The following is a 71172-nucleotide window of genomic DNA, read 5'->3' as shown; positions in this document are numbered from 1 at the left end:
CCAGAACAGCAGCTGAGTGGAGCAGAAGTTGTGAAGGAGGGGTTTTATGCTGTGCTCAGGCCATAAGAAATCAACACCATGGATATCTCACCTGGGAACACCAAGCTGCCAACTGAGGTTGAGTCATTGTGTAATGCGCAGGAGCAAAGGGAAAGCAGGAAGGAGGAAGCCTGACTCTAGCCTGGTGATTATGTCATTCATGCAACGGTATTGGAACCTAAGCATCTAGCAAAGTGGTCTGATCCCACAGTTCACCCTACTTTGAGCAGGAGGTTGAATTCCATGACCTCCTGAGATCCCTTCCAACCTGAATTATCCTGAGATTATGATGCCTGCTTCTGAAACTGTTTTTGTTCTAACAATGATCACATTTAAAATGGGCAGATCATACAGATGACTTCCACCCCTTCCACGCTGGCTACTCTAGCTATCAGCAGCACGCAAGTTCCCAGGGGAAGAAACTCTTAAATTCTTGTGTTGGTTCCTCAAACTCCCAAGGAAGGTGCCCAGCTTATGCAGAGGAGGTCTAGAGGCATTTCTGTGGTCAGCAGAGAGATGTGAGCACCTCAGCAGGCAGCGTGGGCACCTCCCTACTGTCTCTTCAGTGAGCGTACTGGGAATGAAGGAAAGTAGGAACATCTTCCCTGGGACCAGGCACTTAAAAATGCAATAACAACATGTCTCACAAAAGCCCTGAGAAGAGGCAAGGTGGATCCAGCCCACAGCAGGAACTGGGAGGCTCAGGAAAGGCAAGTGGGCTGGGAACAGTGACTGAGCATGGGAACTGTTTCGGGGTGATGCTGTTTGCAGAAAAGAGAGCTCCAGGGAACAGGGCAGGCCTACCTGCCAAGACATCAATCAGCATTGTCTGAAAAGTTTTCATCTAGCCGATCAGAAAAAGAAGATCACTAGAACAGAGTGCTCCCAAGTAAAGGAAATAATTGAAGATTAATCTAATTATCATAACACAATAATCTCTTTTCAGGGTTTTTCCATCAAGGACTCCAGAAACTAACTGCAACTAGGGAACTGCAGTACGGTTTGACAGCACAAAGTTGCTTATACTGATTAATCCCCCATGCCTCTTGCTTCAATATGTTAGTACTCATAGATCAAAACTCAAACTCAAAGCATTTCTCCACTGTGCCACCCTACATTGGAGGCTGTATTTAAAGCACTCATTGCCAACAGCGTGCAGTGAAGACCACTGCCCATGGCCATGATGAACACAGCTTTGCTGAGAACTGCAATGCTGACAGAAGGACTAGTACAGAATAACCCCCTCATTTCTTTTTTATTGTGTTTTTTGTCTGCTCCATGCCCTTTTGTGATCGCATGCACTTGAAAAGTTAAGTAGCTGTTGAAGCACGTTTTAAATTCATTAAGGCCCAATAGTAACACTCATTACTTTCTCATCCTGTTGAAGCCTAGATTGTCTGAACAATCAGGTACAATTTGACACGGGTAAGAGCAGAGGAACCAAGGTCTTCATTCCTCAGAAGCCTGCAATATACTTTGGTCTTGAGGCACTCTTCTGCTCTGCCTTGATAACAGCATTGTAACAAGGCTGATAACAATAGGCCACATGCTATACCTATTGCACAGCTAGGAATTAAATGGAAACAAAGGCCAAATATTGCTTACCCATGTAAGGACAAGGTCGCCTGATCACAATCAGTAGAAGAAAACATGGCAAGGGTTTGGCTAACTGCGCGGAATGATTACAGCCACGTCCTGGCATCGGACTATCAACTGATACAAAGCCAACACTGTTGATCTATTGTACGTAGTCACAAATGATTACTATCCAAGCACCTCTGGAGCTCTTTTCAATCAGTTGGTTGATCTGTACAACCTTCCAGTGGTGACAGGTAGGCACTGCTGACTTGGGGTGCCCCAGGCTGACCGTGGCTTGGTGATGGGCCCTGCTCTGGCAGCAGACGCTGCTGCTGGCTTCATGGCCACAAGCAGTGCTTCAGGTCTGCCTGGGCCACCGGGACCCACCTGCCTGCGAAGGGCAGACTATACTTTCTTTTCCACCTCTCTCCTCTCTTCTTGGGTGTTTAGGCTTGGACGTCTTTCATGAAGGGGATTCTTCCTTTTGTCTACATTCACAAGACTCTATCTTGGGAGCAGAGTCTCCCTGACCCTCTATTTTGGGTAAAATCCCATTTTTTTAATAGCCAGCTCTCACTGGCTCTCCCTAATGACTTTGTACCCAGTATTTCAACACTGCAGACGCTATCGGCTGTATAACCTTGAAAAACAACAACCAGCTCATAGCAGATTTTACAAAACCTTTCTGAGTCACTTTTGGATTTCACTTCATTTTTTTTTACGCGCGGCTGAGGAAGAGTCACCAAAACAGCGCCCACAAGCCAGGCACTGGTGTTGTGTCCTGGCCAAAGGCTGCAACACCACGTGGGTGATGTACCTACCTCATACCATCATGGGCTCTGTCCCTCACGGTGGGGCCTGAGTCATTCCCACACACACGAAAGCGTGTAGCTGATAAGAGGTACAAGGTACAGCACTGGACCGATCGCCTCCATGGGGGCTAGGGGCTGAGTGGGGCCCTGGGGTGAGAGTGGGGCATGGGCTCCCCCTGTGCAGGAAGCATCCCTGGAGGCTGTACCACCCTAAAAACACCTGAGTCATAATCCCCTGTCCTCCTCCTTCCTCCTGGGAGTGGCAGCAATTTGCTATCGGCATAAGCCTGCCGGAGCAAACTGCTAACTCCAATCCATGGCCAAGGGACAGGCCTCCGCCCTGTTGTCCACCTACACCTTGTCCTCCTGTTTTGGGAGGAAGGGAACAGGAAAGATTCCTGCTTTCTCCTCCACGCCCGGGCCTCAGGTGTGAGCAGCTCTGAGTAGTCAGAGGTGGTTTTTCCCCGGCTGTTTTGGGTTTATTATTTGCGTGCAGAGGAAGAATTTGTTCTTGCTCTCCATCCCTCATGTGGGCACAATGCCAGACACTGCCTCTCTGGCTGTCTTTGGCAGCCTTTTTTAATCTTAAAGGTGGTATTCCACCCATGACACCAGAGCATCAGTGGGTCTGCTCAACCAGCCTTTCCCAAAGGTTTTAAAAAGCAACTCTGCAAGGGAGTAATATGTGGCTCTCGGTGCTTTCCTCTTCAAAGTCAGGGCCAAGTGCAGATCCTGGAGAAGGACTCCTTCATTTAGAAAAGCAGGCCACCTCCTGCACTCATCTAGCTCACTGCATAACGAATAACCATTTATGACCTTGGAATCTCCATGATGGCAAGTTATGGAGAAGCAAGTGTCTTTCCCAAATTCTGCATTTCCCCCCCCCCGGACTAATGGAGCATGTGCATTAGTTCATTCAGAGATATATGCCTGGTCTCCCCATTTAACCTACTTATCTTAAACTATCTTATCCTATTTGCCCCACAATTTCTAAAAAGATCCTACCCAAGGACAAGATCATGCTTGTGAAATTTTTGTGTGTATTGGTTTAGTTTTGGCAAAGTTAGGAGGTAGTTAAAATGAGACTTATAATGGAAAGCTAGCTGCTAGCGTCTCTCCATAATATATGTCTACCTTGCAGGAGAGTTGTGAGGATTAATTAATTTGTGTTTGTTAAGCACTTTGAGATCCTGAGATCAAAGGTTCTATAGAAATGCAAATTGTTATTATAATGATAAATTCTTTATATGAGCTCATATGTTTTGCCTTAGAGGCACAGTCTCACCCTGAGTTGCGTAGTTATACACGTAAATCTTCAAACATTATGATGAAAATATACCTCTGAGGGCCTGATCCTTCCTTTTGCTCTACCGCTTCATGCACACAGCTCCCCTTAACTTCAGGCAGGTCCTATCCATGGGACACTTGTGCGGTTCAGTATGTTTGGGCAATGAAAAGACTGTTTAAACTAAAAGAGGGTAGATTTAGATTAGATATAAGGAAGAAATTCTTTACAATGAAATAGGTTACTCAGAGAAGCTGGGGCTGCTCCATTCCTGGCAGTGTTCGAGGGCAGGCTGGACTGGGCTTTGAGCAATCTGATGCAGTGAAAGTTGTATCTCTCTGCTGCAGAGAGGGTTGGACTAGATGATCTTTAGAGGTCCCTTCCAGCACAAAACATTCTGTCTATTGCGTGCCCCTGGGCTTCACATTGAGACACAGAACTTTACCTCTCATTCCACAAAACCATTGCTGTTGCCAGTAGTTACGTCCATCTTGTTCATGAAAGGACCAAGCAGATGACAAAATCTGGGTCTGAATTTTTACCTTCCCAAAGCTTGGGTTTTCAGAGGTTTATTTAACCTGCTAGAGAAGAAGGGAGGTAAAAGCCTAGCTCAGCTGCAACTTGCTGCTGTCTCTAATGGATATAGGATCTCATCAGCATGGCCAAATGCCATTCGAGAAGCACCAGATGTGCCTGTTTGGCCCTTCCAACTGTGTACTTTTGCAAGTGAATGAGGAGTACAGTTTTTCAGGCACTGGCTGCACAAGTTGCCAAAGGACAGCAAAGAGCAAGACCACAGCCAGAAGCCTGGCAGTCCCGTGCCCTCTCCCAAGGAAAGCTCTCTGCTTTTCTTTCCCTCTTGCACAGGCCTGAAGCAACACAATGTCTGACCCCTGCCTGCAAGGGCATCTGACTGTCCTGCTCAACATCCTTTTCTGAAGCACTGGTCCAACACGGGAGATGCACAACAGCCAGGAAGCAGGTTCTTTGGAGAAGAAGGTCACCCATCTCCCGTTATGACATCCTCCGTTTCTTCCTTGCCGTGTCCCTAGCACACAGACACCTCTATGCACGCCTTTAGTGGGTTGGTCAGAAAAATGTTGTGAGATCTGTTTGCATCACCAGAACACAGAGCAAGAAATGCCAGCTGGTAAGGAGGTTTCCTGTCCAACCTCACATTCATAGCAGGGCTATCACAAGGTCAGCCATGGCTTTTTCTAGTTTAAGCCTGAAAATCTCCAAGGATGACCACCCCACCTCTGTCTCAGGGCTGCACTACTCTCCTGGAGAAGTTTCTCCTAATGTCCAACTTGAAGCCCTAAAGCTGCAATTTATGGCCATTGTTCCTCCCTAGACTGTCTGGCAATATTGAGAAGACCTGTGCACCATCTTTGTAGCTACCCTTCAGCTAGACAGCTCTTGAAAACTGCTCTTCACCAAGATAAAACTAATCCTGGATTAAACTGTAACCGTAATCCAAATGTGAGGCTTTCAGCTGTGAGGTGTTGCTGCATGTCTGTTTGCAGCGGGTACTGTGCAGGTGAGATCACAATCCTTACATCCCCCTGAAGATGAATTAAAAGCAGGGAACCAACACACTACCTCTTCAAAGTCTTTTGCCATTTGCTGTGTAGTCTCAAAAGTTTTCTGTCGCATGAAAGCCTTTCCAGGGGCAGAAGGTATGATGCAGATACTGTATTATTCCCTTCCTCTGACATGGAAACCTTCAGAAGTTCTCAGTCTGGAAAGCTGACTGCTACATGATATATACCTAGTATTATCACAGAACAGAATGAGTAGTTGTCATGCTTAACATATCCAGAATTCATAATCTTCTAAATTTTACACTTGTCTCTGTTTTTCCTCCAAATTTTCTGGGCCTTGATACAGATTTGATGCACTATCCAATATATTCACTTCTACCCTTCACATCACCAATTTCTCATGTTGGAGATAATAACTGAAGTCTAATGTTGCCATAAACCCCAGAAACCATGCTGACTTCTGATGGGTTTCTTATATTTTGCATTACTGTAAGAGAAAAAGATGTCAAACATGTTCCTGTCTCTTGTCTATCTGAAGACAGTAAAAGTCAGAGGATGGCTGTGGTGAAAACCAAGTCACTAAGCTTTCCACCTGTCCTTAGTTTTACTGCAAGTCGTTAGTGTGTACTCAGAGCTCTGCACAGGGACATACATTAACCAGAAGACAAACCTTTGTGAGCAAGTATCAGTATGTATGACACACACATACAAAGTCCTACAGTCCTACGGGGTGCCCTCTCCAACATGTGCCATGGTCCCCTGCCCCTTCATTTCCCGCACTGAACTTCACACGAGCAATTGTGAGCGAACTTCACATGAGCAATTCCGAGTTTGCTGGAGCAGTCTGTAGCCTCACTGTGTTTGCACAATACCTGAAGTTCTGATCCATGGGAGAGAGTATAGGATTTAAATCTGCAGAGTGAATTTCAGCAAACTGTGGTATATTTCAGGTCCTGCTGCCACTCTCCTTGTCAAGCAGCATCTTACTCTCTGAGTGGCCACTGACAATATGCATACACGAGTCAGATCCAGCACCAACATTGTCAGTGGTCACTGTTTGATGTGACACTTGATACACTTAAAAGCACTAAATGCTTCCTCACTCAAAACTTGAAACCTGCTCAAACTCCCATCTTGCTTCTGGAGTAAATGAAGGTCTTGTCTGTGGTGGGCTCAGAAGCTGGCTGTGAATTACGTGTGATGCCTCTTGGTCCTAGCGATTCTTCACCATGCAGAAAACAGTTCTCTACGTCAGAGAGATGCAGCCCACAGCCTGAACACCGCAGTGCTGTGCTAGCAGGACCAACTATTGCCTCCCCACATCCCGGTGTAAACAGCACTCTGCTAGCTGCACACACAGAATCAATCTGTCACTTCCAGGGCTTCCCCTCCACTGATCCCACAGTACAGGCTGACCTCTGCTTTTCAACCTAATGCTCATGAGTCTTCTCACACTTCCTGACTCTCAAAGAATTCTGACATTGTCTTCATGGAGAGTAAGATCAGATGAAGTGTCTATTAAAATACAAGGTGTTTTAAATCTCCATTATACCATCATATATTGTCTATAGAATCCGTGTATTAAATATAACAAATGCTAGAGCCAAATCTTATGATCTATCTCACCTTTCGTGGGTGCTGAGCTCATACAAAGGATGATGATAGTCAAACGCCTTGCTGTATCAAGTATATTAACAACATGCATGTGAGAGCACTGACTTTTTAAAATGTCTCTTTTTTTATCTCAAATCTGTAAATGTGAAGGACTGGAAGAGCCTCAGACATGAAAGCGGTGCTGTAATGTCAGAGCTATGTGCTTCACCTCATGGTACATGTCTGTGAATGACTCGTTTTGAACATACTGGGGCTACTTTCTCCTAAAAAAGGCAAGGTAGGAAACAGAACAGTAAGCGTTTCTGCAGTTCAGCTGCAAAGCTTTCCAGTCACTTCACAAGGCTTTTGGTCGCTCCACAAGGTTTTCGGTCACTCAATCTCCCTTAGTTTTGCCACTGCAAGGAATTATTTTAGTTTGTTGCTGTGACTCAAAAGCATGCAACATCACGTTTGCAGCACTGAGAGACAAGAAACTGCATTCAAATGCCTAGAAAAGGCGTAATAAAAGATGGCAAATACGTACCCTGCAAATACCTTGTTTCCTGTAATGGTCTTTCTTAAATGGCAGGGACAATTTATAGCTTTTCTTTTTTCTGTTCAATGGCCAACAAACTGAAAGGGAGTGAGGAGCTGCTGTCCCCAGAAGTGGGCAGTCCCACAGAAGTTCCCCATGCATGTGTCTTGCACCCCGCAGCCTGAAAAGGATCTCCACCTTGCACAGGTCCACAGCCCAGTCTAGATTTTACTGTCCATAAGCCTGGGTAAATCACTGAATCTCACTCTCTGCCACTTTCTCATCTGTAAAGTGGAGGTACTATTAACTCCATGAGCTGTCACAAGGCTTAATTTCTTAAGCGCAAAGCCCTGGGTAGGCTCAGAGGGAAAGACAGCAGTCTGAAATGCCAGGCATTACCTCAAGGTTTCCTCCAGCTGCTGTGATGGTGCTGGCCAGGGTGACTGTCCCTCTCTCACTGAGCACCTCTCACTGCTTGGCTGGCAGCTGCAGGAACCTGGAATTTGAGTTCAGCTCCTCCCAAATTTAGGGGTTTGCAAGATCCAGGAGACCCATCACTTGCAGGACCAAGGACCACCAGGTTGCTGCTGCTGCAAAATGTAGAAGACATGGTCAGCTACAGGGTAGCCAGACAATGCTGCCCATCTCCTGTCCTTCCACAGCAGCAAGGGCCCTGCCTGAAGAGAAAGCAAGGAGGGGAAACATCAGGAAGATGTGGTCACAGTCTCCTGCCAACAAATGCTTTTCCAGTGCCCTCTTCTGGAAAACATTTTTGGCCCAAGCAACTGCTTCGTGTGAGGTAGTTTGAGATTGACAGTGACTTGCGAGAAGCTGCAGGAGCATCTCCCAGCTCTTCATACCGAGGGTCTGCTCTACTCCTGCCACCCATGGACCTGTGCAGCTCCTCACGCCCTTCAGAGCAGCTTGGCCAGACCCTCAGGGCACTAGTCAGAGAATGGGTAGCAAAGGACATGCCTCCCTGTTCTCAGCTGGTGTGTCTGAAGGCTATCCCTGGCTGTCCTCTGACATGGAAACCCAGGTCCAACCCCCCTTCCCTCCCTGTGCTGGGACAGCTCCTGCAAACCTTGTGATCCTCACAGGCCAGCCCTTGCCACCGGAAGCTCTCAAGGAGCCTCTAGAGACAAAAACTGAGGGAAGTAAAACATTTCAGTAATCCCATGCTTTTGAGGATCTGATATAACATTACTATTAATCACCTGCAAATAGCTGACATGTGTCAGTTCCTTGGATAATTACAACCTGTGGCTGTTCTTGCTGCCTTTTTCCCTTGGAGCAGTCCAGCCTTTTCTCTCCAGGCTCAGGTACGGCTCCGTGTTGTGTCACATCCATACCTGAGAGGTGCCTTCCCACCAGCAGCTGCCCTCCTGCCCTAGCTGAGGTTGGTCAACCCGGACTCCAGTGGGTATTAAGCCACGGGCTCTCCTCCAGCCCTAACCAGAGGGTAGAAGGGGGAGCAACGACCAGAAGGATGCAAGTGGAATGCTGGGGACTGGTGATGGCCACCATCTCCATCCCAACCTCAGCCCTTGCTTTTCTGCCAGCTCAGTGAGCTGCTGGCTCCTGTGGTGGTGACACAGCCCTTCACTTTCCTCTCTGGCTGCTTTTCCAGCACCTAAATTGTATCTGCTGCCCATGGAGCCAAATCCAGAGGTTTGCGAGCCCTGTTTTTTGCCCTGTTAACTGGCAGGGGAGATGATGTGAAACTCCTCTGGGTTTTTGGTGGATTAGCACAGGCAATGCTCACGCAGCAACAGGAGTAGCTGTAGAAGGAAGGTCCTGGGGACCAGCTGATGTGGGTGCTACATACTGGAACAGTTTTATCCACTGCCTGCTTGCTGTTATTTAGAAAACTTCCCCAGTTTGCCCTTGTGGTCACACACACACTAAATATATATTTTAATCTGTTAGGAGCTTTTGTTCTTTCTTTCGTTTCAATATTTTAACCAAAGCCAGCTCTGTTCCAAGGCATTTCTCTTGGCTGTGGCCCACCTTGCCTTTTGTTTCTTATCTGCTTGATCTTGGTGTTTTCTTTTATTTTACTATAAAATTCTACTATATACTTCAAGGGAAGTGATTCTTGTGCAGTGCCAGTCTTGCCCTCCTCCCCAGCCCAGCTCCAGCACCAAGGATCTGGGGAGGACACACAAGCACGTCCCATTGATCCACTTCTGCCTGAAATATGGTGGGGTTTCCAGCTGGGCTCGGTGGGAGGAAGAGACCTCTGAGGCTGGTGGGCACAGCCTTTTCAGCACCTCCATGAGATGAACCTGCATCCTGCAGCAGGCAACGTCTCCCATCACCTTTCCCCATGCAAGGCTGAGGGTTTTCCCCATGTAGTGTTGTTCATCTGGCAGCTCTGTGGAAGGGCAGGAGCCAGTAATGTCTCTGCCTTCAGAAAGCCACTAGCTCAATTAAAATACCCACCAGTGATTTGGTGATGGGAAGCAGGAGCACCCTGGAGTCCATCCTGTGGCATATGCTCCAAGAAGGTTTCCTGCTTTCTTATACCCCACAGCTGATGGGGTAAAAATTCCCTTCTCAGCATAGCAAGAGCAGCTCCATCCTTCAGAGCTCCCACATACAGTGGCAGAACGGGGACTTGGTCCCCGTGGAGTTTCATTCCATGGGGCAAGATTTGAACTTTTAAAAGAGAGACAGAAAGTGCCTGTCCAGGCAAGGGCAGTAAGTGGTCATTCCAGGGCTCAAGCAGAAATGAATTTAGAAGAGTGGAGTTTATACCTGCTTACGACTTCCACCAAAGCCCCTTTTTTTTTAATCAAGCCAGTGCACAGGGAGACAAATTAACCTTACAGTTGAAACACGTATCAGTGTCAAAGCAAAGAGAAAAAAGATGGTCAGCATTACAAGTAGTGTTTTGGGTGACATCCGTGGTGGACATGGATGAAGGCAGCACCACTGCGGGCAGCGCCCACTGCCAACACGTGAATCTCATGCGATGGCTTTGCAGGAAAGCAACACTTCCAGCGTGTCACCCCACTGGCGCTATGAGAATGACACTCCGAGCTCCCTGGCTCAGCGCTTCATTTGGCATCTGCCAAAGCACCGCCCGCAGCCGCAGCCGCAGCCCCCGGCCGGACGCGCCGGGATGCTGCGGCGGTCGGTCGGGATGGCGCACACCGTTCTGCGGGACGAGGACAGGGCAGGCCGACGGCTCCCACTGCAGCACCGGCTGCCGCAGAGACCCAACGCGCTCAGCGCACAACGGCGCCTGGGGCGGGGCGGGGCGGGGCGGGGCGGACGGGGGGGCGTGGCGCGCCCTGCCCTGCGCATGTTCGCGCCGACGTCACAATAGCGGTTGGCCAGAGTCCCTACCCGGTCGTAGCCGATCGGGGCTGGTTTGAGCTGGTGCGTTGCCATAGCGACGCGGGCTGCACTATATATAGGAGCGCAGCGGCGCCGGTGAAGCTTTGTCAGCTGCGGCGTGCCGCTCGCCCCGCCGGCCCCTCTCCTCCTCAGGCGGCAGGGCACCTCCCGCCCGGCTCCACACACAGCGCCCGGCTCGCAGGAGGAGGAGGCGGCTTAGAGCGAGGGCATCGGCCTCCGCCGCTGAGGCTTGACAGCAGCTCCCGCCACCGCTGCCTGAAGTGAGGTGAGGCGAGCGGCGGCGTGTGCCGGGCCGGGCGGGGAGGACGGAAGGGGCCGGGGCAGGCGCGCGCGGCGGAAGCCGGCCGGCGCGGAGCCACGTGTCTGCGGGGCCGCTGCCAAGCAGCCCGGGCTGGGCGCCGGCTGCTGCCGCCGGGCACGGGGCCTCCCTCCTTCCGCGCCCGGGGAATTCCCAGCCCCAGCGGGGCGGGGAACGGAGGGGAGTATGGGGGGAAGAAGGCAGGCTCCGGGCGGCTGCGAACGGGTCAGGCCGGCTTGCCTGGGGAGGTGTTGGCGCGTCCCGGGAGCGGGGGAGGGGACGGCCCCGTCGGGCTGTTTCCGGCGTGGGGAGCGGCAGGTGCGTCAGAAACATGGCTCGGGGCTCCCGGCTTGCCCTTAGGCGGGGCGGCTCGGCTCTTCTGCGGGGTCTCGGGTGTGGAGGTAACTTTAAGGTGAAGTAGGCTTTAGTAAAGTCGACCCCAGGGCAGACTGAGGTGCCTCCTCAGGATGCCGCAGCATCTGCGGCTGCTGGAGCGTTCAGTGCGCAGTCAGGCAGCACAGCTAAGCACCGCATGGCTTTACAGGGAGAAAGACCGTCAGTGGGAGCAGGGCAGCCAGCGGTTTCGTTGCCGGTAACAGTCAGCAGCGACCTGCTACCGCCCGGGTCAGGAGCGCCTCGGGCACCCGTTGGAGACGCAGGTTCGCTATTTGAGTACAGAGCCTGCAGGCGTGACTCAGCTGTGTCTAAATACAGCTGCTGAGTAAGGGAACGTTCTGGAGAGGAACTTCTAAATGAGCACAAATTGCCTTTCTTTTGGAAGCTGCAGACACTTCGCACACAGTCCAAATAGAAATATACACTGTGAGGCTACAATTTGCATCTACATGATCATGTTCTGTCTATATTATGTGTAATTACACTGTAGTTAGAATTGTGCAATAAGGTGGAGATGGAAGGCTTGCAAGAACTTCTCAGTCTGCTGTGTCCAGCAAAAGTAATTCCCATCTTAGAGGTTAATAGGAAAAGTGCTTTTCATGCAGTTCTGTGCAGAGGGGAGGATAAACTAAATTCTGCCTGATGGTGTTTGCTTCTCTTAACCACAGCTGGAAGTCCCTGAACTGCTTTCTGCAAAACTGCAACATCTTGCCGAAATCATCTTACAATGTGCTGCTGTGTCTCTTTAGTAACAAACAGTTTCCTGAGAAGTGTTTAATTTGCTGCTTCTTAAGGCTCTTTCAAAGAGGCTTTTAAGAGAAGACTTTAATCCAGCTTCTGGGAGAATTAACACTGCATGTGAATGAGAGCAGGGGGAGGATAAGGCTTGGTGGATTGCTGAGTTTTATTTCATTACAGCTTAATCCAGTTTGAATCTCAAATCTGGTTTGTCTCTAAGTGAGAAATGATCAAAAGATGCGAAGTAGCTCTTGACACTGGTAGTTCAGCTGCCATATGTTTCTGAAGGCTGAAGTGAAGTCATAAGTGCTGACTTTTCAGAATCATTCAGTAGATAAAAGTTTAATGGATTCTTTTATATGGAATGAGTGATTCTGTTGGTGTTAGAACTTCATTAATCTGTAACAGCTATAAAACGTAAGTTACTTTTCATACAGTTTATAGCCAGTCCTCTTGAAAATAGAGGGAACAGTGATGTAACTAAAGGTTAGAGAATAATTTAGAATTTACATAATCTTCAATCCCAAACTGTATGAGTAGATTGAGTGTAAAAAATGCTGAGAGAAAGAAGACGGCTGGACCTGGTTACATGAAACCATATCTTCCTTATGAGTCACTTGCAAGGCTGAGGTCTTTAAAAGGTAACACACACTTCTGCTCAAGTTAACAGCTTAATGGAGTAGACTGTCAATTCTCTTTGGTCTACCCAGTAAAAGCGTGACCCATACACTTTGCCATGGGCTTCACGGGTCTTAGATGGCAGAGGAATGTGCTTTTGCTTTTTAGTTCTGGCTCTCAAGGGACTTTCTACTTGGCTGATAGATTTCTGTTAACAACAAACACTTCTTATGTATGACTACTGTAAAATCCTGTTATAAAGTGTTAATTGGCGTCACTGTTGAGAGGTCACAGTTAGGAACCACTGTTAGTGTATATCTGCCACTCCTGACAGCTGAGGTTTTCCGTGTGTAGCTTGGAGGTCATGGGTATAACAGGAAAGCTCTAACCACCAACAGAGCAAATTCAAGGAAAGCTGTTATCTCGTGGCTGGTTTATCCATAGTCTGAACTGGTTTAGACCTAGTGAGAGTTGTTACTACTCAGAAGTCAGTAGCAGCCTCAGATTTTGTCTGTACAAAGGCCTTTTCCCAGAAACTGATGAGCTTACAAAAGTGCTCAAGAGTTTGGGTATCTTTTAAAAGTTACCCACTTGCCACTGTCACTAGCCTTAATATTAACAGCTCTGATGTGGAGGTGAAGGTGAAGACAGTGGAAACTTCCAGGGGCTTAGACTAATAATATCTGACAGTATTTATTTGATTTTTCTTTTTTTCCCTTTGACTAGGTTGAGTAGATAATACAGGTGCTGAACAGAGAAGAATTAGCCTTCAAGCTAGCAAGATTATTTTGTGGAGTGCTTCCTTGGTTCTGATCAAATCTGATCTGTCATCTATGTAAAACCCTAATCTATCCCACTATTAGTAATCACTGTAGGAGTTGTATAATTGTAAATTGTATGACCACGATGTGGTCATATAATGAGTACATTAAAGTGAAGTAGTGAACGTAAATTGTATGAATTTACGTGAAGTATTGAATGTGGGGTTTTTTTGTTTCTCTTTGTAGCAACAGTTTGTCTTAGATCCTTTTACGTAAAGCTGAAATCTTGGAAATCATGAGTAGCTTCAGCAATGAAGAATTTGAATTCACCTTCCTTGACGAAGGCTTTACTGCCAAGGATATCCTTGACCAAAAAATAAATGAAGTGTCATCTTCTGTAAGTATGATAGGAAAGTCACTGCATTTTGGGATGCCACAAACTTTATAAACTAGGGGAACAAGTTGTCTTTGCAGATGATCTGCAAGGCAACCTCCTCCTCAAATGCTGACCTCTATGCTTATCTTGTTATCTGTAGTTTGTAACTAAGACGTGTATTTGTTCTAGGATGATAAAGATGCCTTTTATGTTGCTGACCTCGGGGATATTGTAAAGAAGCATGTGCGGTGGCATAAAGCCCTTCCTCGGGTAACGCCCTTCTATGCTGTCAAATGTAACGACAGCAAAGCTGTAGTGAAGACACTTGCTGTTCTTGGTGCAGGATTTGATTGCGCCAGTAAGGTAAGATCTTAACTGTGTTCTCATCTGTGACGTTGGGGTATGTTCAGCTTTACAGGATATGTTCATGTAAAATTAAATGTAGCCAAGCAGTGTTTCTTTTGTTGTACTGTTTACTTTAATCATCCATCTAGAAATATTTTGCACAAGTGTAATCTGTTCTCTCTTTAGACGGAAATACAGCTGATACAGAGCATTGGTGTACCTCCTGAGCGAATAATATATGCAAATCCCTGCAAACAAGTATCTCAAATCAAGCATGCTGCTAGCAGTGGCGTACAGATGATGACATTTGATAGTGAAGTAGAACTAATGAAAGTTGCAAGGGCTCATCCAAAAGCCAAGTAAGTTATGCTAATTGTTCTGTGTAATTCTTGCTTGGGTTCCCAAGTTACAGAAACATCTGCTGTTATCTGAACCTTGTTCTTTGTCAGTTAAGATAGGCTGCAAAACTACAAGAAAAGTACTTTTAGCCAGTGAAATCTAATCCTGTATACCTTACTGGCACATTGAGAAGAGACGTACAGGAAAGCTTGTATGTTTAAGTTCAGTCTCATTCTAAGGTCATACCTGCCTGATAATGATGTCTTTTGTACTGGAACTTAAACTTTCATTTCTCCTATTTCTAGGTTAGTCTTGCGCATTACAACGGATGACTCCAAAGCAGTTTGTCGTCTGAGTGTTAAATTTGGAGCTACTCTTAAGACTAGCAGGCTTCTTCTGGAGCGTGCAAAAGAGCTTGACCTTGCCATCATTGGAGTAAGGTGTGTTGATAGATTGCTATGCAGTCATAGTAAATAAGATGTATTTAAGTGGTATACGTGACAGAGATGCCTCTGCATATGATGACTTGAATTTTGTATGAACTTCTTTAACAAATTTGCCAGATAACAACTGATGTTTTGTATCTCTTCATAGTTTCCATGTTGGAAGTGGATGTACAGACCCAGAGACCTTTGTTCAAGCCATTTCTGATGCCCGCTGTGTGTTTGATATGGGAGTAAGTCTAATTCTACTTTCTCTGGAACTACTGATCAACTGTTGTGGCAAAACCTGAATCAAGTGTAAAACTGTTGTGGGGTTAAAAGCTAGCCAAGATGCTGATTTCATGTTATTGGACTTTTTGAGGTCATGATGGCTTACTTAGATCAATTCTGCAAACCTCATTTACAAATGCACTAAAATCAGCGGCTCAAACTCAAGTGACTTATTACTTGAACATGATGAATTAGTTGTGTTCCAAGTATTAATGAAATGGCCTTACTTTACTTTTTAAGCTACAATGATAAACTAAGAGCTGCTTTCTTGACAGTGTTGCTGTTAATCTCATTTTAGGCTGAACTTGGCTTCAGTATGTATCTCCTTGATATTGGTGGTGGCTTCCCTGGCTCTGAAGATGTCAAGCTTAAATTTGAAGAGGTATAGTTTTGCTAAGAACTTCTCAGGTTATAGAGTCATTCTGAATGTCAATCTGGATTAAACAAAATCTTGGTTTTTCTGTTTGTATACAGACATACTTGCAAGAAGAAAATTTGCTTGGTCAGAAATTTAATTTAGAAGAAAAGAGGAATGAATCTGAAAACTGAAAATTAGATACATAGCTAAATGACTACATAAGTATGCAGAGATATCAAGCTTGTAAAGCAGCTTTTAATTGCAGGCTTGATTTTTACTGGCATAGTCTGAAGTGCAGCATCAACTGGAAGAAGTCTATCTTAGATTGGCAGTGCTCCCAAATAGGGTGCAAAGGTAGTCCTGAGACTATGCTGCCCTTCTGGATGGCAGCAAACCGATCTGTTTCTGATTTGGTTTAGAATTGGCTTTTGAACCATTTTTGAATTGATCAGTGTTCTCCAGTCTGCTTTCACACAGAAATAATTCTCTTTTTCAGAAACAGACAAGGTGGCTGAATATTAACAGACTTCCACTTGGAGCAGTGTTGTCAGAACACTTGCCAGTCTAACCTAACATGGTATTAAATGATGTTACATATTTACACAAGGAGTCAGCAAAGTTATCTAAAGTGAATTTCTGCTAATGATGTGGGCGTAATGTTGTCTCAGTTGTAATACCTCTTAATGAAGGCTGGCTTCTCATAGGGCAGTATTGGCTTACAGGGCATGTCAGGAGCAAACGATGTTGTCATCAGGCTCTATGACGTAGTCATGCTGTGGTTGGAGGCAGCTGCTTAATCACTAACTTCAGAACTTGGAATTAACTGTTCGTGTAAGTGACTGAGTTCGAAAGTGGATGACAAAGCCTTCTGTCTTTAGGATGCAGAAGGCTGGGGAATATTGCGTGATTAGCAGAACTACAAGTGGGCTAGAAGTCAAAGTTGAAGTGTGGGGAATTGCAGGGCATTAATACTGGCTTTATGAGTCTAGGAGGGGTAATTTCCTTAGACTGAAACATAAGCACTTTGGTCACTTAAATTTTTAAGCTGCAAGTGGTGTCTGGTTTTAATGCAAACAAAACTTTTGAGTGGGAAAATAGAGCAAAACCAATCAATATTGTTTACAGTATGCTAATAGTTATCACGCATTTGACCAGTATATCATTTTGAGCATGGAAGCCTGACTCGGACTTCTAGAATAGCACCTGAGTAACTGCTGAAGTTCTAATATCAGCAACTGATTCTTCCCTAGATCACAGGTGTTATCAACCCAGCACTGGATAAATACTTCCCTTCAGATTCTGGAATAACTATTATTGCAGAGCCGGGACGATACTATGTTGCATCAGCATTCACACTGGCAGTCAACATCATTGCAAAAAAAATTGTCTTAAAGGAGCAAACAGGTTCTGATGGTATGTAAATCTAGATCTAATCTTTCTTCTAGCCAGCTGTGTGTTTCTTTCCAAGTATTCTCTTACTGATATCTCAACTTCTTACAGATGAAGATGATGCAAATGACAAAACTCTTATGTACTATGTGAATGATGGAGTCTATGGATCATTCAACTGCATCCTATATGATCATGCACATGTTAAACCAGTTCTGCAAAAGGTATGCTCAGTCAGAAATATCACATACTAGTCGTGTATCATGGATGTAGGTGAACCCTCATCACAGCAGTCAGTTCTCAGTTTACTGCTCCCTTTATGTTACCAGAATCTGGCATTAGCCTTGGGAAGCATACAGTAGAACTAACTTTAAAACTTGGAGTAGAGAAGGACCTGTAAGCAGCAATTCCTCCTCTTCTCTGGAATGTTACACTAATTATGATGCTACTTCTGAAAGGTCTGTTTTGACAGTCAAACTAATTATACTGAACTCTCTTCCTTAGCGACCTAAACCAGATGACGGCTGCTATTCCTGCAGCATATGGGGACCAACATGTGATGGCCTAGATCGTATTGTTGAGCGTTTTAATATGCCAGAGTTGCAAGTTGGTGACTGGATCCTGTTTGAAAACATGGGTGCCTATACTGTTGCAGCAGCTTCTACTTTCAATGGATTCCAGAGGCCAACAATACACTATGTGATTTCAAGACCAGCATGGTTAGTAATTTAATTACCTTGATCCATCAGTGCTGTTGATAAAGATGACTGTAGTGAATAGCCCATGTCAGTTGGCTGTCCCTGAACACGCAGGGCCATGGTTTTTGTGTCATAGCTCTTGTAAAACCTTCTTGTATGAATGTGTTTTGTTGTGTGCTTAGAACAATGCTAACATTACCAATTACTCTTTTCTACAATGTACTCATTTCCAGGAGAGATGCTTTTAAAGGGGTGATGTTAGGAGTCTTTCCATTATCCTGGGCTTCTAGTTTCACTCCTGCACGACATACAGAATCATTACATAATTCTTCACACTTAGCTTCTGTGACTGGTTATTAGAGGCCAGTTAGTAACAGTTCTAATAGTATGCTGTCTTCTAAATTGATAGCTTGCTAAATTTTGGCTTCAGGATGCAGGAACATCCAACAGTGCCACTTCACAATGCGATCTGTCTGTTCAGTTGAGAGCTAGTCCGTGGCTTAGGTTGAGCTCTGGCTCATTCCTCAGTGCAAAGTACTAGATCTCCGGGGGGAAGATGGAGCAGCATTACCCTAAAGCATGTTTAACTTTGCTATTAGGTTGCTTTTGGATTTACTGAAAGTGCTTCAGTTCAGGGGAATTCCTGACATAAAAGAGGAAGCTCTTATGATGGAAACAATGAACCTTGCTTTTCCTTTAGTGAAACCTCCTGTCAATTTGAAGTGTTTCTCAAACAAATGGAGTTTTTAGACTTCCCATAAGACTCCAAACTGAACTGAAAATGCCTCTGCAGGAGAAAATTACCTTTTTCACTATAGTACTGGGTTTCTGTTAAAATGTAATGTTTTGTGAGGCATGCTGAGCTTAATTATGCAGACATAACTGTCATACAATGGTTTGGGACCTTCAAGATCATCTACTGCTGGAACTAGGCAGGGGTAGGGACACCTTCCACTAGACCAGTTTGCTCAAAGCCCCATCCAGCTTGGCCATGAACACTTCCAGGGATGAGGCATCCACAGCTTCTTGGGGCAACTGGTTCCAGTGCCTCACCACCCTCACAGTAAAGAACTTTTTCCTTATATGTAATCTAAATTTACTGTCTTTCAGTTTAAAGCCATTCCCCTTTGTCCTTTCACTACATGCCCTTGTAAAAAGTCGCTCTCCAGATTTTGTGTAGGTCTCCTTTGGGTGTTGGAAGGCTGCTCTAAGGTCTGCCTGGAGCATTCTCTGAAAGACTCTAAAGGCTGAACAAGTCTAACTCTCTCAGCCTGTCCTAGAAAGATCTTCACTGTAACTTCATTGATGCTTCCGCCTGAGTTAAGGGCCAGCTTGTATCACAGAGTTTTCTAGCCAAAATGGAAAACGCAGGTGGTCTTGTAAGGCTGAAAGAGGGCTGTAGCCTGGGATGAACAGCCAGTTGAGGGAAGTGATTTCCCTCTCTTTAGAGCTCTCATGAGACCCCACCTGGAGTACTGTGTCCAGCTCTGGGGCTTCCAGCATAAGTAGTATGTTGACCTGTTGACCTTCCTCTAGACTTGTTCCACGAAGGTGATCAGAGGGCTGGAGCACCTCTGCTATGAGGTCAGGCTGGGTAACTGTGAAGGATAAGGGATGTAGTAGCACAACTTCATGCCTTGCATATAGTGTAAGGAAACTAAATCAAAAAACGCAGTCAGCTGAAGTTATCCAGGCATGGAAGAAATTGTGTGGCTCTCACTGGTCAGCTCCTCTACATTCCTAGTCTGTCATCCATACCTTTATGTGATTCAAGTTTCTCAGGAATGTGAGGGTGTGGGATAAGGGACAGTCAGTGGCATAGGTCTGAAATTCTTAACTATTGGGCAGTAACTCATTAAGTCTCTATGGCATGTGGGTATAAATGTAGCTACAGGTATATAGGTGCATCTTTGCAGATCTAGATACTACCCAGAAATGGGGAAACCAACTTGCCCTAAAACCTAGCCAACTGCAAGTGACCTGCACATGCTCTGCCTTTTCTTTGTTTATTTAGCTATTTTGCCCTCCTTCCCCCTCTGGTAATATCATCTGGATTGCAGATGATGAGTAAAGATTTCATTTCATGCTCCCTGACAGTAAGAAAAGTACTTCATTACCTTTTTGGCTCATCATAGTAAAATGCTTTTTGACTGTTTAATTTTCTTTTGTTCTAGGCAACTAATGCAGCAGATCAAGGAGCGAGGGTTCCTAGCTGAAGTGGAGGAGCAGGATGTTGCTAGTCTGCCACTCTCTTGTGCCTGGGAAAGTGGAATTGAATATCCAGCAACTTGTGCTTCAGCTAGTATTAATGTATAGGTAATATTTAGTAATTAACTGCAAGGTTAGTAATTGAATTTAGGGCATTTGGGGGACCATTAACTTAATTCTTGCTAGAATTTTTAAGTGGTTTTTTAAAGTTTAGGTTTGGCATAGATGCAACAAAAATGACTGGGAGATGGGTCACAATTATCTGTGTTCCTATGGAAACTATTTGAATTATTGTTTTATATGGATTTTTATTCACTTTTCCTGTATGCTACTAAAGACTGACCCTCAACTGTCAAACAAGTATTTGTAGCTTGTGTATGGCAGAACGGGCTAAGCTTAGTGTTTTGTGACCTACCTGTTTTAAAATAAAGTATATTGAAATAACTGGACCTGTGTTTGGTTAATCTGTTGAAAGTGAATCTGTCATGGATGGCCCTTGTGGCATGTATGAAAGCAGACCAGGGGCTGCAAGCCCAGAGCTTATTAATAAATGAATAATGCAATTGCTATCTCTCCACCCTCCCGACTAACTGATGTGAAGGAAACCCCTTAATGGGTGGGGAAACTAAACTGTCTTTTTATTAAGTGCTACACAAACCCTTGGGGAATCACATTTGTCTTTTGATATTGTACATGGGCTTAACATGGCTTGTACATGGACTTAACATGGGCATATTGTAAGCTCAGTGTGGTGCTGGTTTCATTCATCTTTGGCCTGTAACTGCTGTGTCCAGGATTGATGGCTATTTAAACACATGTAGTCCTTAATGAGAATATGGCACAGACACCATGGCTGCCACTGACAAGCTGCTTGTTATGTGTGCAAAGATTAATATAATGGGAAAACTTCAGAAGCTGAAACTCATGTAGGCGACTGGTAGGTGATAAATACTCTCTGACCTTGTTGCCCAGGGCTTTAGTATGAAATTGGGTGATAAGAGATGGGACTCGACATTGTGCGTGCAGTACAGTTAGAAGCTCTTATTTAATGTCATGAAAACGCAAGCTACCCTGTTAGATTTCTGATTTTTGGATTAAATGTGAAGATGACATTAAGTAGTAAATACTAGGAGCTAATACAGGGTGTGTTGGTGATAATGAGTCTGCTTAGGGGAGTGTTTCTGACTTCTATGTAACTGATGCTAGTAACTATGTAAAGGTTAAGCCAACTTAGTGTTACATTTTAAAAGGTGATCCTAAGGGGGGAAGCATTACTGGTAGAAACAGTGGCTCTAGCAGGATGAGAAATAAAGCCATTTTCTTATGAGCAGCTGTGAAAGACAATGTTTAATCATTCTCTGCTTTCAGCTGGGACTATACTCTTCATGAGCTGAACTAGTAGGGTAAACAGAAGTGGTGGTATGTCATTCCATATTGCCTTGAAATATCCCAAGTGACTTTTTCTGATAGCATTGCTCTTAGCTTCAAGCTTGTGATTGAAGTAACACTGCCCTTTATTCTCATGAATGCAGTAGCCTGTTTGGCTACTGAACTACACTGGTGCAAACTTCAGTACGTATACATAGTGGAGCGATAGCCTAAAGAAACTCCCTGCATCCGCAGGAGGGTTTCTTTTAGTTGCTCCAACTTCATGTGTAAACTGAATGATTCCTACCATGAAATCAGAATGATGAATGATAACTAGGTGGTAATACTGTAACAGTTTCACATCTATATCTTGCTCTGTGAGTGCTAACTGCATTTGAGCTGTGGAAAAAACCTAACAGCTGTGCAGAAAACATATTCTTGGAAAGCCTGTGCTTGTCTAAAGGAGATGTAGCTACTTTTTTAACCTGCCCCTTTGAAGGCTGGGGATGGTTGAGCCAGATGGTTGAGCTACAGCTGTAGTAAGACCTTATGTGATGCCTGCATTAGCAACTGGTGGCCTGGTGGGCCAGTGGTACAGTCTGGCTTCCTCAACTTGCAGCCAGTGGAGACCATCCCCAGCAGGTAGGTTGAAGGCAATTACTTGTATCAGCTAATTAGCTTCTCAGAGGAATTTGGCAGGCTGCCACTTACCTTCAGCCTGCATTTAACTTGATTGGTTTGGTTATTTAATGAGGTTTTGTCTCAGAAACACCACCCCACCCGTCCCCACCCCCCCAAAGCTACATCTGTTTCTTTCTGCTGGAGACCAGGACAAGAGGCAATGTGCTAATACACACTGAGTGTCTTAGTGACTCTCCCTCAAAGAGATGCAGCTCACTTCAGTTCTTTACCTTCTCCCATGGCGTATGTCATAACCTCAGCTGGTGCTCTATAAGCCATGTCTAAGGAGAGCATCCAATCTTCAAAACAATTATTAATCTTCATGAGCATCTACTGTGGGTGTTTTTTTAATAAAGGGAGGGAGGAGATTGCTAGCTGACTTTGTATTCATGGGAGCAATAAATCTTTATAGTAATGGTGTGTTTTTAAGCAAGAACCAAGTTTCTCATTTGAAGCTGGATTATGCTGGGCAGATGTTTTGTGGTTTGGAATACTGAGTTATATATCCTTCATCTCACAGCTGCCCTGCTCTTGGCTTCCACAGTATCTCAGTAGGTCCATTTCCACTTAAACTGGTTTTAAAATGCGTTAAGTGCTAAGAATCAGTCATATGGTGACTGTGGGGATTCCCTACCATCCAAATGAGGGAAATAGGTTTCCTACTGTAAGCTGAAGCAGTTTACACTAGGACAGAAAAGTTGCAACAAAGCGAGCAGTGAATAGTTTAGTTTGATGTCCCTTCCCAAGTCTTGGGCCATCAAAGCCCTTGCTCTGTTTTGCCACATTCGTTGATCATAATTATGCCTCTCTGGAGCAAGCTTGTCTGATAGGGGAGGGAGGAGCTGAGTGCCAGAATAATTGAGAGCAGCTGCATCTGTCTTGGATAATTAGCTCAACTAATACCAAAGCTGCAGCCAAGAAGAAGTCTGCACCTTTCAGCTTTCTTCTTGCAAACCACAGTCTGTACGGTGCTGAGCATCGCACTGTGGATGGTGCTGACCTGTTTGCAGGGACTGTGGTGTTCCTGCTCCTAATGTCCCCCACTGGTGATGGAGGTGCCAGTTCTCTTGGGATAGCTCTTGGAAAACAAGTAATATCTGTGGGAAATAGCAGAACATCTCCCTCAGATGAGGGCATGGCTTCTCATCACCCCATTGCTTTTTCTTGAACGGGGTGAAGCCACTGGAGGTCTGAATCCAAAGTCCACCTATGGCTATACATGGCCTGTACTGGGGTTCAGCTGGCATTCTTTGGTGCAAATGTGGCTTCATAAACCAAAAACGGTTGGGGAACATTGGTCCTCTGATGGAAAATTGAGGGTGGGAATGTTTTAAGGGTACTGAAATAGTGGGAGCAGACTGAGAGGAAGTGAGGAAAGAGGGGTGTACATGCTGATGGCGGTCACTGCATGCGCGTTTAACCCGCAGTCTAATTTTAAGCTGCTTGTAGACTTGTTGTCTTGCTTAAGCTAAGGCTTGTAGGCTCCCGCACAGGCCTTGCAGACAAATGGCTTCAATGCATGACTCCTCGGAGGAGGCAAGACGGCCGCCTCACCGGCACCAGCAGCGTAACCCGCAGCCGGGAGCAGCGCCGAGCAGGGGCCGCACAGCTCCATCTGCAGGAGCAAGGCGTGCGAGCAGCCGGGAGCGCTGCGCTGTCAGGGAGCGCACCCCCCGCACGTACAGATCTCATAACTGAACGCAGCACCAACCAGCAGTAAGAGTGAGAGGGAAAGCTTGCTTTCCGGGTCAAAACCAACCCTCTCGGATAAAAACAATAACCGTCATCCACGAGTATTTCAAGAAGAGCTCAGGTGAATATGCTATTTGGTTGTCAAAAAGAGGTTACCACTCACTGCGTAATAATCAGTATTCTTAATTTTCTCTTGAAACAAGCACTGATCAGTACCAAAAGAAATGAGAGTAATTTGCTCTAGATAAGTGATCCTGGTTTTGATGAGCATCACCTGGTTTTTCTTTACAGTATGAGGGCAGTTGGTACTTCAATGGCTATGGTCTGGTTTCAATGCCCATGTCCCAGATGCCTCCAATTTCAATCTGCCTTCTGCTAGTATAAAACACTGCATTTGACTATCCTGAAAATACATGGAGAACAGAAAGCTTATATGGGTCTGGGACTCCCATTTTGTCAAGCTTTGCTATTGCTCTTCAACTGGATTTAGAGTCCTCTGCAAATAGGAGGTGTTTACAGCAGCTAAACCCCAGTGGTGCCACTTTTGGAAAGCTGGTGATGGGTATGAACAACAGTGGCCCCTTAAAATCCCCTTTGTTTTGGTAAGGAGAGACCACCCGCATCACAAGCAAATGCTCAAGCGCTGGCAAATGAAGGGGAGCTCTTGGGATTGTATGTCCATGTTGTCTTGCAAATATCACTGAAGTCCAACTAGTATTAGAGCCTTATTTGACTGTCTTTCTTTACACTTATACTACACCAACAATTTTCCTCAGTCTGTTAGTCTTTCCCTAAAGCCAAAAACATTAGCATGCTGAAATCAGCCCTCCTTCCTCTCCCTGATTTTAAAGAGCTGGTCCCAGTCTTTCCTACAGCATTCCCACAAAAAATGAGTGCCTCCCAGTTACACTGTCTTCAATTCATGCCCTCAGAGTGCTTTGCAAAGGGCAAATTGGTTCACCCTGCTTTTGTAATATGGAGCCAACTCCCATGTTCCAATCCAGAAAACAGTCAAAAGACAGCAAGGCGATGCAGCCATTCAGGAAGGAAGCAGAGGCAGGGACACTTTCAGACCAACAGTGCAGAGACCAGTGCTCCCAGCTGGGCTCCTACCAACACCTTACCATTGTTGGGTAAGTGCAGGGTCAGTCTGTGTGCCTTGGGAGCACAGCAACCACCGCATATGAGCTGAGAAAGGCCAACCATAGCAGCTCAGTATGAAAGATTCCCAAAGTACTTTGCAACCACGGGTATTATTCTATCCATCCTTAAAATGCAGTTCCCTACCTTGGGAGAAGAACAGGATCAGGGCATTCAGTGGGCTTAAGCATCACCCTTTTATATTTGGCTACTAAGCTCGCTAGCTGGGAAGAGCAAGATGTTAGCTCTAGATTGTTAGTCTTCCAAGGAACAGGGTTACAATGCTTGAACAAGATAACATGGATGCAGTTTTCAGTAGGATAACTGGGGTGCTGCTGCCCTTTCTGTGAGAACAAAGAAGAAAATCATCCGTTGTGGTGCCAGATGAAAAGATTCCTTCTTAACAAGTTAACTTGCTGTTAACTGCAGTTCGTTGGTAGCAACAGCATTTCAGTGTAACAGCTCCATAAACACCTCTCGGCAACGCTTGTCCTGCTTCCCTGCAGTCAAAACTCTCATTAAGCCATTACAGTGTCTGACCAAAGTGAAAAGCAGAAGAAATTCCAGCTCGCCGGGAGGCTGCTGATGCAGGGAGGGGAATTCCTCCTGCAGCCTGCCAAGGTGCCTTGCCAGGCTCCCCGGAGGTAGGTGCTGCAGGACCCATCCACGTGCGCCATGCGGGCTTCATGCCCCAGTGGATGATCACTCCTTACTGCAAGTGGAGCGGAGGCGTTCCTTTGACCCGGGCCAATGGAGATGCTCCCACGATAAGGATGTGGTGACAAACCAGCCCAGCGAAAGCCCGCGAGATGGAGCTCAGGGCAAAGAAGGCATCAAAAATCCCCACTGCCGGAGCCAGGGGAGAGGAATGGAAAGCTTTCAAACGAATCCCACACTCCCCATGTCAGACCGCAGCACGAGTGAGATGTTATTAGGGAGAACAAATGCAAATAAGAAAGTACAAGGGAAAAGTATGTACAGAGCAATAATTACACTGTTGCATACCTCAAACAACAAACAAACAAACAAACAAAAACCCACAAACCCCCAAACAAACAAGGCTCCTTTCCCATCCATTCACAGAAATGGGAAACAGAGGATTTGAGGGGTTTAATACAGAGAAAACTTCAAAATGAGTGGCTTTTTCTTTTTTTGTTTATTAAACATTACCTCAAATGTCCTGTCAGCTTCCAGCTTCCTGCTTGGAGCCCAGGCTGAGGCTTGGATCTTCCAGTAGCTATTTCTGTGACGTTTTTTATTGCTCCTGGGGTTAATTTGGTTTTGCTGCTGTCAGGGGTTTTGTTTTGGAGTAAATCCATGGAACTGATTTATGCTGTCTTCTGTGGAGCAGCCTTGCAGGATTGCTGGTGTTAAGTGGCGGTGGACACAAGCTGGAACCAGGGGGTCTGGCAGGGTGCAAGGAGAATCTTGTCCCATGAGGACAGCCAAGAAAGGACCAGGCTGCTGCTGGGTCTGGCCAGCCTCCATTGCCAGAGGCTTTGGAGACGTGATGGACCAATGTCCTGAGCAAACATGAGCTGACCTTGCAGCTGATCCTGATCTGCTTGAAGCTGGTGCTGGGGCCAGAGACCTCCTGAACCCCCTTCCAATCCAATCGTACCTGTCCTCACCCTGCTCCCCTGTGGGCCTGGCAGTGCCCTCGGTCCAACAGGAGGTTTTGCCAGCACCACCTTGGCTACCTTCCCACTGCTGGGGCTCTGCTTGGAGAGGTGTCGTTGCTCCACGGCTAAAACGGATCTAAACTGGGCAGCTGCCTCGGGGGAGCTGCTGAGGAGAGAGGACCCATTCCTGCCTCAGAAAAAAGAAGAGGAGGACAAGAAGGGGCAATGGATGCTAGACCAAAGCCACAGTGTAGCTGCTGGAGCAAAGAGCCACATCCTGCTCCATGGTGTGAAGAAGGTTCCTCACCTGGGAGCCCTGACACTCATAAGATGGCATCCCACCTTCCTGAAACATCTTCCCTGTGTCCTCAGCTGAACGTGCTGCCCGTCAGCCTGGGGACACCATTCACTCCTTCCCCCCAGTCAGCTGATAGCTATGGATGTTGTAGGGAACAGACAGCTTCAAAAGCAGAGACCCATTCCCAGCCTCAGGATTAGGACACTGAGATGGGCAGTGGGAGATCTGCTGGGTCGCATGTCCATGCCAGCATCAAGGCACGGAGGCTGGAAGGATGTAACCCAACAAGCGTGGCCCCTCAACACTCAGCCTATGGCCATGGAGAGCTGGTTTGTCCCACGCTGGTTTGGTCACCAAGCAGCTGCATGTCCTGCCCCCAGGCGCTGCAGCACCTATGGCGGCAACCTCAGAAAGGGTGGGCTGAACGCGGAGACCTTAAAAGGAAAGGAAAACCCCAGTAACCTGCATGGAAAAGAGACTGAAAGCGGTGCGTGGGGAGGGCGGTGCTGCGCCCGAGCAGCAGGCATGGCTAGGTGGCAGCAACAGCCCGCGCTAGGACCTCACTTCACACGCTCCATCTTTAATCCCAGAAGTAGGAGTCGGTGTTTGCTGCCACCTGCTCCTCAGCCGTCCAAGGCCTTCAGGTCTGGGACCTTCCCAAGACCGTGGATACTGCCCGCACACTTCACCGCTGGGGAGAGAGGAAATTTCTTTATTACCAGCAAATAAATTGACCTGTGCTGAGGGAAACTGTGCCTGCCGGGACAATGTAACCTCTTAAACCTTTGGCTTTTGAGTTGAGGTGGGGTGGTAGGAAGGGGGGAGCAGACAGCACCAGCTTACCCTGACCAGGATGCATCCCTGCAGATCAGGTGCCAGCAGCCCAGACATTCTTCTGCCTGATGCCACCAAGTGCAGGGGTTGCAGGACACAGCAGAGATTCCCTGGAGTATCCATAACCCCAAACTCAGGGATGGACTGATTAGCCTGGGTGTAAGCTGAGGCTTGGACGCACCCCAAGATGTGTCCTGAGTTTCTCCCTCTCCTGTCACTGCCTGAAGAGCAAAACCACTCTGCATGGGCTGATGATGCTAGTGGGGCAGATTACATCTCTGCTGGCCTGGCTTCCCAATGCTGTTCCCTGTAATGCCCAGGGGCACTGTGCAGTGATCCTTCACCACCCTGCCAGCCCCCCTGTGATTCCCAAGAGCTGGAGTGAGTGTGTACAAGCAGAAAGTGGAAAAGGAAAGAGAAAGCAGGAAGGGACAAAAAGCTGCCCTGGTCAATCTATTCATTACTCTGAGTATTAAGTGCTGAACTCCTGGTGCCTAAGGAGATTCTTTTGTCCTGAGCAACACCATGCAATAAAGTACGATTTATCTCTGGGAAAGAAGGATGCAGCCGAGCCAGTACCAGACCTGAGACAAGAGAGCATTGACGTCACCCTCGGCAGTCTATGGCAGATGTTTAGTGCTGTCTCCAGCCTCGGGCCAAAGGCGCACAAATTACCGAGGCAGAGTGGCTGGCCTTTGTTAGCTGCAGGATCAGGATGGGCTGATCAGAATGCTCCCTGCCAGCACTAGCCAGCTGTGAAGCTATTTGCCATGGGTCTGCATGAGGACAGTGTGATCACAGCGTACGTGATTCAGCCAGGTACCAGCTGCCAGATAAAGAGCCTGGAAGTTTAAGCTGACACGTGAGGAGCTAAGGGCACAGAAACATGGGCATGTGGATGCATAGGGAGGGACAGCTCTGCCCGGGAGGGAGAGGGAGGTTTTGGAGGCCCAGGAACCCTTTTAGCCAGCTCAGTAGCATCCTAAACCTGGAGGCTCCCCCAAAGCTTATTAGTGGTGTAATTTGAGCACAGACCTGATATTTTCACACCTTTACCCAAAGTGATCTTAATAGCATGTTAATCTTGACCCCAAAGTGTATGAATGGTTAGAACTGTATTTTTTTTATGAGTCCCTTTTTTTTGCAGTTAATAATAGGTACCGTAACTAACATTTGTATTGCTTGGTCATCAGTTTGGAGAAACACTTCTGGACGGTTCTGCACCACCTCTGATCATCTTAGACAATCTTGTATCATCAGCAAACTTCCTTATCTCAGTGTATTCATCCATTCATCCATCCCTTTTTCAGACCATTTAGGAATGTGTTACATCTTCATTCCTGCAGAGACCATGAACAGATTGTTCAGGCAAGACTTCCTATTTTGTCTCTTCCCTAACACATCACATTTATGCTAAGATCTCCAATGCCTGTACTTTGCTGTAGTTTCTCCCCTTTTTTTCTGGTTCAGACACCAGGCTCACAGCTCCGGAGCTTTTCAGACTGTGTGCCCTGGAGTCATTAAAAGAAATACTACTAATAATCTGGTACCATGTCTGCCAGAGGCTGGTTAAATGAGAGGTCATGCTCTCATCCTTTGGGTGCACTCAGTGGGCACCACCTGACTAGAATAATTTGTGCTATTCTTTTTAGTGGGTTGTTGGAAAACCTCCCCTGTGGTGTTTCAGGCTCCGTAGCCTGGTTCATTGTCACCCATGCCTGTGGGGGGACCGTGGTTTCAACTTTAGCTTAAGGAAATGAACTGTTGAAGCTTGTATTCTCACTGCCGTGCTGGTGGCATAAATAGCAAAATGCCACTATTATGAGACAGAAAAAGATTCTTGCTACTCTAAGATATATGGATGAAGATAAAAACTTGCTTGGGTCAAATCCATTCAGTTCAGCTCTTCTTACCTGTATGAAACATAAAGTCAGAGCAGATGTGATGACATCTTGGGTGACATGGTTTAGTGTGAGGTGTCCCTGCCCATGGCAGGGGGGTTGGAACCAGATGATCTTAAGGTCCTTTCCAACCCTAACTATTCTATGATTCTATGTCTTTGGGCCCTGGTTTCATCCAGCCCCAGTTTATCCAGGTCCTTGCTGTCTGACTCCATCCTCTCTTCCAGAAGGTGTCAGGGGATTCCTGTGGTCTCCAGTACATTGACAATCACTCTTTAGTCATCCAAGATGTGCATTCAGTGTCTCTGAAGTACCAAAAATCCTCTCAATCCCCTGGGAGAGCTGGTGAGCTTTAGAAGGTGCTGGGCAAGCCAGAAAAGCATACCCTCTATGGCTGCTAGCTCCTGGCATAAGTAAAGGCAGGATGCAGGCAGGGACCACCACAAAGCCACCCCAGGGGCCTCCCACTGCACTTAGAAAGTGTTTTTCTGTATCAACGCTGTGCATAGCACAGGGATGTGCCATTTTTTCCTATTTATGCCCTTTTCCTTCTTACACCTGCAGCAGAGGAACCAATTGGTCCAAGGTTGACAGCTCCTTCTCAAAAACACATTTGAAATTAAACCCATTTTCTAGAAGCAGCTTGCTCTCATCTAAGGTCCTAATTTATCCTTATTGCCACAAGGTGTGGAAATGGCTGGTGATTGAAGGGTGATTACTGAGGAGGGAATCAACCTGCGATCTAGCTTTGGAAAAAGCCCTAAGACAGAGCTGTGCAGCTGATGGAAGAAGACTTAGGAGTCTGCTCCAGGACAGAGGTGAGAGCTGCTCATTCCAAGAGAGAGCAAGACAAAACCAGAGGCAGAACATTTAGTTTGATCTTTAGGAAAGTGCTTGTAAGCAACATAAAGTGATGCAGTGAGGAACAACATTGCCTGTACCATGTCAGTGCCCATGCTCATGCTTCCATCCCTGGTGACAGCAGCTCTCCAGCCTCACCGCTAAGCAAGTGCATGTAGATTGAAAGAGCTGATCCTGTACAGAAGAGGTTTTCAGGAAACATGGCAGCTCATGCCTGTCACAATGACAACTGCTGACAACAGGTATGTCCGAAATTGCCACATGTCCTACAGGAAACCGGGAGAAGGAGATATTCTTACTGGCAAGACCCATCGCTGTCACCAGTGCCTCCTGCTTGCAGGCAGGTTCAGCTGTGAGGAGGCTTGCTGAGATTTGTGGCACACCCGAGCCCAGCAAGCATGGGCTGGTGAGGGAATTACCATCAATGGGTGCTGCATCAAGCGTGAAAGGGAAGTTTGGCAACAGAAGCCAAGTAAGAGCATGAAAACCTGTAGCTGGGTGAAAGCAGCATGCAAAGGAGGAGTTAAAACCAGAAAAGTGATGGTGGAAATGCAAGGAACAGCACAAACGTTGCCAGCTGGTGGTCTAACATCAACTTCGAGAATCAGTTACCAGACTATGGAAACTCATTCTAATTATTCTTCACAATCCCCCCTTGTATTCTGGATAGCATCAACACACACCCCCACCCCCGCCCCCCCAAAAATGCAGGGGAATGCAAAGCACAATTGCCATGAGAGTAACTTAGTCAGACAATTGCTATGGTGGAGCAAAGGAATCAAGGGCTTTGGTCCCCTCTGTTGCTTTTGCCCATTCAAGCATCCTGCCCAGCACGGGTGCTGTGAACTGCACCAAGAAGATGAACGCAGGGCACTGCAAAGTCATCTGAAACAAAAAGAGAGACCTTTCTTCAAGCAAGTTGCTTTCCTTTGCTTTGAGAGGAAAAAAACCGATTAAAATCCTGGCTCCTTTTTGGGTGTTGCCATAGCAACTGAGGTGGCCCTGGCTTCTGCTGCCTGGAGAGCATCACCTGGGTACCGTGCGGTGGGTGCAGGAGGTGCAGCCAGGTCCAGCATCTCCCTTCATAGGCATCATGAGAAAGTATTGCACTCGAGGGAGAAGAAAAGAGCCCAAACTTTTTTCCCCTGTTTTTGGCTAGTTTTCAGCAGCAGCACTGGCAGTTATCAAAGGGCTGAGCAGACTTAGAGCTGGTGAGCTGCATCAACTGAGCAGTCCTGCAGGTTTCATCAGTGTGGTCCGTGATGCCTCAGTCACAGAAGACTTTGGGATCCTGGCAGGAGAGCTGGAGCCCAGGAGGGCTTTAGGGAGGCCTGGGGAGCCTTGCTGTACCAGGCAGCCAGCACTGGGTCCCGTAGGGCGCAGTGGGCTGGTGGTGGCATGCCTGAAAGGTAGCTGAAGACACTGGCAGTTCAGCAAGAAGTGGCTGTGAAACCTGACAAGTAGCTCAGAAGAGTTCAAAGGCTGTTTTTAAACTGGCTTAAGCCACTCCTGCTTAAAAATGAAGTTCTTTGCTTACATAGTGTTATCTTTAGCCCATAGGGCTCCCCAGATGGAGCATGGGAGGGCTATCAAAGCCAGTTCCCCCAAAGACGACGTTTCCCCAGGGTGAAACAGCAGCAGCAGCCCACTGGGGCACCACTGTGCGTAACACTGGCAAGGCGGAGGATGGCAAAGTGTTGGGGTGAACCCTGGCACCTACAACCCCATTCTAGAGCATCAGCACTGCACCCAGTGTGTGTGCAGCCTTGCTCCTCGATGTCACCATATACATGTGGTGCCGCTACCTGTGTCCTTCAGCAGGCATCAAACCTGCTTGTCCTGAGCCTTGCAGGTATTAGTAATTCATAAGGAAGCCAGCGCAGGAATAGCCACGTCTGTGCAACACTCACATCTAAATTAGCTGAGTTTATTTTATTTCCTCCAAGGAAAGCATGTGCAGTGTTTGTTCTTTGTTCCTAGTTATTAATGGGATATTAAAGCACAGTCATTGCACTCACCTTTTCCCCAAGGAACCAGCTGCCAGCATTGTGCCTGCTGCCCACAGCATCCGCTCAGCAGTAGAATCAATGAATTGCCCTGCAAAGGGTCCAAGAAAGTATTGAAAACCAAATAAGGAGGAAAACCATACAGGTTCAGCAGCAGCCTGGCTCAGCTGAGAGGTTCAGTCATCACTGGAGCCTCAGGAGGAGGATGTTTGCTCTCATCAGCTGGGTCTGGCAGGAGGAGGGTTTCTTCTCCCACCACCTTTCACCATTAAGCCTTTGCAGCAAGGAGCGGGGAGAGCAGTGGTACTGCATAGCATTCCTGGGGTTGCTGAAGACCCAGGGGACACCTGCTGCTTCTGGTGCTCCCGAGAGGATGATGCTCTCCAGCTCCATGCTGTGCTGCTTAGCCCATGGCCCTTCCCTTGTCTGCTCTCAAAACACTTCTAAAAACACTAACAAAGACATCTTGCCCCTGTAGAAACTGCCCAAATGGAAGACAAATCCCAGCTGCAGGCATAGGATTCTCAGAACCAGTTCTGTATTTCTCCATAACAGGGGGTGGGACAGTATCTGGAAAGATACCTGTGTTCTGACATGGAAAAGACAATGGAAGTTTTCACTGTGGGTGACTTTGACAGGATGGGACCCTTAGGCAGGACCTGTCCCTCCTCCTGCTCTCTTCTGCAGTGCAACCCCATCCCCACTGCTGTAGAAAAGCAGGCACAGCCAGCACCAGTGGAGAGGAACAGGCTCCCTCACTTACACCATACTATGTGCAGTACGGTTTGGGTGTCAGGAGCAGGCACACAGAGGCAAACTTCATCGAGGATGTAATTCATCGAGGACGTAACTGATTGTATTTGTAGTAATACATCTGTGACCAACTTGGACCTACAGTGTGACCTGCCTTCCGCGCTGAGTTCCACACTGCCGCATGTCAGATGCAGTTAAGTAAAGGAAACTGCCAAGATTCAGGAAAAAACAGTGCAGGAAACGTAAAAAATGCTGGGGCAGGGACACAGGAGCACAGCTGTGTGCTGGCAGCACCCAGATTCAGTGATGTGGCTCCCAGCAACAGGCACCAGGCAGAAAATCCACCAATGATGTACTCAGAGCTGTAGCCCTACAGGCAGGGGGGTTTGGGGGAGCTGAGAATGACCCAGGGTACCAGCCCCAACTCATCCCAGCCCTGACAGCACCAAACACAGAGGTGTGGGAATGTGTGCAGAGAGGTGCTCCTCACCTTCAGGGGAGAGACGATTCCCTCTAGTGGCAGCGCAAGCAGTAAAGGTGTTGTCTGGAATAAACTGTTCCTCCATTAGGAAGGGCCAGCCTGCTGTTAGCCTGTTAAATTAATCCACACAACTTGTGTCCGTGGGCTTACCCCCATGGCTTTGAAGGTTTGCTCGCAGGCACACTGCTCCCAATGATGCAGGCGCATCTCCAAAGCTCCTACACAGGGGGATGCTCTGCTCTCCTTCTTGTCTCCTTTTCCTTCTTTTCAACGAAACACCTCTCCTTCCAGGGAGAGAGTTTATTACTCAGAGACTAATGCTAAAAATACATTGCAAAGGGCCTTATTTAAAAACAAGGAGCCAATGTAAACCCAGTGACAGAGAAATGCAAAGCTGAACACAAGCACCTCTGCCACCCAGGCTGGAGTTAAGCTGCAAACAGACAGGCACTAACTTAATTTGAAAGGCAATGACATAATTTCGAATTAGCTTAATAGGACCTGCAATTCATACAGAAAAGCCTGCGTTTATGTAGTAATTAGCCAGAGCTTTTAGAGTGCTAGATGTCTCCGTGGCAAGAAGATAATTACATAGCTTACCGAAGTGAGGTAAAAATGGACTTGCTGATGGGCTTGGGTTTTTTTTGTGCAAAATTCCACTTTTGCTAGACTCCGTTTTTGATTAAGCACACAATTGACCAAAACACCAAAGTCACTTAAGAAGCTGAAGTTTCCTATTAATCACTTGACATCATTTTGCAAGTTATTAACCCCTCTATGCATCAGTCCCTCCCCAAAAGACACCCGTGGAGCCTGATGAGCAGTAAAGCTCTGCAAGCTTGTCACTGATTTCTCCGTCGGTTTTGAACTCCGCCTGGATCAACTCTCAAACAACACACCCTGGAGGATGAGCCTGAAAATTGCTCTCCCTCCTAATCCTCATTACCAGACAGGGAAGCAGATGTGTCTCAGAGGAGCTCTTCAAAGCACAGCCAAGATGTTCAAAGTTACCCAGTGACTGTAGATGCACAACTTCAGCCTCTGAAGCAGGTCTGATTTTCTCAGGAGAGCTGCTTGGCAGCAGCAGATAAAGCCCTTTCTAGTACTTAGCTGGCCTGTAATCAAAAGGTTCCCTGTATCAGAGGCCACCTTTGACAAGCTCAGCATGGTTGGGCTTCAGAGCATCTCCCCTGTCTCCCCAGGATGCCATGCATGATGACTGACTAGGAATCTTTCTTGCTTGCTTTCCAAAAGGCAAGATGGGAGTGCCTTGCTCACATATCCTGTGCCAGCCCCTCTCTGAAATGGAGCCGATCCACCCTGCTCTGAAAAGAAGAAACTCCTTAAAAGCTGGGAAAGCAGTGGGGGGCAACCTTTCCCCCCCCCCCCCCCCCAATAAAACCTGTGACTGGAAAATTTAAAGTGGCAAAGAGAAAGGTAGAAGAAATCAGGACATATGAAGCATGATGTAATCCCAGTGTCTCCACCATGGAAACCTCGGCATGTTTCAGAGCAAAAATTACAATGTCAAAGAAAAGGGAATGGTTTTGACCACTGAAATTCAGTTTCTTTCATTTTGTTTCTGCAAAAACAAGGTCAAAATGAGCTTTCGTAAGGAGGTATTTTTTTTCTTTTCAAATAAGAGAAGTTTAGGCTTTGTTAAACAGCTACTTAAAACTTGCCACTTCATGCAGACAGAAGTGGAAATCAGAAGAGATGTCAGGAAAAGGTGGAAAAGGTAAAAAAACCCGTCCCACCTGCGAGAGCAGATGAACAACGACAGAAGTGCCGCATTTATGAATGCTACAGCAAAACAGTGTTCACATCCTTGGTACCTAAGAAAAAGACCTTGTGCACTCCTTGACTAAAAATATGCCTGCCTCACTGCAAGATCACACAAACAAGATTCAAAAGCTGTGGTCCCTCTCAAAGGCACCATCCCACAACAAGATTATAGACCTTCTTTCACGTTCTCCCAAGTGCAGAGAGATGATAAAGCCCATGGTGGCTGATTCACATCTAAACAACTGCTATCCAGCCTGTGCAAGAAGAGCAATTAGAGTAAGAACATCTGCAGCATCTTGAACACCACAGCATCTTCTGGCAGACAGTCAGTGGGTGTGAGCACAAATAAGCTGGAGACAGACTATAAGCAACCACGGAATTTTCATATCTTTTTTCCAACAGTTTGCTTTTAAGCTGGGCTCAGCCAGGGAAAGCAGGCAGGCTCCCGATCAACCTCCCTTTCAGGGCTGCACTCATCAGCAGGGTGTCGCGGTTGAAAGGACTGTTGGTTTAATAGCTCACATTTGAATTTCTAGGAGATAAAGGTGAACATGCTTTTCTGCTTGGCAGCACTGACATGAGCCTGTATTGTAGACTAAGTCTTAACAACACACTTCCATTTGGATATTGCAACCAACTTTTTTTAAAGTTTTAACACCCAACCAGTATTAGGTCATTGTATACAGCAAAAATACCTCAATTTTTTAATATCAAAGAAGTTTTAACACCTAACCACTAACTAGGAAATCTTGCACAGCAAAAATCCCTTAATTACATCCTTAATATTAACCTCAGGCCAAATCATTTGTTGATACTTTAGTTTGCAGAGAGGACAGGCTTAAAGCAGCTACCTGCCAACCTGATGAATGTGGGGAGAACTGCTTTTCATGCTACTAATGTCAAATGTTATTCCAACAGGACAAACCCAGTACCTGACAGGATCGAGATACTTTTAGTTTGTAAATTCATGATCACAAGAGCCTGGCTAATGGAGCTGGCAGCCTTCCCTTCATCGCCTTTAGCTGCTCCACATCCAGCAGAAACTGAGCTGTCACCTTCCTGCAGTCTTCACTGAGGAGCTGCCTTCACCCAGGACCCAGCTGGGATGGAGCAGGGTCCCACAGGCACTAACACCACTGCAACAGTGGGCTCCCCAAAAATCCTACGTACTTACAAGGTGATGTGTCTCAGACAAAACAGGGACATGCTGGGCAAGGAGCTGGCCTCGTCCTTCCCCTAAACATGTGATGCTAGGAACTTACTGCATGGGTTAGACCAAGACAGGGAGTGACAAGAAAAGTAGTCTTTTATTTCAATTAATATTTCTTGGCATTAGGCAGATATTAAATAACACTGGAATGCACAAGACTATTAACATATTGACAGCAAAAGGGAGGAGGTGTAGCCAAGTCGAGAACAGCAGTGCGAGTCACGTCACCTTGGGGCACTCAAAAGCCATTTAATGCAGCAACCACCAGAAAGTAGGACTCCACTGAGAAATACAAAATGAGGATGAAATCCTTTCAGGTCTTTCGTTAATACAGTAACATTGGAACAACTGACAGTAAAAATGAACAAATATTTGCATTCAGGAATTAAACAGAGTGATATATCCACGAACTGCTAGTCATGCATTTCTTTTGGAACAGCAATTTGCTAATGCATAAATATCACAAAAAAAAACAATCTCCAAGATTTGAATAAATCACAGACAACTAGAAGAAACAAAGCTCGAATTCTATTTTATGCCTTAAATAGATGACCTAAATATTTAAAATTTTACTTCACCATATATATATAATTTATATATATATTAAAAGAAAGTAAAGACCATTAGATAAGTGCAAGCAATTTTCCTCAAAAAGAAAACTGGAACCATGCCCAAGACAGCTGCTTTTTTTTTTTTTTTTTTTTTTTTTTTAAACTTTCTGCTCCATTCAGTCCTTTATTTTGTTTAACTTAGTAATTTCTCAAGCAAAATAAATTAATCTACCATCTGCTATGTCGGGTTAAAGTCCTACCTAGCATCTTCTTGGGAACTACTTCTTACGGCCTAAGTGAAGTGGTATCTCACCAGCGGTTTGAACTGCTTTGCAGCTGCATGTAAACATACTTTTGATTAATGTTTAAAATGTGAGGAGTGAATCGTAACGTTACAGGGAAGCAGGAACGGAGCTGCCGAAGGAGAGCTGCACTGGTGTTAGTGAGGGGAGCGAGCACTGGTTCGCTCGGACACACACACACACACACACACATCTGGCAATGGGGTTTTATCCGCAAGGTGTGGAGAGGTGTTTGAGAAGGCATCCGTTCGCAAGCAAAGCTTGAAGGACACAAGCCGAGATTCTCTGTGCACTGTCCCCTTTCATTAGAATTGACTTGCGCTACTGGGGTCGCACTGTAACAACCGCACAATGGAGGGATCGCTCTTGGCACCTTTGATGAACTCTTCCAGCGACAGTTTACCTGAAAGGGAGGAAAAACCAGAATGAAAATCATTCTTGGAAAGTCAGTTGTTGCTGTCACCATCGCTGTAGCTTAAAAAAAGCCCTCCTCACTGAAGCAACATATGTATATGTAATCTATCACAAAGGCATCGAGGGGAATTTAGTGCAATGCACAGCAGCCAAATCCAACTCAAGCCCTTAAGCCCAGATGATTTTTTCTTCTGCAAAATAACCTAGCATAATAATAGATATTTTTTTATTTAAAAAGACAGTACCAAATATAAAACCAACTGCTCTAATATCACTTGGCAGCTTTTTGCCTAGAACCAGACTACACAAATTGCATGACACATGAACACAAAGTATGGTACCTGAACACATACACGCTTTGAAAATGACGCTTATATTAGTATGAAATTTTAAACCTAAATATCCAAAATCTCTCCACTTTGCCCCCTTGTTTGTTGTGACATCTAGGGCTGAGCACCTCCAAAGTTGGGCTGGACAGGGCTCTGAGCAACCTAATCTAGTTGATGTCCCTGCTCACTGCAGGGGGTTGGACTAGGTGACCTCTAAAGGTCCTTTCCCACCCAAACCATTCTATGATTCTACAAGCCACTTGCTGTGCCCTGCTGCGTATACAGGAACAGAACTGGTTTCAAAAGGCAGCAAGAAAAGCCACCCTTGGTGGAACCACCTATTGCCACGTACCATTCCTGAGTGGTTTGGAGTTTACACATCTTCAATTTAGGGCAGATGCACTGACTTAGATGGACCCTGTAACAGTCTGCAGGTCTGAAAAGGTGATCTCTGGAGAAGAGACCACGAGGAGCAACTGCCAGTCTGGCATCCAACAGTCCCATGGCACAGCATGGCACAGCATGACAAGGAGGAAAGTTCCCATCTGGTCTTTCAGACCTCATCCTGTGGTGATCCAGCCTTCTGGCAGGTTCTTCCTGAGTTCAGGACCAGTCCTCTGCACAAATGCCATCAGAAACCCAGGAGCAGCTTCTGCCTTCCCTGCTATCACCAGTACTCTCCTGCTCCTGCACTCTGAGCCATGGCAGAAATGAACCATAGCAACATTAATGAGAAATGAAACAGTTTTCTCTATGAACCAGAGGAGACAAGCATTTTTGGCATCCCTGACACCATATCCAGTGATTTCCCATCTACCTTGTGCTTCCAGCATGACTTACACACACTCTCACACAACACCGGAGGGCCATCCCTACCCAACCCGAACTGCTCTGCTTAAGATAGGCAGGACCCATGGACAAACGTCAGGCACTTGGTAGCTGTCTGCTGCCACTTTTGGCCATGTGTCCCCGAAGAGAGGGAAGCACAAAGCTCATTGTGGCAGTTTTCACGAGCCCCCAGATGCTCCCAGCCTGCAGGGGGATCGACTGAGCTCAGTGGCCAGCACCCAAATCAGGTCAAACAGGGAAGAACGAGCAAACCTTCCTCTTGTACAAATCACAGAAGCTTAAAAAACAATAGCACGCTTCTGTCCTAATTTCCTACTTTTAACCTAGTATTCCCAAACCAAGTGTTTTTTTGAGATTTTATCAGCCCACAGGAGTACTCATAACTATCAGGACATTTATCAGGACTAGCAGGTCAGGGGTTTGAACAACCTGGTCTAGTGGAAGGTGTCTCTGCCCATGGCAGGGGGGGTGGAACCAGATGATCTTTAAGGTCTCTTCCAACCCAAACCAGTCTATGATTCTATGATTCTGTGATTTATTAGTTTCCCACTCTCCTTGCAATGCTTAAAAGCAAAGCACAAATCAAAATCTACTTGCAATGTCTGACAGTCAAATGGGAAAGGGGAAACATTTCCATCCAGCAAGAGCACATATGCTTCTCCGTGCACAGACTTTATGGCCTGCCACTGCATGGCTTGCAGGGCATTTCCCTGGGGATAGGATGACTTTAGTTGAGCAACAAAGTGCAACGGATGTATATATAGCAGGTTTTGTGACCGCTATGTTGCACATCTGCATGAGCCACTTCATTCTGCAGAACAAAAATATTTTAATCATGTTATTTTAGAACCCTCCACATGTGAAGTCAGGGGATGAAGTGTCAGTTTTTATGAAGTAAACAGTAAAAATACTCGAGGACTTCAGCAATGCCAGGAATTTGCCCCAGGGACTGCAGCAGCAAATGCCAAAATGCAGCCTTAAAATTCTCTTGAAGACCTTTCTATAGATAAGATCGTATTTTTCCAGGTCTTCACATCTCAGTGCTAAAACCTCATTTTGCTCCTGCTGAGCACATCAGTAGGATACAGCTCCTAATTTTGAAGTGGGCAGCTGCCACCTTGGCTGCTGCTGGGGTAATTCCCAAGGAAAGCTCCATCTCAACTGGGACAAGAGGAAATATGTCAGCAGGTCAACGGGCAGAGGAAATTGCTCAGTTTTGCCTGTGTTTTCAAGCCCAAGGAAATGAGCTAGCTCAGGTGGAGGGGTTGTGACAGGTACACTGTCAGATAATTTATCAAGTGTTCATAATTGGCTTGGGATCTGTTACATCCCCCTGACACACATGCTGCAACAGAGCAAACACTGCAGGCTAGCGTGTGACCATGTGCATATGTACACATGCCACAAACATGCACAGAAAATAAATATTATGGACCCAGCAGAATTTTTACTTTCAGGTACCCAACCAGATCCTCGACCCACATTACTGATGACAAGCCCAGGAGTGCAACCTGTCTAGTGCAACTGGAGCAAAATCTTGTGCCTAGTTCATCCTACACACAGAGAAAATAACCCAAAGATGTTGGAGTCAGGGGAGTTTCAGAGAAACCTTTGCAGAAGGGAATTTACCCATGAGATGTCAGGGAGGGAATACTTCCCTCCCAGTGCCCAGCAAAAATATCTCACCCGCTGCCACTTACACACCCTATTTGTTACGGACCGCAGATGCCCACCAAGGCCAGGCAGAGACCGGAGGCACTGGTAGGGACAGCCCTACCCTCTACCCCTCTCCTCAAATACCGTCATCTGGTTCTACCAATGCCAGTCTAGAAACTTTTATTCCAAGAGCCTAGAAAGGGGTGCCAGTGGAGATCCTACCATCGTTGTTTGTGTCCATCTGTCTGAAGATCTTGTCTGTTCGCTTCTCAGGAGTGGATTCATCTTCCGGCATTTTCATTACTGATGAAACCATTTTGTAGATTGCCTGAGCATGAAAAACACAAAAAGGAAAAAAAAAAAAGATATAGGAAAAACATGACCCAAATGAAAAAGCATCAGGACTGAGAAAAAGACTTTAAGCCTGTAGCAATAAAACCAGGCAGCTGACCCCAGCAAGCAGCTGCAGGACTTCATAAACCAAAACAAACAGGAATTTCTGACTACAGCTTTTTTTATTTTTCTTTCCTGTATTCATTTGCACTTCAAAAGAAGGTCCCACGCTGCTGGGTCAGTTTAACTGAATGTCAGGGTCTAGATTAATATACAAGCAGGACTGAGCTAAAATACAGGAGGTAACTGTGTGTAATTCTCTTTTCTGCAACTGAGCAAAGCCACTGCCTCTTTGGCTGGCCCTCAGCATACACTCAGTTATGTGTATGTATATGGGATGTTGTATGGATTACAGGTGAATATGAATATATAGGAATAGAGGTTGTTTTTCTTTGTGGAAGGGTAAGGAAACGCATTTTCAGAATTACAAGAACATGAATAAAGAGGAGATCTCTTTAGGATGTCTAAAGTCCAAGCCCCCCTCCTAAATCATCCCATCTCAACCATGAGGACCAACTGTCAGGGCACTGCCTGGGTGCATTATGTGCTTCTCAGTGTCCCTTGTAGTGCACTAGAGACATTTTTCAGCTGCAGAGCAGATGGCAACCAGCCCACCGCTGAGGCCAAGCCCTGGCTGGCACATGTGGCAGGGATACACGGGCTCTGCTCTGCCTGCCCCCTAGTACAGCCCATGGGTTACGAGCCCTCAGCCTCCCAGAGACAAAGATATGCTACAGCCTTTCATTCAGAGCTCACGTTGACTCAGATTTGAAGTTTCAAAGTATTAATTTTGGATTAATCAGGTCAGTAAAATTTGTATTTAGGGTTTTCTGACCCCATCAATGTCCCACTAAGAAATCACCAGGGAGACATGCAAGAATTTGGCTGCGGGCCAGTTGCACAAGCACCCTGTTCATGGCTCAGGCTCTTTCCTCACCTGCATCTCATAGGTCCCACCATGGACCCCAGTGTCTCTTTGGGGACCATGGGCTCAGAAGCCTCCCTGGGGCAGGAGCAAACCAGCTCAGCACACCCTCCATCTCCAGCTCCAGCTGTTCCAGGGGTAAAAGGTTATAGCAACACAAGTAAAACACAAAGCAGAGACAGTGCCTCACCTGCACTATTTCTAGCATTTCCCCACGGCTGATGTACCCGTTGCCATCCAGGTCGTACATACTAAATGCCCACTTCAGCTTCTGTTCTAGTTTGCCCCGAGAGGTGACACTCAGGGCGATGATGAATTCCCTAAAGTCAATCGTCCCGTCACCGTTGGTGTCGAAGGTGCGGAAGACGTGTTCTGCAAACTTCGACGCGTCGCCGTAGGGGAAAAAATTCGCATATATCTTTTTGAACTCTTCTACAGTCAAATGGCCCGTGGGGCAATCTTTTAGGAAGCCCTTGTACCACTCCTGCAGCTCGTGGTCTGTGAACTCGGTGTTCTCGCGCAGGTCCTGCAGCACCTCAGGGCGCAGCTTGCTGTTCTGCTTCCCCATCCTCTTCTGGATCTGGGTTCACTGGCTGCAAAGCAAAAGAGCATCTGCCTGAGCTCCAGCCACTGGAGCCCCAGAGGAGAGGGGCCAGGGGCAGGCAGAGCCTGCTTGGTACAATGGGAAAAGAGGAGAAAAAGGATGCTACAAATCGCTAGGAAAATATCTCATTTCATTTGGCCTCTTTTCCTCTCCTCTAGGCTCTCTGAGTTACTAGTATGCTGTGGAAGGACAAGGGAAGTTAGTTTGTGAGGGACTATTTGGGAAATATTAATTATTATTTGGGAAATAATAATTGTCATTATTTTGTTTCTCTGCTACAACCCCTCTCCTCTATCATACAGCTTGTGATGCTCAGGTCTGGATTTCAACTCTTGACCCACTCCAACAGGCTGATCTGTGATGACGGCAGCGGCAATGAAAAGTAAATCCATCTGTTCAAAAGTGAAAGTAAGTGGGGGTGAACAAGAAGCAGGAAGGGCAGACAGCTCTGTGCCAAATGTGTTTGCATTGTCCAGATGCTTTATGAAAACCCTTGGCATCTGCAGCATCTCCTCCCTTGGCTTCTGGAGCATCTCTTCCCTGCATCTCTCCTCCCTCAGCAGCCCCACAGCAGTTGGTGCTGCTTGTGGCACCCTGGAGGTCATAGAAGGGTGCAGCAATGGTAAGCTCAGCACAGCCCGTGCTCAATAGCATCATCCCAAAAGATTTCTCCCTCTTTTTCTCAGCTGTGGAAGCTGTGTGAGTAGATGAGTCGCTGTGACAACAGCACTGGCACAAGGCACTCCATCCTTTCCAGCAGATCGCAACCCTCTGCCCTCACGGACAAACAGAGAAAAGGGCTTTTTAAAGCAAAATGTTCAGCAAAGCAATTCCTTTCAGGCTTATTGTGGTTTATGCTTTTATATAAGCTTCTTCAGTAAGTTCAATATTCCCCAGCGTGAGCAAAAGGGCATTTTAACCTCAGGTTTTATCAGGATGTCAGGAGGAGGCTGGGTTTGTCCCCTCCCTTGACAATGGCCGTGATGTGTGGGTGACCACACACTGGTGAGACTGCCCAGCAACAGGAAAGCTCCTTCAGCAAAATGAAGGATGGTCAGTCTGCACTTAGGAAACAACAGAAAAACACCCCAAAGAAACCATAATGTATTTTTGGCTTTTATCCTTTTCAGCCTTTCACAGCTTCCCAGCAATGCCAAACTGAGCTGCCAAGTAAGGGGCTGAGCTGCATCTCCTTCCCCAGACTTGAGAAGCTTATTCACAAGCTTTGCACAAAGTCACATCCAAACCCCTGCAACTGGTCCAGCATAAATGACACTTCTCTGCACAGCCCCATCTGCCCCTTAGGCTTGCTTGCAGCCAGTGCAGAGGCAGGTTAGTAACAGGCCAACACCACACGGCTATTTGGAAACTGCAAGAGCTGAGCAGAGACCAGGAAAAATATAACAGGGGGTAAGCTCTTCCCAGAGATTAAAAACCCCAGGCATGCATAAGAAACGAAGGGGAAAAAAAAAGTCAGCAAAAACCAAGTTGCTCTACAGCAGAGAGGTTTTCAACAGCTGAATCTAAGCTTGTTTTATTTGTATTCCACTTAGTCTCTGCATCGCCTCAGCAATGTAAAAAATCCACATCCTGCTCTGTGGCTTAATGCTCATAGACAAAAACCAGCCAGCTGCTCATTAGTTCAATGCATCAGGCTTAACAGAAAACTGTGTTATCATTAGCACTTGTGTTTTCTAGAAAAGCTGCCAGTATGTCAGCTACAAAACTTTATTTCTGTCCTTTACACTGCAGTTTTCTTGGGGCCCCTGACATACCTCTGCATGCTCTCAACATACAGAGATGCTACAGCTCCCAGTCCCTGCCAGCATCAGCCCTAGGAAATCCCTGGGCTGCCCTCCAGTTAAACCACTAACTCCAAGCTGCTCCTACTGCCTCTTTGAATCTTGCCTGCTCCAGATATTCATCTTTGCAGTGCAAGGGGCAGAAAACACAATCTTCTACTCTGCTGCAGTCAATTTGCAGAAAACAGTGGCTTGGAGCAAATGATGAATAGACCTTGGACCTTTTTTTAAGAGCAGAAATTGTAGCACTATGTTTCTGTCCTTCAGCAACAAGGTGCCTTTGGTGAACTCCTTCACTTCAGGATGCTCGGGTGCTTTGTAAGAACTACTGTCCAAATACTGCCAAAAGCAGTCCCTGCCTTGCCAGCCAGTGTCTCGGACTCCTGGGAGAGGAGCAGGAGGACAAACGGCAAAGCCTGCTTAATGCAGGAGCCAGACTAAAGCAGAAATAACCTCAGCTTTAATCATGCACAGGGTTAAGGGACTGTAAAACTTCCAAATGGTTTGAAAAGGTTTAATGCCAGTTCTCTGTGTTCCTATAATACCTTTATTATTCCTGTTCCCCTTAAAATAGAGGCCCCTAAATAAGAGAGAGGTAAGATGTTATTTTCATTTATTAGATTTCACTACTTCTACTAGTGGTAAGACATATCCTGTTATTTGGATGGATGCTCATTTAATATCAGCTTCAAAAGCTTTATTTTCAAGTAGTCCTTTGCATTCAACAAATTACAGGTTATTTCAACCCTTTCTCCTCTTTTACATTGTTTTCTATCAGAAAAGTAATGTGCAATGCTCTGAACACAACCCTTTTTTTGCGTATGAGCTTTCTGAAAGGCTTCATAATGCGTTCAGCCCAAATGTAACCCTGCAGTTGTTGCAACCAATTTGTTACAAATAATTAAATAACCAACATTAACATTAATTTATTAAAGCCCATCTAAAAAACCCAGCTTCGATGTGAATTGTGTTGCTGGTAGCTCCTCTGAAATGAAATGCCTAAATATCTCATTAATCACGACAGCAACCCCTGCTGCTGCCATCCAACTGACATTTCATTCAATTGCTATAAAATGCTTTCATCAAATCACTTTCCAGAGGCTCAGTGGATGCTTTAGCCACAAGACCACTTGGAGGATTGCTGCTAATGGAAATCGCAGGGAGCGGGTTTGGGATGCTCAGGTCAGTCCTGTGATTAGGACTGTGGGGTGTTTTTTTAACGAGCCTGTACCAGCCACATCATTCACTGCAGCGAGTGTAGAAGGCAAGGAAGGAGGGATACCTTTGCACCCAGTGTGGCCCCAGGTCTGCTTGTCCTTCAATTCTGATCAAGCCAGGGCGAAATCCAGGGAAGCAATGCCACATACATAGCAATGAGGTCCATGCCTGCTTAGTGTGATGAGCAAAAACCCTCAGAACACCAAGCACTATCATGGCAGCAACAAAAATAACCACAGGAATACCCTTGAGGTGATCAGACAAGGAAAGGTTGGAAGCATAATTGCAAACCAGTAGACGTCACAAGTGTACCACTGCTCATGAAAATGACAGTCATGATGGGGAACAGGCAGAAATGCAGATGCATTATTGATCCTGTTTCACACTAAAATTTTTGTTAAAATCATACAGGGCTGCTGTCTTCCCGGAATAACCTCAGTTTCCAGCAGAGGTGCCAGAGAAATCCTGAATATATCCTCTGTCCTTCTAGGATCACCAAATATAAGCAATGATCTCATAGCAAAAGCCTAGCAATGAGAAAAAAGGTCTTTCACTGAAGCCGAGACATGCACTCATGTCCTGGTTTCAGGTGGGATTGAGTTAATTTTCTTCCTAGTGGCTGAGGTTTTTTGCTTTAGTCTGAGAATAGTGCTGATAACACACTGATGGTTCAGTTGTTGCTCAGTAGCACTTTCATCAAAGACTTTTCAGTCTCTCACACTTTACCAGTGAGGAGGGACGGAGTGAGCCAGAGGAGGGCAGAGACAGGACACCTGACCCAAACTAGCCAAAGGGGTATTCCATACTACAGCACGCCATGCCCAGTATATAAACTGGGGGGAGCTACATGGAAGGCCGAGATCGCTGTTCAGGTCGGGGTGAGCATCAGTCAGCGGGCAGTGAGCAATTGCATTGTGCATCACTTGTCTGTCTTGGGATTTCTTTCTCTTTTTATTGTCTCCCTTTGTATTCCTCCCCTCATTTCCCATAATTCTTACACTGTTCTTATTTCAACACACAGGTTTTACCTTCTCTTTCTGATTCTCCTCCCCGTCCCACTGGGGCAGGAGGTGATTGAGTGAGTGCGTGGCTTTGTGGTTCTTAGTTGCCGGGTGGGGTTATACCATGACAACCAGCTATGCAGCACTAGGGTGAGTAACTAGCTAACTCTGAAACAACTAAAGTAGCAATTTTCTGGTTTTACCGATAGATGGACTGGTTGTCAGCATCCACGCACTGAAGTATTTGAAATACTTCTAACAAAGCTCAGTGCATCCTACTTCTGTGCAAACTCTGTCAACCACCAGTTACTGCAGGTAGCAGCATTCTCTGAGCACGTAAACCAGGCAGCCAGAGACCAACCCGGCTTTTTTACTGCAAACCTCCTGAGGCAAAAGCCCCTTGAACTGAACTCCTGACAGGATCCTCTTAGTGAATTAGCCATGGCTGCAAAAGGAGGAATGACTGCAGAGATGCACTTCCTTGTGCAACCCCCCTTGGATACTGATTTAGTGTTAATAAAAAGAGGAATATTGATGAAATGCTTGCCTGTAGGACATAGGTGCTTTCCAGCAGAGAAAGGCAGTGCACAGAGACACAGAATAAATATGCTTTATATTACCTGAGCTATCTGCTTTGCAGGGGGAAATCTAGCATCATTTCTCTTGCAGTGCTCATTTATAAAACAGAACAAGCATGTCTGAGATCTGTTGTGGTCCTGAAGCTGTAGCACAGTGCCTCTGGGACTGTAGGAGCCCAAAGCAAATGAACAGCACAAACCAGGGAGCAAATACTGCTCTGAGTTGGTCTGAAATGCAAGAACCATTCCTAGAGGGGTGAAAGGTTTTTTTAGTGAAACACCTGAACTGTCAGATCTGTCACTGATGCCTTCTGCCTTGGGGTGCAGAAGAAGAGACAAAAGGATTTAGCCCACAGGGACCCTGTGAGCATCGTGTTAAGAAAGGCTTTGCTTGGAAACACTATTTCACAGTGATTGCGGCCAAACACTGGCACAGGTTGCCCAGAGAAACTGTGAAGCCTTCATCCTTGGAGATACTGAAAACCCAACTGGACATGGTCCTGGGCAGCCTGACCCAACCTGAGCCAGTCAGGTGGACTGGATAATTTCAAGAGGTCCTTGCCAACGTCAACCATTCTGTGAAATAACCTCAATATCCTTTTCCCATGGCCAGGTGAAGATGAGAGCCAAGAAGAGGGCAATTCAGCAACCATGCTGCCTTGTTCTGAGGCTGTATTTTTAAAAGTTTGATCCTTGTATTTAAAAGGAAAAAAACCCCACAAAACCCACAAAAAACCCCACAGGTAGCCCAAAGAAAAGCCTCAATCACTGAAGATCTGCAGGGCCACACTTCAGGAACATACCCTTACAGAAAAACATTTTGGGCCCTGTTAGCACCACTGCTCACCAACTCATTCAATGCACAGATGTATTTAAGAAGACTCCAGCTCCCGTGGGCCAAGCTGCAAGAGGGAGACGGGTTCTTGAGCACCTCAGCTAGCAACAAATGCCTGGTGGTAATAAAAGATCACGTAGCAAAAAGGCTGCAAAATGGGATTATAACGACATCCTCTGGACCATGGTCAATGGGTCTGATCTGAACTGGGAGGGGAAATGTGCAATTACACAGGCTCGGGACAGATAATGAACTCTGGAGTGAAGAGCAGATTTTGTTACATGTTTCAATGCCAGTATCCTAAGCAACGAGCGCTGCAATAGCGAAGGCACAGGATATACAAATATGTTGCTATAGATATTGGGTCCTGCCTGGTAAAAGTCATGTGAACTTCTTTCCTGCCCTGTGGCAAAAGCAATGCTGACACTCATACACCAGCTACTGCAGCACCTGCTTCGTCTTCCCAAGCTGTAGACATGGGGTCAAAAGTAACACCTTTCTGATAAAGTTCAAAGCACAGCAAGGAAAATCTTCACCTCTTGAAAACTTAATAATAGAAGCAGCAAGACAAAGGAGAAACCTCAATCAGTAATGCTGCAAAAAATTGAGACCCTGCAGAACTGCTGTGGAGTTTGAGATGAGAAAGAGCTGAAGCTCCTTCCTCCACTGCCTTCGGGGAAACAAAGAGAAACGAAACCTGACAAGCGAGGAACAGACCACACTAAGTAAATAAATGGGCTTTTTACATTTTTCACTTTCAATGACTAATCATGCTTTTATTTAAGTAAGTACCACTGCTTACTTGCAACTTATTTTCAAGTTAAACCCCTTCCAGAAGCTTATTAAAAAAGGCGGGTGAAGGGGAAGGATCGCTCTCATTTTCAGTTCCAGAAGGCTCTGTAACAATTCAGGGATGTACACTGAATGTTCCTCGGAGAGGCGCAGTGAACTGGTAACAGACCTCGAGCCACCTCACTTTGTAAGTTTATCCATGAACACATACTGTGGAACTGTGTGGTCTTGAAAACCTGATTGCATATCTGGGATGAAAACTCATTATATTATAGATAACCACCTACCCCTAGCTCACCAAACAAAGATATAATTACAAGGCTCCAATCCTGCAAATAGCTGTGAGAGGAATATTTCCAGGCTGGCCCATTAATTTCATGGAGTCAGCTGCACAGGCTGAAACCTAAGAAATTCACTTATAGGTCCCTGGATTGCTCCTATCGATTTAAGTCACTTTACTTGGGATTATAGTCCTGATTTATATGGAAAAATCAATTAGTCTCTGACATCCAGCATCACTGCATTAACCTGTGAACAATTTTACATTTGCATTATTGGTATGGAGTGCAAAGGCATTTGCAGATGACAGTGGCAACACCTTCCCAGCCATTGCAGTCACTGCAATGAGCCAGGGCACGCTGGTACCCACTGTGTCTGCCAACACCGACCCCCATCACCAGGAGGTGAGGGCAAGGTTAGAAATTTCCTCCAAAGAAGAAACAGAATCACAAAACACCCCCAAACATTCACAATTTGTTGCTAATGAGTTAAAAACAAGACCCGTGTTGGGACAATAAGAGTGGTAGTTCCTCCAGGAGCTCTCCATAATGTTCTCCAGCTCAGGGTGGAGAGCTTATAACTGTAAAGGACAAATATTCCCAACACAATAAGAGTAGCACAGAAATATTTTGAGTAAATTAGGAAATTGGGTTAATTTGGGTGGGAGCAGATTGGGCAGCAATGTAGCTTGTGATTGCAGACAGGAAAAGAAAATCATGAGTGGATCTTCCTCGTCTCCTCCCTTTGCCCTTTCCTTTTTTTTTAATGAAGCCAAGGGAGAAGCAGCCAACCCTATTTGGTCTTCAGACACTCTGCAAAGTTGGCAAGGCTTAAAAAAAAATAAATTACAGTCTGTTTACACAATATTACAGAGCAAGGAAAACATGTCAGCACAATGTCTTAGCGCACAAGGTCTTTTTCTGAGGTTGGTTTGCATGAGGAAAAACCCATGTCACGTTCTCTGACTATACTATTGTGGTATGTAAATCTAAATGAAGCTCTGTGTGTGCAGGCCTGCAGGATAGGGGAAGGGGCCTGATGTGAACTGGGAAATCAGAGAGAACATGGGTCCCTTTCATAAAAAGTGAACAGAAATGTCAAAATTAGCACAGGACAGTACATGTTTTATATAGATAAACCCATAGAATTAGCATGGTTGTCACTGGATTTTCATATGATGCCTTAATTAAAGTGATGAAGGTAAATCACAGAATAATTCTCTGCAGAATACCCACAGCTCTGGGAGAAAGGAAGCTGGATTAAATTTCAGAAGAATTAGCCAAAACAAACCACGGCAGTATAAGAGCCAGCCAATGGCACCTGAACAAGCCTTATAGCATCAGAGCCATTCATGTGGAGAAAACGGACAGTTTGGGGGCAGTGACACTTGCTAAAGAGACAGTGATGGATGACAATCAGCCCTCAGAGGCTGGTCTGCGAGACCATCCTTGTTGCTAATGATGCCTAAATGAAAAAAAACCCCAAACAAGCCCAAAACCAGAAGAGATCTGACATCCTTCCCCAATTGCAGCTACTGTGCTGGGATACAGAGGTTGGAGGAATCAAGGGGATTTCAGGATAGCTAATTTGAAACAGGGAAGAGAGTTTTTTTTCAAAGAGTGGAATGAGTTCTTATTTTATGGTTTTTAAGAAGCATTATTTAGTATGCTTAGTAAAAAGATGCTCAGAAATGTGGGTTTGGAGATATGCCAACTAGCTGCCTTTAATAAAACTTCGACCAACATTTATTTCAATGCTTGATTTAAAATACTGAAACATTGGGGGGGAGGGGATCAACCACAGAGAATAACTGTCACTAACATTTTCACCTACCAAATACACAAATATTGCTAACAATTTCTACTACTACCCAACTTTTTGTTCCAAAAATGTCAAATTAATAAGTGCATTAGATTATTTTATTATTTTATTAATCTTGCTTTTTAATCAAGCTTTTTTTTAACAGATCATCACTTCAAAATAGCACAAAAACCACTGGTTAACCTCCTTGTAAAAATACACTCCACTAAACCAAAATTCTTCTCAAAACACTGTTCTCTTCAGTGGCAACAACCAGTGACAGTAATCTAATTGTTTCACGCTGTTATATTCCTGTTTGCTGAATGAGAAAAGTAAAACTGAAGTTAAAAATCTAAAAGCAAACCTAGAGCTTAATTTTACTTTATTTTTTTCTTTGCAGAGGTGCAGAAACCCTGTGAAAGAAAAACTCCGTAAAATAACTACATGAGAACAGCATTCCACCCATAAAGAAGAAACCTGGTTCTGCTGGATGCAGCAATTCAGACATCTGAAGACCAAACCTTCTGCTGGTAGGAATCAGCCCAATCTTTCGGCTAGCTGAGGGGTGACTGTACCAGCCTCACAGGGATCTTATTTATTTATTACTTATTTTTAAAATCACGGAGCCAAAAGTGCAGAGACTACTATCACATGCAGGAAAGTCACATTCCCAGCACACATCCTGGACAAGAGCATCACATGAGGTTCATGCTCGTTAGTATTCAGGACAGCTGCGAGCCTTCATGCCTTGAGATTGTAACCCCAAACACTCTGTACTGAATTATAGCAATATAATGCTAAGCTGGGATGTGGGAACCCATCTGGGGCAATGTCCTGCTGTCCTCCCGGGGTGGCAAGGTCTGCTTATGCCAAGGGATGCTGGGCTCGTGGCTCCCCATAGGCGAGGGCACATGCGGGTGTTTGCCCAAGGTAGTGCCTCAGAGGTGTGAACTCCAGACCCAATGGCTGCAGGGATGAGCAGGACTCTGATGTTCCTCTTAGGCAGATCCTGACCACAAAGTACCATTTTCTGTACCTACTGCAGAGATAAGAAGGACATTCTTGCTTAATCAGTGGTGATATGATAGACCATCTCTCTGGCCATGCATAATGCTCAGTGATATGAGTAATACCCCCTCTTATCTCTTACTTCAGTTCCCATCTTTAAAAATGGGAGATCTCCAGAAGATATCACATTTTTCTGTGACCAGTTCCTACAAAAGCAGTAGAAAAGCAGGCAACACCCCCTCACTGAGCTGTCAGGGACCGCACTTACTGGACTCCAGAAGACTCCTTTTGGGTCCAGAAAAGGGCAAGAAAGCTGGCAAAGGATGTGGAGAATAAGTCTGATGAGGAACAGCTGAGGGAACTGGGGTTGTTTAGTCTGGGGAAGAGAAGGCTCAGGGGAGACCTTATCACTCTACAACTACCTGAAAGGAGGTTGTAGTGAGGTGGGGGTTGGTCTCTTCTCCCAAGTAACAAGCAAGAGGACAAGAGGTAACAGCCTCAAGCTGCTCCAGGGGAGGTTTAGATGGGATAACAGGAAAAATTTCTTCACAGAGAAGGTGCTCAGGCATTGGAACAGGCTGCCCAGGGCAGGGGTGGAGTCACCATCCCTAGAAGTGTTCAAAACCCATGTAGATGAGGCCCTCAGTGACATGGTTTAGTGGTGGACTTGGCAGTTCTGGGGTAATGGTTGGACTTGATCTCAGAAGTCTTTTCCAACCTAGTTGCTTCTATGATTCTGTGACTCTCCCAGCAGCTGAGTCCAAGGCAAGAGTGAGGCTAATGCAGCAGCATGGCAGGCCACCTCCAGTTCCAGCCCATGTGCTAAGTAGCTGCAATTTTCATTAATCCTGCACATTCAACAGTATGATTTGCTTTTAAGTGCATTCACTATAAACTATGCAGAAAAGCAATGTGACTGTCTGTTCCAGAGAAAGGCAGTGCCCCATACCAGAGGAGACAGCCGAAGATCCCTCGACCCAGACACACGATGACATTTTCAGGGGCACCAACAACAGCTCTAAGAAAATTCTTTCTCTCCTCTGGCATTTCTGTGTGGCATTCAACACTCAAATGCATATAACCTCAGAAGTAAACCATGCAATCAGCACTCAAGACATCACTTTTTTCATTAACCTCCACCATGTATCCACCATCAGTATCCACACCAAATGTGCTTTTCTGAGCACTGCGGGTAAGGGCTGCCTGGAGCTGAGCCTCTGTCAGCAGGCTGGGCAAGACAGCAAATGGAAAATCAAATCATGCTGAATTTTATATCTCTAAGTGATGCCAGTAGTGGCCAAACGGGTGTACTTTCCTCCCTAACTGGGTATGGTAACAGGAAGGAGATGTCATGGTTGTGAAGCAGGAAGCACCCCGACAGGGGAGGAATGAGAAGAGCTGACCTCCACCTGAGGCACATCCTGTCCCACCGCCTCGGTGCCACATCGATGATGGTCTTGACTGTAAAAACAGGAAATGAGTGTCTTCTCTCAACAGCAATGTTGAAGGTGGACATGCATGGGGGGAGAAGGGGACAAGGGAGAAAACCTACTCCTGATACCACCTTAAGGTCTCTCTCTCAGATGGCACTATCTTCATGAACATTTTTTTAGCAAAGAAAAAGGAATCTAATCAGTAAGATTTTAACATATCAGGCCATGGACAGATAAAGCCCTTCTGGGTCCAGCCACACCAGAATACCGACCTCAGCCACTTTGTGATCTTTTCATTCATTACTCTGATCTCTGAAAAGGACCTAAGCTACCGCTGATATCAAGCACTAGCCAGCTCCACTTCTAACAGGACTACAGAAAATCCTACTAAACCTGACACTTTCACTAACTTCTGTGCCTTTCACAAACAAAGATCCACAATAGCCACCATTTCTTTTTAACCTTCCTTCCCCAAGGATGACATACCTATTTTTTTTGAAATTTCCAGCAAATTTTCTGCACCCGGAGAAGGTATCCTGTGTGAGAAACCATGTCAACAAGACCCTTCCGTAAGTGCAACATTTGCGTAACATCAACACAATAATTTATCATTTATTTTTTCCTCCTGAGAGGAACAGGAAAAAAGTGTTTAAAAGACGCAGCAGTGGTTAAAAGGAGGGCTATGATGGTGGAGGAATGTGCACTAACTGAAAGTTTCTGAAGTGATGCCTTCTCCTGGGGTGTGCAGACATCATCTTTCAGCACACAATAGCAAGGCCACTTCCCTTTGCCTTGAAGCTTGTGAACAGCTTTTTGTTGGCAGTATGAATGTTGAAAAGGGATGTCCAACAAATATACCACCTTACGTACTGCCCCCAGGGCCAAGGGGGGTCTGCTCTGAAACTGATGTACATGTTTGGTGTCACACTGGCATCGGAGAAGACGCTCCCGGCAGAGCAACGTGAAGCTTTATCTGCTCAACTGAAGGCAATCTGGACCATGGAGGTACTGGGTAGATCCTCCTGCTGATGCTCTGCCCAGGCTGAGCCTCCCATTCAATCTCTTGTCTCTCCCCTCTGCAAACACTCTTGAGATATACCCAGCACAACAGAAATGGTCCCACATTTCCTCCCCATGCTCTGAAAAGAGTAGGCTATACCTTAAAACCATTCATGCAGTTAACATCATTATTTTTTTTTTAGCTTCTTGACCCTCTATCGCAGAGATCATGACTTGTCAGACTTATTTTGAAACCTTCCTTAAGTTTTACAACTAAAACATAGCAAGCATCAATCAGGCTCCCAAAGAGAGGTCAATCCCCATATTCCCTCTCTGCAATACCATTTCTAACTGCAGGAGGGGTGGGGGGCAGGGTGGACAGAGGGGTAGTTATATATCCTGCAGTCCAGCCCAAGACAGCCCTCTTTGTCATTCTGGTGCCAAAACCTTCTGTTTTGCACAAGGAGAGGAGCTGCAGCTGAAGATGATCCCACTGAACAACGGCACATTGCCCCATTATACTGGGTTTTGGAGCGACTCCAAGCAGGGTGGGACTGTAAGGAAGCGGACAAAAGCTTTGGATAGAGATCTACACGGAGGAAGCGCTTCCTACTTCCTATACTCCACAGAAAGGACAAGAGCTTTAAATAACCCTCCTCCAAGCTCTGCTGAAAACCAAAAGGGTTGCTGCTAGAAGAAAGTCCTATCTGGCAAAGACGTTGATGAAGGCTGCCGGGGGTCTCCCATGGGATGCAGCCGCTCCACTGCAGCAGTTCTCAATGCATTGGTGGGAAGGGGAAGGCTGAGTTACCCACAGTCCCATTGTGACCAGCACCATCCAGATAAAAAAAGCCTGTGGAAAGCCCAGGATAGAGCTTTCAGCTCCCCCACCAAAAGTGCAGAGCTAGGTTTGCCTGCTGAGAACATCCTTTGCTGAAAAAGGAAAATCTGGAAGCTACATTGACACTTTGCAATGCCACCTCAACATCACACTATTTCTCAGCCCCATTTACTTTTTAGCCCTTTCTCATATGGCCTACAGGGCTTAAGCAGACCCTTTATTCTGATGGATGGAGACACTCAACCTATTCCATTCATCCATCCTGGCTCTTTGCCTCCCTGCCCACCTCAGCGGCCACACCAGACTTTTCCCCATTGCCTCCCTCCTGCCTCTTGCACAGTCCCATATGCAGACCATGAATACTGAAGCCAGGACAACCTGTAGGTTGGGCAGCAGTACTGATAAGCAAATACTGGCATTGACCAAAAAACACCCACTCCTAATGAATCCTGATGGGAAATTACTTTGCTTGGATTTAACAGAATCAGACCCTAAATACAGTAATATGTATTTGCAGACCATCCAGAGCTTTCCTCTGTACAGTACTACACCAGTTATCTGTCCATTTTAATGTACATATTCTGTTTTCACACCTATCACCTGTCCTCTTCTCCGTCCTGAGCATCAGACCACAGCAGAAAACTGTTTGTTGTCTTTCAACCTATCCTTAGTGTGCTGGAGCACTCACTGCCTATTAACTCAATCGCAGAATCTTGTGCTGTGCCAAAGTTGCTTAAATCTATGTATCAGGTATTTTCAATGAGGTGGAAGATTTAATAGTGGAAAATAAGGGAGAGAAGGAAGGAAACCACAGTTTTGGAAAATATCAGGCTAGACAGATTAAGAAGCAATGTGGAAAAATATACTTCAAATTATATTCTCAAAACGAAAATGAAGATATAGTCAGGTCAGAAATAACCAAGTTGAGCACACATTTCTGCTACGGTCTCTGTTAAGAAAAGGCATTGCTTTGAAATGGGATTGAGTAAACAAACTTCATCTTCCTGGAGGAAAAAATTAGTTCATGAATGGCTTTGCACAAAGCAATTACCCACTGGTTTGGAACAGACGTCTGTGGTTTTGACCTGCTGAGATAGCCATCGAAACTGTGCTTGGTCCAAAACTGGGAGAGATAAAGTTATCAACTTCTCCCCCGTTCTTCAGGGAGCAAAAGAGTCAGAACTATTTCTCATAGCAATTATCTGCCAGGTTCTGGCAGGTAGGATTCACTGAACAACAAAATGCACTCAGTAAATGTACTGTCATTATAAAACTCCTGGGTTTTCCCCACTAATTCATATTATGGCAGTACAGTGAGCACCCAGCTGAGAAGGCGGCTTTGTTTGGCTGAAGTGCAATAAAAAACAGCCTGTGGCAACACCAAATTAGCAGCCAGGAGTGAGAGGGGCAGACCTGCTTCAGTGCCAGCCCTGGAGAGGTGGCATACCCACCATGGGCATGCAATGAAGCAAAGACACTTAGTGCCACTGTTCCTGCAAATTTGGTTTGTCTATTATAGGTTATTTCTCTTTTTCTTGTTGCTTCCAAGCCATCTTGGTATCCTATAAGCTTCCATTACTCAGTTTTGTCCTAATGGTTTCCATACAGAAACATACATTTCCATACATTCTATGCCAGAATGGATGTATCTCAATATACTTGCACTTTGATGTACTCATTGTTTTCAGTATTCCTGAAGATGAACTGCTCCTCTTGGAAAAACTATGTTTGGGCTCTGATACGGCAGATGCAGCATCACCCACTGACTTTCTTCCTGAGCTTCATCCCAAAAGCCAGCCAGGCTTTTTTCCTACCATCCCAGTCACAGGCTTCACTCCTCTACCAGCTCAAAATCATCTTAAGTTCCAGCCCAATTGTATTCAGTGCTGGTGATCACATCAGCTCTGCTACCAACACCATCTTCTCTCAATCTTCCCCACTGCTACACACATGGAAAGAGAGCCATCATTCCCATATCAGCCTTGCTTTCCTGGATTAACTGATCGGGCTCTTCTTGCCCCCTTTGAGACACATGTTTTCCTTTCCCTATGCCACAAAAGTCCTCTTCTGCTCTTAGTGCAGTGACAGCCTCCCGACTCCTGACCACTGAGACTGCATGCACCATCCTGAACAAGGTCTCACCCTCAACACCAAGTTTCCTTATCTGCACTGGGAACTCATCCAAGAAGGGGATTTGTCTTTTCACCTCAGTGCCTTGGGTCAATCTGTTCAGCTCTGCCTGGGTTCTTCTCCACATTTCCAGATGAGCAGCTTCTACCTCATTCAGAGATGTACTGCCCTGCATTTCATGCCTTTTCTGTGACTATCTCCACGGTTACCCAGCTCTCTCAGAACCATGTTCTGATCTTCCCCCACATTAATCACAAATGGCAGTGCTGTGGTATTAGACTTCTGTGATCTGTGCCTTCACAAATGAGGAGCTTCAAAACCCATCCACTGAAAAGGTCTAATGAAAGCGATGTATAAGCTCAGTGGAAAAAAGTGTTAAGAAGTAAGTGATCTGACACGTTTCTGGAACATCTCCACATGTAAAACCTAGTGGTGCAAGTCACACAATGACCTTCCAGTTTCTTCTCCAGCTGTGAGAGGAGATGGAGAAAGATCACTTCTACTGTTCATCCAGTGTGAGAACAGGGAATAGCGGTGTATTTGTTTCATAAACAAAACAGCAGGCTTGTACAAAACCAAACCAAACAAATCTAACCACAGCCTTAACTAGAAGAGACCACAATCGCTATTTGCTATTCAACAGGATCTGTGTATTAGAAAACATTTCAGCAAGTGCAGCTTCTCACACACATGTATTTCTATTTTACCTAAAATTAATGCCTTTTTCCTCTGAAAGGGGTAGATTAAAATCTCACACATCAGAGGAACAGCTGTAACAAACACAAAGTCAATTAGGCAGTTTGCTCTGAAAATAAAATAAAAACACCCACCTTAACTAGAGCAGTGAAAAAAGGACTGAGTGCTATGAGCAGGTTGCAGCCCCCCGGAGCGTGAGGAGTCTCAGTACCTGCCCCAGGGGCAGGTGAAGCAGTTCAGCAAACACATGTTCACACATGCTTACAGACACATGGGGCTTACAGTCAATGAGAGATTTGCCACTGAGAAGAATACTATTTTTTGGTGACATTTAAAGAAGTGTGCCCTTTGCTGCTGGGTGGGACCATGGTCATCTGGTGCAACTCCTCCCCTAGCTCCAAGCAGTGCTCTCACTGGAGCAACACAGCATGACTCTCTGCAAACCAGGAAGGTGCCCTGGACTGGGTCACTGTGCAAGTGAACGGATGGGGAAAAACCATGCAAAAATACCACAGGTCTGCCAAAACTTCAGGCTATGCCATAAGCGTGTTTGGCTGTATGCTAAGGCACGCAGGTAGCTTTGGCCAAGCACAAGCCTGCTCAGCCAAGCACTTGCTCTGACTGCCCACCGCTGCCAACACATCAGTTGTGAAAAATCCTCAAACCCCTGCATGTTTCAGCATGCCGCTGAAAAAATCTGCTTCATCCCCCAGAATGACTTTTCTTATAGAAAGTGACTGCTTCTTGACTGAAACTGCTCTTTCCTGTAGGGAGGGGAGCTGCGGCCGCACATTTCTCCAGCCTGTGCCAGCAAGCCATGGGGCTGCTAGGAGCACCACAGGCAGAGCTTAGGGAGCTCTGCAACAAAACAGCACCATTCTCTACCCACAAATAACTCCACTAAAACACACCCTATTTCTTGATGCTGTTATTGCAGGCATAGAAATGGTGGTGCCTGCAGCTTTTCCAGAGACAACCACGTCATGCACACGCTCTAGCCTGTGCTACGTTTAACAGGAGCAGCCTGGTTTCACGTATTCATACAAGCAGTGGGAGCTGCTTTGCTAAAAGCACATCTTAGGTGGTACACGTTAAAGTTGACTAGTGGCAAAGCCACCGCTCCAGCTCCGAGAGGGGATCGCATCTGCCAGTGGCTGCCCCAGCCCAAAAGCACGAAGCTGGAGCGCTCCTGCTGCAATGCAGAGAAGTGGCAGCTGAGATGTGGCCTCTGCTGTGCCAGGCATCACACACAGGGCTAAAAAGAGCCTTTCTCTATGCCAAAAAGTACGTAATCTAAGTAGAAAGACAGCTGATGGGAATTCCCTGCTTTGCCAAGCAGCCAGCTGGAGAAACACATCTTGCAGCGGCAAACATCCCCCTACATCGATAAGGTGGAGGGTCCCCTCAAATCAGTCCTGAGCAGGTCTAATGACAGAGGCTGCGGATAAAGAAGAGCCGCTGGATAAGTGGCAACACTTTGAAAGCCTAAAATAACAATCTGCTTCCTCTCCTTCAAAAGGTTACATACCTCGTTCCTACCGTTGACTCCCAGCCCATAAAATATCATTAAAACTCACCCTGACTGAAAATATTAGATGCCTCATGTCTTAAACCTGAAGAACATTTTTTCCACTCAGACACAGGAATTTTGCTTACCTTCATCAAGCAGCAGTGCCAACAGTTGTTCAAGTACAGTATGAATATCAGCCTTTGCCAGCAAACAAATGCAGATTTCAGCACCAGATCTCACATGAATAATCACAGAATGGTTTGGGTTGGAAGGGACCTTACAGATCACCTAGTTTCAGCCCTCCTGCCATGGAAAGGGACAACTTCCAGTAGGCCCCATCCGGCCTGGCCTTGAACACTGCCAGGGATGGGGCAGCCACAGCTTCTCCGGGCAATTTGTGCCAGCTCCTCACCACCCTCATGGTAAAGAGCTCCTTCCTAATCTAAACCTACCCTCTTTCAGTTTAAAGCCATTCCCCCTGTCCTGTCACTACAGGCCCTTGTAAAAAGACCCTCTCCAGATCTCTTGTAGGCCCCCTTTAGGCACTAGAAGCTGCTCTAAGGTCTCCCTGGAGCCTTCTCTCCTCCAGGCTGAACAGGCCCAACTCTCTCAGCCTGTCTCCATAGGAGAGAGGTGACCTCTCCTATCCAGCCCTCTGACCATCTTAGTGGCCTCCTCTGGAATTGCTCCAACAGGTCCAGGTCTTTCCTGTGCTGGAGACCTCAGAGCTGAATGCAGCGCTGCAGGTGGGGTCTCACAAGAGTGGAGAAGAGGGGGAGAATAGAGCTACTGGCCTCGCTTTCTGGGCTGCAAGTGCGTGTTGCTGCTTCGTGTTCAATATTTTGTCCACCCATACTCCCAAGTCCTTCTCAGTTCCTTCATTCCCCAGCCTAAATTGATACTGGGGGCCTCAGGTGCAGAACCTTTCACTTGGCCGTGTTGAACTTCACAAGGTTCACATGGACCCACTCCTCCAGCCTGTCAAGCTCCCTGTGTATGAGATCCTTTCTTCTTTCAAATGTATCAACTGCACCACTCAGCTCAGTGTCATCTGCAAAGCGGCTGAGGGAGCACCCAATCCCACTCTCTAAGCCATTAATAAGTTAAAATACACAACAAAACCTCACAAGAAAAATCTCAGCTAGGGAATACCAGCGCAGACCAAGCAATCCCACATGTGGGACTAAAGAATACATGCACAGCTAAGCTGGACCACTCTTTCCAGAAACTTCATTTCCATGCTTTATTTATTTGTATTTAACAAACTAAAACCCTAAGTGCCAACCTGAAGGCTCAGTGACAACTCATACTAAACAAATTAGCTATTCAGTTCATTAAAACACTTGATAGCTGCTTTACTTCCTTCTGTTTATGCTCTACTAACCTCTACACTTCTCTCTGTCTGATAATTACAGAAAAAACCATCCATTTCACTTTCTGTTTCTGACCAGAGAAAGCATAATGAGCACACGGGCTACAGGGATTTTTTAAATGAGAAATATTATTCTCCATGCACTTTCAGTAAATAATCCCAGTGCGCTTAGGTATGAAACAGATCTGCAAAATTAAATAGGCAAGAATGTAAACTTAGAGTCTCTGCTTTGAAATACTCCCAGCCTCACCTAAGGAGTGACTCGGCTGGAAAGTTATTTATCGAAACAAAGAGGCCAAGTGATGCAGGAGCGCCAAAGACACGGCAAGGAGAGCAGGGGAGGTAATGCCTAAGTCAGTTATGCAAGTGGGGAAGAGCAGGGTGAAAGGATGGAAGGACTCTGTGGGCTGCACAGCAGCCAGCCTCGGAAAGCTCATAAAGAGCTTTGGCAGGAACTGGCCACCCCAGTGACGGTGAAGCCAGGCTTTGGCATCACTGGCGGTGGGACCCCACACTGGTACCCCAAGTAGCAGGGCAAAGCTCCTGGTGGTTTGCTGCAAAGGTCTGCGCTTGCTGGGCACGTGCATGGAGCCTGCGGGATGCTGGGGAAAACAACAAAAGGGCTTTGATGCTTTCTCTGCCATCTATCTCGGGTTTTAATGCTGTTTCGTTTGTTGGGGTGTTTTTTTCTGAGTTTGCTGCTGAAGTGCCCATAAACAATGAGGCTATTCAGCATTTACTACAGCGTGAGATTAGTTTGGGTTTCAGTTTCTGCTGAGCCAGCTCATTTCCTTCCACATTCTTACAGGAACAGATGCTAAAATACAAATGGGCATTCATCATCATAAAAGCAGAAAAGGGAAAATTCTCATAACAGCAGTTAAAATTATTCTTTTTCATGGCTTTAGCCAGAACCATTCAATAGCTTGTTTCTCCATCTAATTATATTACATTAAAGAGGCAAGGAGCTATTATTTTGTCTTTAATAACAAAAAAACCCACACACACCTCAAAATATCAAAAACCCCAACCAACAACAAAACTGGCTAAACTGGCCAGATCAAAACAAGTCTTCAGAGGAGCTAAACAGAAAAATTGCTTTCGTCCCTTCCCATCACTCATGACTGTGGTGCTGCCTTCAGACACTGAATTTAATTGCTGCAGCAATTAGTCACAAAATTTGCAGCAAGTTGAAACTGCCAGATACACCAAAGAGCATCCCTGCACTACAGCCAGTTCTTCTCCCACAGAGGAAAACCAAGCAGGTGAATAACCCACAGTTAACAAAAAGCAGCCAGCCATTCCTGTGCTGGAACATCAGCAAGGACGAGGCAATAGCCTCGTGCCTCCACTCAAGTCAGTGCAGGAGCATCCCCTCCCCTCTTCCTCAGGTGCTTTGGTACCCAGGGGTCACAGCCCAGAGCATCCCCACAGGGCCATGTAGCAGAGACAGAGCCACCAGTGCTTGGACTTTCTTTGGGGAAAAAAAGGCGGAAAGAAACCACACTGTGACGCTCATCAGAGCCCTGCTTCACCACACCAGCCACATTTTTCCTTCCACCCACAACTATTCCCTTCACAATTACTTGTGCATAACTGCCTACAGTCTTCTGGAAACCAAATGGCATCTGCCAAATTTACCCCTCCACAGAAAAGCCCCAAGTACAGCAAAACGCTCCCCCTGGCAGCTCTGCTGTTCTAGATGCTTTGCCAGTTAGATGGGCAATCTGCAACCCCTCCGCACCCTTTTCAAAGTACCTTTCACATACAGATGTAATATCCATCATCCACTAATGCTTTTAAAATGCCAGATGCTTCTCATCGGCCATCCCAGGTGGGCAACTCACCACTTGGCAAACGCGTAACTCTCTGGTGACCACAAGCACCACCTCCTCTGGGCTGGCAGAAAAATACTTTAATACAGGTCAGAAAACCGAGACCATGAAGGGCTGAAGCCACCAATTCTCCCATGAGGCTGCTTCGTGAGCTAACAAGCTGTGATGTATACAATGTAAATATATAGATGATACACAGGTTGGTAGGACTAATGACAAGAAATCACTGGTAAGACCTAGGAGGACTTCCAGAGAAATCTTTCCACACCATCAACTTCTGGATTAAGACTAGTGAGGTAGGTTTGCAGAGGTAAAAACTAGGTCCACGGAGGTAAAAATAAGGTTCATTGAGGCTCATGGAATAAAATGAATCTAGCTCATACAGAGAAGAAAGTAGAAGTCCCTGCTGTCAGCTCAGGCCAGAACCAGGCTCTGCACTATCTTACTGACCATGAGGGGAGTTTCAATCCTGCTCTAAAGAGCAGAGAAAATGACACAACTTCCTAACACCTTTGTCAGCTTGTTCATAAACATTATAGTATTACAAACATTTTAATCACCTGTGCATCCCCTGTACAGTATCATTAGGCTTTCTTAAAAACAAACAAACAAACAAACAAAAACCCACATCAAAACCAGAAAAAACCAACATAGTAGGAAATGTCCTAGCATCCAACATCCCTAATGAAAAACAAAGCTCCCAACACAGCTCTTGATGAACACAACTTCCCTGTGGTTTCTCACTTCCCAGCTGCAGCTCTCCTGGCACCAGCTCAGCAACCACCCCAGCACCGCGCTACTCCTCCCTACCTGGAGAGCAAAGCCCTCCGTGAGCCAGTACAGCTGCCATTGCTCAGTGTCCTGATGACTCTCGAGCCAAGTTTCAGTGCAGGCTATGCCACCGTAACACCATGCTGCTGCACTGGCACGAGACGATACCTTACACGTTTCTGATGGCTTCACTGCTGCCCTTCTTGCTCAGCTGTTTCCCCCAGAGCAGCAGCAGGACCTCTAAACTACTCTTTGGGATTCAGGGTTTAAAGCAACCATCTCCCTCATCGCCGAAACACATGCTTGGGCCTGATAGAGGACCTACATGATCACACCATGACATCCATTTACAGGCGCAGAGGACTTCATGCAGCCACCACCCCATGCATGACCGGCACTCAAAGGTGCCTACATACCAACTGACGGCAGCATGTCCCCCCGCACCCGGAGAAAGGCTGATCCCACCACCATCCCCGCTCCCCACCAGCTGCCCCTCACCTCGTCCCTCTGGCTGCCCCAGGCTCAGGAGGGAAGTCCCACAGGCCAGGCCAGGCACACCACCCCATTGCTCTGGCTGCTCCACCACAGCCCCGCACAAGCCAGGAAGCGGAGGCGAGCTGGCGTTTATTTTTAGATGCTTTTTTTGCTCTTAAATACGACACAAAAACACATGCACAAACCACACGTTTGCTCTCACTCCGCCCAGCGATGGGCTTTACGTTTTACAGCCTGCCGACACTCAGAAATTCATGGGCAATAGTGGAGAACAGACATCACCACACCACCCCATATACTTCCATTAGCCCCTTCAGCATCCCCATACCTACATGGGCATAATTAGTCTATCAAACACTGAATTAAGTCTCTACATGAAGCGGGCAAAGCCTGAAGAGAGCTCAGAGCAGGGACACACCCTTAGCACTGCTGTCTTGCATTGTAGGCCGGTGGCTCTGCTCTCAGCTTGTCTCTCTTCCCTCCTTCCCAAAAACCAGTGAGGCTGCAGACACCCAGGAGTACCGGCAGCTCACACCTCCAAAGCTTTGCCGCAGACATTTCAGAGAAAGAGAGCGAGCATGAGATTATTTGTCCCTTCCCATGGGTTCAAACACAGTTTTGAATCCCTGCTAACCAGGACTTGGCTGGTGCTTCTCTTCTGCAGCTCCTCAGGTGTTAAATGTACAGTATAGAATCACAGAATCACAGAATAGTTAGGGTTGGAAAGGACCTTAAGATCATCTAGTTCCAACCCCCCTGCTGTGGGCAGGGACACCCCACACTAGACCCTGTCACCCAAGGCTCTGTGCAGCCTGGCCTTGAACACTGCCAGGGATGGAGCATTAACCACTTCTCTGGGCAACCTGTTCCAGTGTCTCACCACCCTCACAGTAAAGAACTTATTTGTATCTCTGAGTGTTTCAGTTAAACAGCATGCAGGATCTCAAGAGCCACCCCAAACTTTAGTTTCACAGGCCTCTTTTAGGGATGTCAAGATGGGGATGTGAGCAACACCATCCTGCTGCTCAAACCACCCCACTGTGTGATGCAGGTAGCAGCATCCTGAACACATCACCACAAAGCGCAAAGGTTTGCACAGCCTCTGCTCACCTTTATTGCAAAAAGTTTCTCCCACGCTGTTAACAAAAAATTAAATCTTCTGTTGTGATAAAGAAAAAGAAGAGGCTATTGGTGAGAAGAGCCTTAGGCTTTTGCTACACTGGAGACATATAACAAAAAAATCGCTGCAAGGCTGCAGGTATCATTAGTCACCTTGTCTGTGCCTTATCTGACCACGTACAAAGCCTATTCAACACTCTCCAGTAACACATCAAGGTGCCTGATGCCAAGATTAAGTATCCCCTTGCTTAAGAACTGAAAGTTATTTTACACAGAGTGATGGGGAAGTGCATTTGCCGGACAAAAGGGAAGCCTTATGCTTGTATCCTCATGCCCTGAAGAAGACTGTGGAAAGCAGCACCACTGGGCTGAAAGGGACTGCCAGTACCCCCTGCGGGCACAGAACCCCTGCACCAAACACAAATGAGTTCCCAAGGGAAAGGCATTTATGTGCCAAACCTCTCCATTCCAAACTCCAAAGAAGCCTACACACTCCTCCCGCAGCCTAATGGACTGTGTTTATTGCTGCATCCTTCACTTTATAGGTCAACATATACCAGAGAGCTAGCAATTCTCAGCTAATCAGATTTCCGTGCAGACTGACAAATGGCTCCCAATAAGAATATAAAAACCCCATAAAATAAACAGTCCCTATAATCAACTTGCTCGATGTAATGCAGTAAGCGTGAAGAAAGCTCATAGGCCTTATTGACACATCTGACTGCACTGTACAGCAGCATCCGGGGGGCTGGCGGTGGTGAAGGGACCCCAGCCTAGACCAGCTGCAGGAAGGAGCATGTTCCTGCTGGTCTTTGTTATTTGTGCTCCAGTAATGGTGTGCTATTGTAAAATTAAATTTGTGGTGATTCCTTGACATAACATTAGTGTGCTCACCAAACACTAAAGCCTAAAATCAGACTGTGAACACACACTCACAAAGGAAGTCCTCACTCCACCACTTGATTAGCCCAGACTGGATGCTTCTAATAGGCAAGTTCTTCCTACTTCCCCAGCCAGACCCTAAATCCATGAACTGACATCACCAGTGGGGCAGGTAAATTCTCCTTCCCATGAAGACCAAGCACATCTTGTTATCCTGCCCCTGCAGCTCTGCCGCATTTGGTCCCTCCAAACTCCAGCTCCACTTTACCCCAAACTCACTCATCACCAAGAAGAGCTTGAGAAGTTTAATGACACCACTGACACACATATAGCATCCCTCCTCCCTCCCACTGTAGCGCTCATGGTGATGGTGGAGTGCTGCACACCCGAGAGTTAAACCACTGAACCCAGTGAGTGAGAAGGAGAGGAGATGCTGTACAGAGAAGCAGACAGAAAATCATGACCTCCTCCTCCATGACATCGTCAGATGGCCTGAGAAGATGACCAGGATTTCCAGTTAAAACACTGGTGCTCTCAGAGGTCTGGCTCCCAAGCTGCTGAGCATGTGAAAGGGATGGTGAATCTGCCAAGGTCCCTGATCAGGTGTGAAAGAAAAGCCCTGTGCACACAACACTCTTACTGCAGCTATAAATAGTCCCCTCTGAACCAAAGTTATACACACTGTATTGGACACCCCTGACTTAATAGGATTTGCCTGGTAGCCCAAACTACCTCTAGTTACTGCAGTGCAGCCTTGCTGAGAAATTTTCACAACACATGCATACCATATGGTGCTGCAATTGGGGGGGAGCACAGAGATAATCCCATGGTTTTGGTGTCCTGGTCACACTGAGGCATGAGGTGACTGAGAAACTCCTAAAGGTTTGTAATGAATTTGCATGCACAGCATGATGGGGAGAAAAATTCCAGCCTGACTGTTTCGATGTAACAAGCTCATCTCATAGCTACATTTCAGAAGCTTCCGTTTTACTACAAATGCTGTTTCTTTTCCCTTTACAGTCATCCTTTTTTATAGTGGTAGAGTAAGACAAAAAGCAATGCTCTAATAAAATATATATTACAATACCATTTATATAATGCCCAATAATGTTAAGTATTAGATTGTTTTCCCACTCAAGTTTATCATGTCATCTCACCTCCTGTAAGTAAACTAAACAAGTTCCCTTACTGAGTCAATACTGTATTCAAACAAATGTATAAGATAAGAATTTAAACACCTCTTATATCACTTTATTCCTCCTAAGTAAATTCCATCCTGTTTGGGTTACTGCCTGCCAATCTGAGATGCTGACCCAAGTACCGTTAACCAAATAACCCCCCTTTGCTTTTGCGGTGTTTCAGGGCCTGCCAGTGGTGCTGCGAATCAGGTCCAGGTTGTGCCTTGACCCTTCGAGCATATACAAGATGTACTCCCTGCCCTGGGTCCTGAGGCTGGGCTGTGCTGCCAGGCCCATGCCTGCCTCACGCTCCATCATCTGCCTCCCAAAATTGAGCCTCTATTGCTTCCATCACCTCATAAAATATTCCAAAACCTGTCCACTCATCTGCTGTGGGGAAAACTGACACTTCCATCCCCAAACTGTCAAAGTGCCAAGGACTATTTAAACCAGAAGTGAGCAGCTAGACTCCTGACCGCATAGCCAACTTCTCCACTTTTCCCTACCATTGCAAGGGTTGAGAATCACCTGGCTGAAACATCACCTCAGCTCAGCCAGAGACCAAGAGACCAGGAAGCAGCAAGACTTCATGTTGTACAGATGCAGAACAGTAAGATGTCTTCTGCTACCTTAGCACGTCATCCCCATCATTACTACCTCACAAGCAACAATCTTCAGCAAGAATGAAGTAGTACTGTTTCATATTGTGTATTCTCTACCAACCCCAGCTTCCTTCAAGTACTGCATCACCATAAGCAACACAGGAACCACACAGGACAATTGTAAATGCTCACCCATGTGCTAAGTATTGCAGCTTACTGACCCTACTGACTCAGGACGAGCTCTCAATCGTGTCTGTCACCCTGGGCACACTGTGGCTCCAGGGCTTAGGGATGCAGTCTTTGTGCAGGACTTCTGTGTTTTTCTGGGATGACGTTTGGCTATTGAGAGCACTGTGAATTCGTAACACAAGAAGAAATTCAAGTTGAACTCAAACTGGTTCAATACATTCATTCTGAAACTAAAGTAGCAAAAATGTGATGCATCATTTTTTCCTACCAGTCTTTAACATTATGGCAAATGCAGTAATGATGAAAAGGGCTGGCTCTGAGCTAACCTCACCTGTCTACACCCCATCTGCTTCTTCAGGATGTACCATGTACCACCACGGCAATGATATACACACTGTCTGTATGGCTATCTAAGAACCCCAGGCACAAGTGATTGTAAAGAGACACGTAGTTTAAAATTTCATTAAAGAAATGGCTATAATACAGTCACAAGGCACTCAATGCACTGGAGGCTGAATGTTGCTAAGGAAAATTATGAGCCTTTCCCTGCAAATACCCTTATCTACCCACAACAGAGAAAGAGCCATTAGTTTAACATCATCTTTATTCAACACATGTACTAGACCACAATAAGCTGATCACAATAATTTAAAACAAAGAAGCTAGCAAAATACAGTAAACCTCAATAAGCCAAGAGAAACAGGGCTAAAAGGCTCTACCAGCTATGCCTTGCACTTAGTTCCCTCCTAGGAAACCTGTAGGAGATAGAAGGACAATCTACTCCCCAAGAGCTTCTACACAGGATGGATGACAGACAGGCTCCTCCTTCTGCAAAACCAGTTTATTATGCACAAGTGGGTAATTCAGTTCGAGGGGGGGGAAAAATAAAGGGCAGAGGGGAGGTAAGGAAAATATTTGAAAGAACAGGCAAACTACTGAGCTAGAAAATCTAGATTAATTTAAGCATTCCTGCAAATTTGTAATAGACAAATAAATGACTCCCATCTGGAAGTTCAGCAAATTAACTTGGATCCTGGTTAAGAAGACAGCATCAGAGCCTGCTTCCAGAAATGTAAATATCCAGTGCGCATCTGCAATCCAATCACAGGCTAAAAATATAAGACAACTCAGAGTGGAAATCTGATTTTACGTCTACCCTCTTAATAGGAAATAAAACAATAGCTCTCTGTAGACACAGAAATCTGGACTCATTCTTCCTGTTTGGAGAGATGCTGCAAGATGTCTTTGCACCATTAAAGTATTTCAGCTGCTTCTGACTGCAAGGCCACAGCTCCCAGAATGGGAGCCTGACTTCTCCATCTCCTTTTCCATCTCATGCCCCTGGCTGCTTTACTGTACTGTCCTCAGCTCTCTGTTTACACCACTTTACTTGGCCCTTATCATTAAGAGCATTCTAGTTCCTTTTTCTCAGAGAGGCTCATCCTTGGCCTTCCAGTAAGAGATGAAGTGCTCTTGCTCTCACTGCGCAGACAGAGAACTCAGCCACAGGCATGAACAAGGCTCAGGACTAAACTTAGCCCAGAAGAAGGGGTTAGTGTCTCTGCCAGTGGAAGAAGTAGATTAGGAAGGCAATTTGGAGCAGGAGCCTGTTTTAGACGCTCCCTGGTGGTGCTTACCTCCTTCTAGGCTAAAGAAAGAGCCTGGGGAGACCAGGATTAGCCTCTGAGCCTGGGGACTCTTTCAATGCTACAAAAGCAAGGAAAAGCCATTACAAGTTAATGTCATCCATATGGTTCAAGAACTGACACTGCAAGGGAAGTTTTATGGTGTTCCACCACCAGAAGGCATTCATGGAAAAAGGACGTTTCTCTGTGGATGAGAGATGGCCTTCTGTGATCACAGCAGGCACAGCTGAGAATTTTAAACTAAAGGAAAAAAAAAAAAAGCCTTCTAGTGACATGAAAACCAGGAAAATCAGTTAATTCCCACATCTGGTTTCAATAAACAGACAGGGAGATTGGTAAACATGGACAAAAAAAGCACATAATGTCATCCAAACTTAGGAGAACAAAGAGCATGTTAACATCAATAGCAGCAGTCAGATAGGACAGCAGATAATTAGCCAGAAATGCACACATGAGGAGTAAGAAATAAGATCAAGGATTAACACACTTGATATTGGAAGCCAAGACAACACAGCAGGAAAGTCAGGAAGCAGAAGGAGAAGAAACTCAGAAGGACGTCATCATGGCCAGCCTATGGTGCTATGGGGTCAACGCTGCTTGAGAGGACGGATAACGGCATGGGTTGTCCTACACTCTACAGAGTTTGGATTGAAATGCAGCATAGATTGCAAGGTCCACAGCAAAACAAAAGTCCTAACAGGGTTTATTGTACTGTGGGACTGTAACTTCCCAAAATATTCAACTGAAGAAGCTACTATTAACATTAAGAGCTGACCACAGAAGCTGCAGACAGCAGCTGTAACCCTTCAGCTTCTGAACCTGAGCAGGATGATATTAACTCAGACACTCTAAGTAGCCATAAGTGCTCAAAGAAAGTAACTCTGGAGGCGATGTTAAACATGGAGAGATGGTTTGGGTAGAAGAATACTCTGAGGTGAAACATGGAAATCCATCTTTTCAATTTCTCATGAGCTTTGAGGAATCAAAGAACCTTGGCATGGAATCAACCAGACTGAAGTGCTCAACGACGCACTTGTAAGAGGCTTTATGGTAAGAGTATGGTAAAAAAGAAGAAGAGCTGGTACTTGTAACTCCAAGCAAAGCGGGGGAGACATCCAGGGAATGATTCCCAATCTAACTGGACAAACAATCACTAAAAAAGGGATTTTAGGACTAAGCAGAGTGACTGCGAGGACTGGAAAAGAAGAAGTGCTTGGCAAAGACAGCTGTGTCACAGAGGTCAGGAAGCAAAGGGGTAAAGAGAAATTGCCAAAGTCAAGCTGAATTAGATCATGCAAATAAAAATAAAGAGCAAACATCAAAATGTTCTTCAGTGATGCAAATTAAAACAAAAAAGTGAAAAAACAGTAAGAAAAGTGGGAGACTAGCAGCACTTGGCTAATGCCTCTTAAAAAGAAAGCACAGAAGGGAGAGAAGCTTTTGCTGTAACCACATCAGGGTGGTGAACACCATATGGAAAAAATAAACCCATAGTGCTGACAAAAAAATAACCCCAA

The 71172-nt window shown here is 45.9% G+C and overlaps 2 protein-coding genes across 6 annotated transcripts; one reads left to right on the top strand and one right to left on the bottom strand.

Moving 5' to 3' along the window:
* Positions 1-10864: 10864 nt before the first annotated feature.
* ODC1 (ornithine decarboxylase 1) lies at positions 10865-20424 on the top strand. 5 transcript variants are annotated; one of them, XM_080616004.1, is made up of 12 exons: positions 11044-11368; positions 12115-12825; positions 13810-13960; positions 14129-14302; positions 14471-14643; positions 14929-15063; positions 15218-15299; positions 15635-15718; positions 16945-17107; positions 17195-17307; positions 17588-17802; positions 19956-20424. In XM_080616004.1, the coding sequence occupies exons 3-12, from the start codon at positions 13859-13861 to the stop codon at positions 20095-20097; spliced, it is 1383 nt and encodes a 460-aa protein (XP_080472130.1). In that variant the 5' UTR covers positions 11044-11368; positions 12115-12825; positions 13810-13858; the 3' UTR covers positions 20098-20424. The 5 variants fall into 5 exon arrangements, with proteins under 5 accessions (XP_080472131.1, XP_080472130.1, XP_080472129.1 ...); XM_080616003.1 differs by having other exon boundaries at positions 11044-11451; XM_080616005.1 differs by lacking the exons at positions 11044-11368; positions 12115-12825 and adding an exon at positions 10865-11017.
* Positions 20425-36808: 16384 nt separating this feature from the next.
* Positions 36809-64119, bottom strand: HPCAL1 (hippocalcin like 1). Its single transcript, XM_080615346.1, has 4 exons — positions 64043-64119; positions 42231-42633; positions 40945-41050; positions 36809-37877 (listed from the first exon to the last, which is right to left on the bottom strand). The coding sequence occupies exons 2-4, from the start codon at positions 42606-42608 to the stop codon at positions 37780-37782; spliced, it is 582 nt and encodes a 193-aa protein (XP_080471472.1). The 5' UTR covers positions 42609-42633; positions 64043-64119; the 3' UTR covers positions 36809-37779.
* Between the last annotated feature and the right edge of the window lie 7053 nt (positions 64120-71172).

Source organism: Psittacula echo, assembly GCF_963264785.1.
Source record: "Psittacula echo genome assembly, chromosome: 4".
Taxonomy (NCBI): Eukaryota; Metazoa; Chordata; class Aves; order Psittaciformes; family Psittacidae; genus Psittacula; species Psittacula echo.
Note: the sequence above shows the minus strand (reverse complement) of the source record. Positions and strands in the feature narration are given on the sequence as shown.

Excerpts from the sequence above, each read along its gene's own strand:
- ODC1 (XM_080616005.1), top strand. The coding sequence starts at position 13,859 with ATGAGTAGCTTCAGCAATGAAGAATTTGAATTCACCTTCCTTGACGAA. Across the intron at positions 13,961-14,128 it reads TAAATGAAGTGTCATCTTCT|GATGATAAAGATGCCTTTTA; the intron begins GTAAGTATGATA and ends TATTTGTTCTAG. Across the intron at positions 15,064-15,217 it reads CTTGCCATCATTGGAGTAAG|TTTCCATGTTGGAAGTGGAT; the intron begins GTGTGTTGATAG and ends ATCTCTTCATAG.
- HPCAL1 (XM_080615346.1), bottom strand. The coding sequence starts at position 42,608 with ATGGGGAAGCAGAACAGCAAGCTGCGCCCTGAGGTGCTGCAGGACCTG. Across the intron at positions 41,051-42,230 it reads AAATGCTAGAAATAGTGCAG|GCAATCTACAAAATGGTTTC; the intron begins GTGAGGCACTGT and ends TTTCATGCTCAG. Across the intron at positions 37,878-40,944 it reads GATGGACACAAACAACGATG|GTAAACTGTCGCTGGAAGAG; the intron begins GTAGGATCTCCA and ends CCTCCCTTTCAG.